This window comes from Stegostoma tigrinum, chromosome 7, assembly GCF_030684315.1.
Source record: "Stegostoma tigrinum isolate sSteTig4 chromosome 7, sSteTig4.hap1, whole genome shotgun sequence".
In the NCBI taxonomy this organism is placed as follows: domain Eukaryota; kingdom Metazoa; phylum Chordata; class Chondrichthyes; order Orectolobiformes; family Stegostomatidae; genus Stegostoma; species Stegostoma tigrinum.
Window position 1 is genome coordinate 98692484 of NC_081360.1, and position 72089 is coordinate 98764572.

At 45.4% G+C, this 72089-nt stretch overlaps 1 pseudogene; it reads left to right on the plus strand.

Annotated features, from left to right (window-relative positions):
* Positions 1–12650: 12650 nt before the first annotated feature.
* Positions 12651–16431, plus strand: LOC125454292 (small nuclear ribonucleoprotein Sm D2-like; annotated as a pseudogene).
* Positions 16432–72089: the final 55658 nt, after the last annotated feature.

The following is a 72089-nucleotide window of genomic DNA, read 5'->3' on the forward strand; positions in this document are numbered from 1 at the left end:
TTAAAGAGGAGATAGACAGATTCTTCATCTGGAATGGGTTAAAGGCTGGAGGATTGAATGCAGGTCGGAGGATCGGGTGCAGGTCGGAGGATAGAGTGCAGGCCTGAGGATCGAGTGCAGTCCAGAGAATCAAGCGTGGGTTGGAGGATCAAGCACGGGTCGGAGGATCGAGTGTGGGTTGGAGGATCAAATGTGGGCCGGAGGATCGAGTGCTGGCCAGAGGATTGAGCGCGAGTCGGATGATCGACAGTGGGTCAGAGGATCAAGGGTGGGCTGGAGGATCGAGCATGGGTCGGAGGATCGCCCACAGGCTGGATGATTGAGTGCAGGCTGAAGGATCAAGTGCGGGTCAGAGGATTGAGCGTGGGTCGAAGGATTGAGCAGGGGCCGGAGGATCGAGCGTAGGCTGGAGGATCAAGTGCCGGTCGGAGGATCGAGCGTAGGCCGGAGGATCAAGTGCCGGTTGGAGGATCGAGCGTAGGCTGAGTCGGTGGTGGCTTGGCAGCGAGACCAATCCGGTGAGGCAACAGTGGTCTTTGTCCTTCCTGGGCCCCAATTCCTGGTGATTGGTGATTGATTCGGCAGAGAGAGTGGGCCTTCCTCCCATCCTGGTTGCCCTGGTATTGGGAGTGTCGGCGGTGGCACGGGTCCTCTGGGCGGGACTCATGGGCCGGCCTAGTCTCCAGGCTGTCGCTGGGCCCAGGCACCTGCACCGTGACTGAACATTCCAGGCACCTTTATGGAGGTGGGGCTTTGGCTTCTGAGATCTGGGCATTCTTACTCCCCTTCACTTTTTGACTCTGTTAAATGTTTAATTCTGGTTTTGTAACCATGATGGTGGCAGGAAATGTGACTGTGTGCACTTTTCACTGAACTTATATTCCGACACTATGGCAATCAAATCTAATTCAATTGGTTGTATAAATGAGAAAAGCAGTGGGCCCAGCACTGATCCTTGCGGCACACCATTGGTCATAGGTGGCTACAAGAGAAAACAGGGCCATCTAATGAATTGCTCCTAACATTGCTGGCATTGTGTAATTACGTTATGATAAAGGCTAATAAATTCTAGCTCACATTACCAGCAGGGTGATTGTAATCAAGTTCAGAGAGCTCAGGTGTTGATCAAATTTAGTCCTGTCTGTTTGCAGGCCTGAGGGAGCAGATGAATTATTAAATGTTTTTCTCAGACACTATTATATTTGCTTGAGCATAAATAACTGAAGAGGGACCGCAAGGCCAGCCAGCAGGGTTCTGTGTTGGCAGCAGAATGGCCAACTCCAGTCTGCAGGGGAATGTACAGATTGGACAGGGGCCAGGCACAGAGGAGCACAGGACTAAAATACGCAAAAAACGCTTTCTTTTATCCTTGGTTCAAAGGTGTTACTGTCTGGCCCAGCTATTCCTAATTACCTGGGAGAAAGTGGCAAAGAACTGTCTTCTGGGACTGCTGTAGTAGGGACACTCGCAGTGCCTTGAGGAGCAGCCTGCCAGGATCTCGGCCCAGTGACAGTAATAGAGTTCCGGACTGATGTTCTCTCTGATTATTCCTTCTCACACTCATGACCGTCAATGCGTCCTTACGCTAATGAGCAAATACAGACCTTCTGAGGGTCGTCAGCCATTGAGCTTAAGGATAACATTGGTCAGGATGTTCTGTGGCTTTGGAAGTGAAATTTATTCTGATTGCATGATATTCTAGAGAGGACAGTAATAGAATCATAGAGTCATACATCATGGAAACAAACCCTTTGGTCTAACCAGTCCACACCAACTATAACCTCAAACTAATCCAGTCCCATCTGTCTGTGCTTGATCCATATCCCTCCAAACTTGTCCTATTCATGAATTTATCCAAATATCTTTCAAATGTTATAACTCCACCATTTCCTCTGGAAATTCAATCCACTCACAAGCTACTCTGTGCTTTAAGCTTTCTCCTCTCAGCTTAAAATTATGGCCTCTAATTTTGAATTCCTCCATCTTGGGGAAAAGACCTTTGCTATTTATCTTATCTATGCTCCTCATGATTTTATAAACTTCTATAAGATCACCCCTCAGCCTCATATGCCCCAGTGGAAAATGTCCCAGCCTATCCACCCTCTCCTTAGAACCCAAACTCTCCATTCCCAGTCAAATCCAGGTAAATCTTTCCTGATCCGTGTCCAGCTTACCAACATCTTCCCTACAACAGTGTAGTCAGGACTGGGCACTGCTTCAGAAGACAACTCATCAAAGTCCTATACAATGTCAATATGTTGCCCTAACTCCTCTCCTCAAAGGTTGCTTTGCAAATTCTGAGTGTGGTAAGATGTGTGGGGGAGCTATAGTGGTAATGTCATTGGGTTAGTAATTCAGAATGGCCTGCATAATGTGCTGGGATCATGGGTATAAATTCTGCCAAGGTAGATGATGGAATTTGAATTCAATAAAATGTCTGGAATTAAAAGCCAGCTGAATACCAAACATTGCTTTAAAACTCTACTGGTTCACTAATTTTCTTTGATAAGCAGGGGAGCCTCATTAAAATTATACACCCTACACATTACACCACATGTAGACTAAATCTGAAGAAGTAATGCCAGGCTTGTTATGGTCACACTGTTTCTCTCCCCACAGATGCTGTCAGACTTGCTGAGTTTCTCAGCATTCTCTGTGTGGGTTTCAGAAAGAGTTGTCAGAGTGAGAGCCTCAGGCTAAAATCCTGCAAAGATGTGTTCAAGCACATTGTGAAACATTAAATCCCGATTTATTTATTAAATTCATTAATAATCTGGAATTTAAAGCTGGTCTAAAGGTGACCATGTTGCAAAAACTCCACCTTCTTCAATAATGTTCTTCAGGGAAGGAAACTGCCATCCTTACCTGGTCTGGCCTACATGTGATTCGAGACCCACAGCAATATGGTTGATTCTCAACTGCCCTCTGGGCAATTAGGGATGGGCAATGAATGCTGCCGGGCCAGTCATGCTCTCATTCCGTTAATGAATAAAAAAAAAGACATAAGAGCACAGGAAGAGGGCATTCAGGTCAACAGGACCGTGTTAATGGCCCATGAATCTTCTCCCACCTATACTGCACCACACTTAATCAATATGGTGATGATAATGTTTTGCATTGACATAGTACTGTTAAGGCATGACAACATTGCAGGATAATTACCGGACAAAACCTGATACTGACTGAGTTTTTGTAAGAAAATACTTGGAATGCTAATCTTTCTTTTTCTCCCTTTCTCACTGATTTCGTCCTGACCACTGAATTTGCTCCTGTATTGAGATTTGCATTCCTGATCACACAGAATGTGACAATCTGTTGAAAGGTAAGGACGTGTCATTTCTTTGGACATGAAATTTTCCTAGAGCTGTTCCTGCACAAGAACATCAAATTTCCAGGAAGTTTGTGTGTGTGTTTGCATGTGCACACTTGTGTGAGTGTGTGTGTCTGTGTGTGTGTGTGTTTGTCAGTGTGTGTACATGCATGCATATGCGCGCGTGTGTGTGTGTGTGTGTATATGTATGTATGTATGTATGTGTGTGTGTGTGTGTGCGCGTGTGAGCGCGTGTGAGCAAGCATGTGCATGTCATTTTTAAAGAAGAGACATACTGGACTTGAAACATTAACTCAGCTCCTCTGTCTCTTGATGCTGCCTGACTTGCTATGTTTCGCCAGTATTCTCTCTGTTTGTTTCAGATTTCCAACATCTGCAGTATTTTGCCTTTATTCAAGCTTATGATGGAGGTGTTAATTACATCACAGCCGGAGCACAGTGTGGAGTTCTGGTGCCCACACTATAGAAAGGATGTGAATGCCCTAGAGAGGGTGCAGAAGAGATTCACTAGAATGTTGCCAGGATTCAGCTATAAAGAGAGATTAAATTGGCTTGGATTGTTTTCCTTAGAGGAAAGAAGGCTGACGAAGGGACCTGATTGGAGTGTACAAGTTTATGAGTGCCATAGAAGTAACAGCATGGTGGTTCAGTGTTTGCACTGTTGTCCCATGACACCAGAGACCTGCATTCAATTCCACCCTCAGGTAACTGTCTGTGTGGAGTTTGTACGTTCTCTGTGTGTCTGCATGGGTTTCCTCTGGGCGACCCAGTTTCCTCCCACAGTCCGAAGGTGTGCAGGTTAGGTGGATTGCTCGTGCTAAATTGCCTACAGTGTCCAGGGATGTGTACGTGAGGTGAAATAGCCATGGGAAATGTGAGGTTACAGGGATGTGGTGGGTCAGTGTGGAATGGCCTGCTTTCACACTGTAGGGAGTCTATTCTATTCCGTTCAGAGAAAGAAACTGTTCCTCATAGCAGAAGGATCAATAAGCAGGGCATAGACGTAAGGAAAGGGCAGAAGGATTAGAGAGATTGAGTCCAAATCTATAGGGCACTGGTGACAGGAGAATGATATAAAAGAACCTAAGGGGCAAACATTTCATGAAGAGGGTGGTGTGGGTATGGAATGAGCTGCCAGGATGTGGTAGAGCCTGGTGTGATCACAGCATTTTAAAGATATTTGGATGGTTACATGAGTAGGAAGGGTATAGAGGGAAGTGGGCCAATGCTGGCAAATATGGCTGTACTGCTTTTCAACCACAGAGTGGTCAATATTCGGAGCTTTCCATCTGAAAGTGCAGCAGACAGGTAACCATCACAACATTTAATAAAGATGCAAATGACCCATGAGCCAAGTGCTGGAATATGGGAGAGGCGTTGATGACCAGCATGGATGCAGGGAGATGAAGGGCCTCTTTCCGTGCTGTAAAAGCCCGATGTCTCCAGTTGCCTGCTGCACAACATTGACATTTTGCGAGAGGGTCAGTAGTTCAGCCAAGACAATTTTATTTAAAATGAGTGTCTAATCAGACACTCAGGCCATGATTGAGAAGATAATGAAATCTGACTGCACCATTGCACTAAGAGCTGTACGATTTCCATCTCAGCTCTTAATGAATGCAAGTCATTGAGATGCTGTAGAATTCCTTTGATTTAATGCAGAACCCTGTACGGTAATTGATTTTGATGGCAGTGTGACTTGGAACAGCCTGTTTTTTCAATTGCTGAAAAAGGCAGAGAATGAACAGGGTTTTCCTTGTTTTGGGGGGGCGGGAGGGACAGGGTGGGGTATGAGGCAGCCAATGCTTTAAGGCTTAAACAAAAGTACCCCTTTAATGGGCATTCAGACCAGTTCTGGATCGACTGAAGGGCATCCTGTAATAAATGGCTGTGTGCCCGTACTCACAGGGCTGCCTGGTGAACTCAGCCCCCTGCACCATTCTGTTGTAGGATGCCCAGCCCGAGGCGCTTAAACTCCTCCCCAGCTGGCCATTGTCAATCTTTTTTTTAAAGAAAATGCCCTTTCACGGGATGTGGGCATCTCTAATATAGAAACATAATAAAGTGCAGGAGTAGGCCATTCGACCCTTAGAATCTGCTCCACAACTCAATGCTTATCCAACTGTGCACACTTTCTCCCCAGCCCCTTCTCTCTCCTTAGCCCTAAGAACCATCTCTATCGCCTTCATCAATATTTTGGCCTCAACTATTTTCTGTGGTAGTGAATTCCACAGACTCAGCACTTGCAGGGTGAAGGCATTTCTCCTCATCTCAGTCCTAAATGGCCTACCTTTAAACTGTGACTCCTGGTTCTGCACTCCCCAGCCATCAGGAACATCCTTCCTGCATTTACCCTGCCTATGTTTCTATGATATCCCTCTCATTCTTCTCCACTCCAGTGAATGTAGTCCTAACCAATCTAGTCTCTCTCATAAGTCAGTTCTGCTATCATAGGGCCAACATGCCTTGCCAATTCCTGGGCGCCCTTGAGAATGTGGTAGTGAACTGCATCCTTGAATCATTACAGCCTGAATCTGCCTCTTAATGAACATAACTGGCTTCCTGACTCATAGGACAGAGTAGCCCTATTGGGACCCAAAGCCACTTCACAAAATAGGCTATAGATAACACAGTGTAGAGCTGGATGAACACAGCTGGCCAAGCAGCATCAGAGGAGCAGGAAAGCTGAGGTTTCACCTGCACATCTGCCAATGTGGTATACTGCATCCGCTGTTCCTGTTGTGGCTTCCCCTGCATTGGGGAAACCAAGCGGAGGCTTGCGGACCGCTTTCCAGAACACCTTCACTCAGTTCACAATAAACAACTGCACCCCTCAGTCGCCAACCATTTCAACACCCCCTCCCATTCCTCAGACGACATATCCATCCTGGGCCTCCTGCAGTGCCATAATGATGCCACCCGTAGGTTGCAGGAACAGCAGCTAATATTCCGCTTGGGAACCCTGCAGCCCAATGGTATCAATGTGGATTTCACCAGCTTCAAAATCTCCTCTCCCGCTACTGCATCCCAAACCCGGCCCAGCTCGTCCCCTCCCCCCACTGCATCCCCAAACCAGCCCAGCTTGTCCCCGCCTCCCTAACCTGTTCTTCCTCTCACCTATCCCCTCCTCCCACCTCAAGCCCCACCCCCATCTCCTACCTACTGACCGCATCCCGCCCCCTTGACCTGTCCGTCCTCCCTGGACTGACCCATTTCCTGCCTAACTCCCCGGTTTTTCCGGGGGCAGGGTGTGAGGGATGAGTTGCAGGATATGCAGGAGACACGGTCGATGGCGTTCACACCACTGCAGGGGGGGGATGTTGCGGTCCTTGAAGAATGAGGACATCTGGGATGTATGGGAGTGGAATGCCTCACCCTGGGAGCAGATGCGGTGGAGGCGATGGAATTGGGAATAGGGGATGGCCTTTTTGTAGGAAGGTGGGTGAGAGGAGGTGTATTCTAGGTAGCTGTGGGAGTCCTTGGGCTTGAAATGAACATCGGTTTCGAGGTGGTTGCCTGAGATGGAGACAGAGAGGTCCAGGAAGGTGAGGGAGGTGTTGGAGATGGTCCAGGTGAACTTAAGGTTGGGGTGGAAGGTGTTGGTGAAGTGGATGAGCTGTTTGAGCTCCCCTTGGGAGCATGAGGTGGTGCCGATACAGTCATCAATGTAACGGAGGAAGAGGTGGGGTTTGGGGCCAGTGTAGGTGCGGAAGAGGGACTGTTCCATATAACCTGCAAAGAGGCAGGCATAGCTTGGGGCCATGTGGGTACGCCTCCCTCTCTCTCCCTATTAATTTCAGAACCACTTGCCCCTCCCCCATTTCTGAAGAAGGGTCTAGGCCCGAAATGTCAACCTTCCTGCTCCTATGATGCTGCTTGGCCTGCTGTGTTCATCCAGATCTACAACTTGTTATCTCGGATTCTCCAGCATCTGCAGTTCCTACTATCTCACAAAAAAAGGCTCCTGTGGGCCAGGACAAATAACTTTGCCTCCACCTTTGTCAGGATTTGAGCATTTCACACAATTATGTGTAAGGAAAATAGGAGAGAGAAAAGATAAGAGGAATGAAGGGAGGGAGATATGGAATGGTGAAGCAAGGAATCAATAAACAGAATGTGAAGGGAAACGTAAGGAAAATAAGCAGGACCAAGAACTTTAGAAGGGATGTATTCAATGAAAGAAGAACAAGTAAAAAAATTAACAGAGGTTACCTATCCACATTTCAATAGAGAATAAGAAGGAAACCTATGCTTAACATGCTGAGGATCTTGAAGAAGTAATCTGAAGGGTTAGAATACACATTACTGGAAGCATGATCAAATGCTGTAGTTCTTTGATACAAGCAAAAACAGGAATCTCTGGAGGAACTCAGTGGGTCTGGCCGTGAAAAGAGAAACAGAGTTAACGTTCCAAGTCCAATATGAATCTTCTTCATGGTGGTTCCAGATGTCTGTGCCCATAGTGGCCATGTGTTTGTTAAAGTCTTCATTGTCGGTGGTTCAGGTTCGTTCCTCATGGCTATGGCAGCAAAATGGCGGCTGTGGGTGGGAATTTTAGTGGCGATGGCTTCAGTGACAGCTTCAGCATTGATAACTTGGTGGGTCCAGTCTGCCCCTCCAGGCCATGGTGACAATACGGTGTTAGCTTCAGTGGTTGCAGCTTGGTGAGTCCAGTTCAGATACCCTGGCTTTGGCAGCCTCAGGAGCGGTCTGGGGACAGCATCCCACATCCACTCTATAAACCCAGATTGCCTTGGAGGGAACAAAAGGTTTGCCTTTTCCTAAGTTTGTTTCAGTTATTCATTTGTATAATTTCTGCAATTAAAATGGCACAGAATTGTGGCGACTTATATACATGTCACTGCATTTTCATAATTGAATGGAATAGCGTTTATTGTCATATCCACGCAAATGAGTGCTGTGAAAAGTTTGTATTAGAACATAGAACATAGAACAGTACAGCACAGTACAGGCCCTTCAGCCCACAATGTTGTGCTGACCTATTATCCTACTCTAAAAATGTGGCCTCTTGCACTGTCTTAGGTAATGGGTACCTAGGTACAGATACATTAAGTGTTGTGGTGGAACTGAAAAAGCAAATCAGAAGGACGAGCATGGGAATGCAAGGTTTGACAATTTAGAATGACAATTAAAAACTGCCTTTAAGTACTCAAGTTGTAGCCCTTTTCACTGAGACCGTGCCCAACAGGCTTCAGAACGGGAGGACTGGCTGTCTCCATGCGGTGGTCCCCATCCAGTAATCGCCTTGAAGACTGGTCTCCCTGGCCAACCTGGGCTTGCTCCCGCTCCCGTTCCCGCTCCCAGCTCGGCCCGCGCTCGCTCTGCTCCTGCTCCCGCTCCCAGCTTGGCCCGCGCTCGCTCTGCTCCCGTTCCCATCTCAGCCCGCGCTCGCTCTGCTCCCGTTCCCATCTCAGCCCGCGCTCGCTCTGTTCCCGCTCCCAGCTCGGACCGCGCTCACTCTGTTCCCGCTCCGAGCCCGGCCCGCGCTCACTCTGCTCCCCTTCCCGCTCCCAGATTGGCCTGCGCTCGCTCTGCTCCTGCTCTCAGCTCGGCCCGCGCTCGCTCTGCTCCCACTCCCAGCTCGGCCCGCGCTCACTCTGCTCCCACTCTGCTTGCAGTTCGGTCCGCGCTCGCTCTGCTCTCACTCCCAGCTTGGCCCGCGCTCGCTCTGCTCCTGCTCCCGCTCCCAGCTCGGTCCGCGCTTGCTCTGCTCCCACTCCGCTTGCAGCTCGCTTCCAGGACTCGGCCCCTCCAGCTGCAACTCATTTCCCTCGGCGGGCTGGTCTTGGATTCCATTCCCTATTTCCTCCCGAATTGGGCCTACTCTAGGAGGACTGACATATGAAGAGGGACTGGAATGGTTTGGACTACATTCACTGGAGCTTAGAACAATGTGAGGGGTCTCATAGACAGGGTACTTTTATCGAGTTAGAAGTTTGGGGATGAGGACGGGAAGAAAAACTGCAGCAAGAGGGGGACAGAGAAGGGAAGAGGCAAAGGAGCTGGCGAGCAGAGGAGTTCTGGCTGGAGTCTCTTACTTTGCTGCCATCTTTACCAGAAGAAGTGGCAATAAGTTGCTACTGTATTATCAGAGCTTGGGGCCCCAGCTCTTCTACAGCAATGGAGCAGTCCTAGCGCTGACTCATGGCCATTGCTGCTGAGGTGAGGTTGGGCTCCTGGTGTCCGGATTAGATTCATGGAAACAGCGGAGGATGTATGTTTGGGCCCAAAGTGTGATCCGGCAGCATCAGCGGCTGTGGCATCAGTGAGGTGGGCCCAAAGCATGCTCATGGCGATGGTGGAGTTTGGGCCAGTGTGGTACTTGGCCGTATTTTTGGCATCTGCATTGGCGAGGGCATCAGTGAAAGCAAGATAGAGCTGAAGAGTATGGCACCACGAAGGGGTTTCATGCCTGTCCATTAGCCCCATGGCCAGTGGCATTTAACAAGAAGGTCTGTAGAGTTGAACCCATTTTCTTTATTTCTTCATTTTCCTGCCGTTAAATACTACGTTTTGGTTTATTTTTCTGGGTTTTAAGACGTGCCGGAGAGTGGCAACACAATGCAATGCTTTTCACTCTATTTTGTAACAAAATACATGTGACAATAAATAAACCAAATCAACAAATAAATAAGTCAGAATGAATAGCCAATTATTTCAGGCTGAGATTAGGACAAATTTCGTCATTCAAAATGTTGCAAAGCTTTAGAGTTCCCACCACTGCAGTTGACAACATCAAATTCTGTTAATTAAATAACTGTTAATTTAGAAATAACTGGTATGAGCCATGATGAGCATGAATCAACCAGATTGTTATAAAGCTCAATGATTCACTCATGTCCGTTCAGAAAGTTCATCGAAATCTTTGTGTTTCCAAAACCAAAGCAATGCGGCTGACTCCTAATGGCCTGGCGAGCCACTACCTTTATTTACATGATCATTGCCCCTTTTTCATGGCAAATAGGAATGGGTAATGAATGTTGGCCTTGGCAGTAACACCCACATCCTGTGAATAAATACCGACAAAAACCATCTTGTGCAAAAGACGGGAATGCAGACCACTCGAACCCACATAAATCAGGTGGAGATTGTTGCTGAGGAACAAGGCTTTTATTTGTCTTGAAGATTTTGTTTCCTCCATTTTCCTGTTGGTTCGATGCGGTCCAGAATGAAATATCACAGGGACAAAGACACTGGCATTGCACCAGCTGTGTTGCAAACACAGCCATAGTGCTTCATGTATGAATACTTAATGCATCTCTGTCTACCTACTCTGGCAACACAGCACATCTTGACGAAATGGTGAGGAGCTTAAAGTGGGAGCCAGACAGTGATTAAAATCCACTCAACTGAAAAACAACATAGCACATTGAGTACAAGCCTTTCATGTGGGAACAGCAAATCCAGCAGTGAAGCTATGTGAAGTAAATGTTGGATAAAGTATGAATGAAAATATTGTGAATTTGTTTATAGCATGGGGGTCTCCTGCTCCCAGCTCAACTACACACCCCCCTCCCAATATTCTTTGCATCTGAATCATAGAATCCCAACAGTGGAGAAACAGGCCCTTCAGCCCAACACGTCCACACCGACCCTCACAGCATCCCACCCAGACCCACCCGGACTATTCTACACATCCCTGAACACGACAGACAATTTAGCATGGCCAATCCGCCTCACCCGCACATCTTTGGGCTGTGGAAGGAAGCCCACACAGACACGGGGAGAATGTACAAACTCCAAACACAGTTGCCAGAATCGAACCCGGGTCCCTGGCACCTTGAAGCAGCAGTGCTAACCACTGAGACACTGTGCTTGGGGGTCGAGCTTTTTCTTAAAATAAAACCAGAAATTCCTGGAGAAACTCAGCGTGTCTGGCATCATATGTGGAGAGAGAGCCAGAGTTGGTGGTTTGAGTCCAGCTGATTTGTTGTTCTGCAGATGTTTCGTTACCGTGCTCGGTAACATCCTCAGTGCTGCCTCCGATGAAGCGTCGGTGTGTTTTCCCGCCTGGTTTTTAAACTCTGGGGTCCATTGAGATGGATGGCCTAAGCCTGGTTTTCCTTTGCGATGGAGTGTATATGGGGTCGTGTTCTATGTGTTTATTAACGGCTTTCTTTAGGGAGTGCCATGCTTCTAGGAATTCCCGTGCTTGCCTCTGCCTAGTTTCCTTCCTGTTTGTCTGATGTCGTGTTTCTCACAGTCTCTGCAGGGGAACTTATAGATGACATTGGTCCTGTCCATGGCGGGGAATGGGTCTTTAGTTTGGGTTAGCAGTTGTCCTTGGGTTGACGTGGGCTTGCGAACCACTCTGATGCCTAGCGGTCACAGGAGTCTTGTGGTTAGTTCTGATCTGTTCCAGATGTAAGGTAGGGTGATGAGTGTGTCGGGGCGTGTGGATGCACCCCAATGTCATCTTCAAGATCCCCTGCAGAGACTGTGAGAAACACTACATCAGACAAACAGGAAGGAAACTAACAGCAAGAGCACATGAACCCCAACTGGCTACAAAAAGGCACGACCAATGATCACTCATCTCAATCCACATGGACAAGGAGGACCACCATTTCGACTGGGACAACACCAAAATCCTGGGACAGGCTAGGCAGAGTCAGGATGGGAATTCCTAGAAGCCTGGCACTCCATGACGAAAGCCCTCAATAAACACATAAAATTCAACCTCATACGCACTCCAGTGCGAAGGAAAACCGGAAGTGAGGCAATCCAGCTTAACGGATCCCAGAGTTTAAAACCAGGCGGGAAAACACATCGAAAGCTGCACTGAGGATGTTACCCAGCGTGGTAATGAAAGTCTGTGGAACAACAAACCAGCTCAGCGAACCAGCCAACCTCAACACCTACAACCCCAGCTACAAATCTACTCCAAAACCATAGGTTTGAGTCTGGCATGAACCTTCTTCAATCTTAGAAAGTAATTCTTTGATGCAATGTGGCTGTCACTGACCAGACCAGCAGTTATTACTCATCCCTAGCTGCCCTGGAGAAGGTAGTGGTTAGCTGTCTTTGCTGAACGCTGGTGGCACAACAGCTAACACATCTGCTTCACGGTGCTCGGGATCCTGGGTTCAATTCTAGCATCAAGTGACTGTGTGAAGCTTGCGTGCTCTCCTCATGTCTGCGAGGGTTTCCTTCCACTGTCCAAAGATGTGGGCTGGCCATGAGAGATACCAGTTTATAGTGATGAGGTGGGGAACTGCTCTTCAGAGGCTTGTGGGGGCTGAGTGGCCTCTGCCTGCACTGAAGGGATTCTATGAATCACAGAAATATTCTAGCACAGATGACGGCCATTCAGCCCATTGTGCCTTCACTGGCTGTGTATCTAGTGCTGATTCCCTGTCTTTTCCCTATACTGTTACACACTATTTCTACCCAAATAACTATGCAATTCTCTCTTGAATGCCTGAGTTGAACCTGCCTACTCCACATTTCCAGGCAGTGCATTATAGGCCCCAGCTAATCTCTGTTAGAAAGTGTTTCTTACACCCTTGCTTCACTTACCCATCACTTTAAATCTGTGACCTCTCATTATTTCTCATTTTACATTTTCTACTTATCTGCTCTGTCAAGCCTGATCATGATGTTGAAAAGCTCTATCAAATCTCCTATCAGCCTTCTTCTCCCCAGAGAGAATACTCCCAACTCCTTCAATCTATTCTCATCACTGAAGGTTCTCTTTCTTGTAAATCACTTCTGTACTCTCTCTGATACATTAACATCTTTTCTCTCATGAGGTGCCCTCAACATTGCTCCAGCTGAGGTCTAACAAGTTCAGCATCACACCCCTATTCTTGTATTCTGTGCTTCTATTAATAATGCCGGGTTGAAATGCTGCAGTCCATGTGCTGTAGATAGACCCACAATGCTATTAGGGACTGTGTTTCAGAATTTTGACCCAACTGGCAGTGAAGGAAGAGTGATGCAATTCCAAATTGGAGTAGAATGTCTCATAGAGGGGAACTTCCAAATCAAGGTGATTCCATGTTTCTGCTGCCCTTGTTTAGAATAGGTGGAACATTGCAGCACAGTACAGGGCCTTCAGCCCTCCGTGTTGTGCCAACCTGTCATACCGATCTCAAGCCCATCTAAACTACACTATTCCATGTACGTCCATATGCTTATTCAATGATGACTTAAATGTACCTAAAGTTGGTGAATCTACTAACGTTGCAGGCAAAGCGTTCCATTCCCTTACTACTCTCTGAGTAAAGAAACTACCTCTGACATCTGTCCTATATCTTTCACCCCTCAGTTTAAAGCTATGCCCCTTCGTGCTTGCCATCACCATCCTAGGAAAAAGGCTCTCCCTATCCACCCTATCTAACCGTCTGATTATTTTATGTTTCACTTAAGTCACCTCTCAACCTTCTTCTCTCTAATGAAAACAGCCTCAAGTCCCTCAGTTTGTTTAGATGGTCGTGCTTGTGGGATTGAAAGATGCTTACAAAGGAACATTGGTTTGTTGCTGTAATGCATTGTGTAGATGATACACACTGATGCCACTGTGTGTGCGTGTGCATGTGTGTACGTGTGTGCGTGTGTTAGTTGTGATGGGAATGAATGTTGAAGATGGTGCGTAGCATACCAATCAAAGGGCCTGCTTTGCCCTGGATGATGTCAACTTCATTCAAGTGTGATACAGCTGCATGTAAAAAGAATTCAAAATCTTTGCTGTGGCCCACCCAGGGAGTTATAAAAACGGGAACAGATTCAGTCCTCCTGACTTGGATGTAGCAACTAACTGTAAAAATATCCATCAGCAATGTTTATCTTGCCTTGAGGCTGGGATGCAGAGGAGGTTCACTAGGTTGATTTTACAGTTGAGAGTCAAGGAGAGATTGAGTAGCCCGGGACTATACTCACTGGAATTTAGGGGAATGAGGGGGATTTTACAGAAACATATAAAATTTCGAGGGGAATAGATAAGATAGAAGCAGGAAGGTTATTTCCACTGGTAGGTGAAACTGGAAGTAGGAGGCACGGCCTCAAAATAAGGGGGAGCAGATGTGGGACTGAGCTGAGGACGAACTTCTTCACCCAATGGACTGTGAATCTTTGGAATTCCCTGCCCAGAGAAGCAGTTGAGGATTCCTCATTGATTGTTTTTAAGGAAAAGCCAAATAGATTTTTGAACAGTTGAGGAATTAAGAGTTACGGTGAGCAGGCAGGTAAATGAAGCTGAATCTACGAAAAGGTTAACCATGACCCTATTGAATGGTCGAGCAGGGTCAATGGGCCAGATGGCCCACTCCTGCTCATTTTTCTTTTCTTATGTTGAGAGCAAGTTTATGCATCCAGCAGAGGGTAGTTTAGAGTTACCCACGTTGCTGCGGGTCTGCAGTTATGTGTAGGCCCGACCAGGTAACGAAGACAGATTTTCTTCCTTCAACCAGATGAGATTTTTTGACACTTGACAATGTCGCCATTCAGCTAACTTTTCTTTAATTCTGGATTTTTAAGGAAAGCAAATTGCTGAATCTGAAGGCATTTCCCCAGAACAATTCCTTCTTGTACTAGACTAGAAGTTAAGTGACACTACCACCACATCATAAATATTTGAGAGGACTTTGTAGCTGCACAGGACAGAGCTATGAGTATATGAAAAATGGCAGTGAGGGATTCAAACACAATTATAAGGATTTGAAACCAAATATAAGGATATGAAATTTGAAATGTTGCTTGCATTGAGCAATGTAGGTCTGCAAGCACAAGGCAAATGGACCTCTGGGAGTTAGGAAAAGTGGAGAAAATTTTGGATGAGTTTAAATGTAACATCAACGTAAAACACTATTGATGGGATTTGAGCAACTTTGCAAAATTACCTTTAAGGAAAGAAAAAGCAGCATTGGTGTAATTTGATCTTACGTGATGTTTGTAAAACAGACCTATCCCTAAGAAGCCACAGTTCCTGATTCTCAGAAGTCAAATATTTAACAGGGAGTAGGAGATCATCTTCCTTGCTTCTCAGCATTACTCAAAGCCAGAATGAACCTTTAGTTCAGTGAAATAAAATGTTTAACTTTCAGTTACTTAATCCGAAGTTTTGATCTGAAGAAAAATATTGCAATTATATCCATTGTGATTATTATGCCCTCTGCATTTTCCAAAGTGCCTGATGTGCACTATATATGGATCAGTAGCTCACTGCCTCATTTGGTTAAAACATGTACAGCCTTTCTGCTAAAACTTGACTATTGTAATGCAAAACTAAAGAAAAAAAGGGGGGCAAAAAACCTTGCACTTAGGTAGAGCCCTTCATCACCCCGTACTTTATGGCCTGTTAACTACTCTTGAGGGGTAACTTAAGTTGTAATGCAAAAAATCCTGCAGAACTCAGCAAACTGCGTTCAACAGCACCGTTCAAAACTGACCTTTACAGCCTAGAAGGATAAGTACAACCGGCAAGTTGGAGTTACACTGCCAGTTCCCAATCAAGACAAGTGCCACTCTGACTTGGAACTCTACCAACATTATAGAGGAAATCTGGGGACTACCTCCATACCACTACTGTCAGCATACCGACACTATCTGGACTGCAGCAGTTCATGAAGGTGGTTTGCCACAACTTTCTCAAGAGCATTTAGAGGTGAGGAAAAACTGCTGGCCTTGCCAGTGACATGAAAGAATAAAGCAGCAGTGAGGTTTACAAAACAGCGAGGAGACAAAAGGCCAAGTTATACAGAGAGGGCTTCAGAAGACACAGGATGAAGAAATTGACATGGGGTCTCTCTCTGTTGGGTCACAATCCATCAAATGCAACACATAGACCCTTAACAACTGTGGCAACAACAAGATTGTGCTCAGTAGAGTCAAGACCTTCGGGAGACATTGCAGCACGGTGTTAGAAAACTTCAAAAAGAACCAGGCCAAGGTGCGCAGAAGTGAGAATGTCAAAGAGGAACCAATTCATCCCAAAGATGTTCCTCCAAGGGGTCTTTGTGATTGCTGTTCTTAGAAGTCCATTGATTACCGGCAAGCAACGTGATTGCTTCTGTGAAGATTGCAACAAAATTGAAACATATTTATGCTACATTTCAAATGTGTTCTTACCAACGTTATGAGCAACTTTTTAAAATTCATTCACAATTATGGGCATCACTGGCTAGGCCAACATTTATTGTCCATCCCTAATTGCCTAATTGTAAAGGGGCAACCGGGTGTGGAATCACATGTAGTCCAGACCGGGTAGGGATGGTAGTTTCCTTCCCTAAAGGATGTTAGTGAACCAGATGGATTTTTCTGACAAGAAGCTTTGGATTCATGGTCATCATTAGACTCTTAATTCCAAGTGTTTTTAAAATTAATTACAAATTCCACAATTGGCAGTGGGGGGATTGAACATAAATTACCAGAATCTCGAGATTAACAACCCAGCAATAGCTTCTTGCTATTGAGGGAGGGCAGCGTAGGTTCACGAGGTCAATTCCCGGAATGGCGGGCCTATCATATGTTGAAAGATTGGAGCGACTGGGCTTGTATACACTTTAGTTTAGAAGGATGAGAGGGGATCTGATTGAGACATATAAGATTATTAAGGGATTGGACACTCTGGAGGCAGGAAGCATGTTTCCGCTGATGGGTGAGCCCAGAACAAGAGGACACAGTTTAAAAATAAGGGGTAGGCCATTTAGAACAGAGTTGACAAAAAACTTCTTCACCCAGAGAGTGGTGGATATATGGAATGCTCTGCCCCAGAAGGCAGTGGAGGCCAAGTCTCTGGATAGTTTCAAGAAAGAGATAGATAGAGCTCTTAAAGGTAGTGGAATCAAGGGTTATGGGGATAAGGCAGGAACAGGATACTGATTGTGGATGATCAGCCATGATTATAATGAATGGTGGTGCTGGCTCGAAGGGCCGGATGGCCTACTCCAGCACCTATTGTCTATTGTCAATAATACCACTAGGCCACAGCTGACACACAGCCTCCGTGCTATTTATGCTCAATTTCTTTCATAATGAACTCTAGCGTCACAACAGCCTCTTTGATTATTTCATAGGACCATAGAATTCCTACAGAGTGAAAATAGGCCCTTCAGGCAACAAGTCCACACCGACCCTCAAAGCATCCCACCCAGACCCATCCCCCTATAACCCACCTAATCTACTCATCCCTGAACACTACGGGCAATTTAGCATGGCCAATCCACCTAACCTGCACATCTTTGGGCTGTGGGAGGAAACCGGAGCACCCGGAGGAAACCCACGCAGACGTGGGGAGAATGTGCAAACTCCACACAGACAGTCGCCCAAGGGTGCAATTGAACTGAACCTGGGTTTCTCTCGCTGTAAGCAACTTATTGTATCTACATATTAACATTTGGTAACTCATAGCCTACAACATCTAAATCCCTCTGCACCTCAGAATACAGCAGTCATCCTCTGTTTAAATCATACAGACAGCCCCTGGTTGTGAAAGGCTTCCATTCTTGAGTCAATTCACAAGTCAGTTTGTACGCAAACCAAAACATTATGCAGGACAAGAGGAAGGAGCCATTCATAATTACAGGAAATATTCATATGTCAGATCCTTTAAACCTTCATTGCTGTTTGAGATTGTGTTTGTAAATGCTCTGCTTTTTCATTCTTCCTATCAATTTGAGCACAGTTTTGCACATTATGTTCTATCTGCCAGATTTTTTACCCATTCAATCAATTTATATACTTTTCTACATATCGTTGTGTCACTTACGAATTTAATTATTATGCCTTCACTCTCCTCATCTAAGTCAGTGACCTAAAAAGCTGAAGCCCAGCATATTTTCTCTTTCCTATACTCATTCGCAGGATGAGGGCATTGCTGGCTAGGCAGCATTTATTGCCCATGCGGTAATTCAGAATCAACCCCACTGCTGTGGGTCTGGAGTCACATGTAGGCCAGACTAGGAGAGGATAGCAGTTTCCCCGCTGTAAAGGACATCTGTGAGCCAGATGGGTTTTTCCTTACAATTGGCAATAGATTTGTGATCATCGTGAGACTTTTAATTCCAGATATTTTCATTGAATTCAAATGCCACCATCTACCACAGTGGGATGTGAACCCAGGTCCCCAGAACATTGCCTCGTTCGCCACATTAACAGTCGAGTGATAATGCCACTAAGCCATTGCCTGAGCATGTACCTTAGTGGGACTCCACTTGTCACATCCTGCCAATCAGAGAGAGACCCATTTCTGCATACTGTCTATTTTCTGCCAGCCAGCCAATCCTCTTTCCATGTTCACAAAGTGTGGAGCTGGATGAACACAGCAGGCCAAGCAGCATCTCAGGAGCACAAAAGCTGACATTTCGGGCCTAGACCCTTCATCAGAAAAGGGGGATGGGGAGAGGCAACTGGAATAAATAGGGAGAGAGGGGGAGGCGGACTGAAGATGGAGAGAAAAGAAGATAGGTAGAGAGGAGAGTATAGGTGAGGAGGTAGGGAGGGGATAGGTCAGTCCAGGGAAGATGGACAGGTCAAGGAGGCGGGATGAGGTGGTAGGTGGGAAATGGAGGTGCGGCTTGAGGTGGGAGGAAGGGATGGGTGAGAGGAAGAACAGGTTAGGGAGGCAGAGACAGGTTGGACTGGTTTTGAGATGCAGTGGGGGGAGGGGACGAGCTGGGCTGGTTTTGGGATGCAGTGGGGGAAGGGGAGATTTTGAAGCTTGTGAAGTCCACGTTCTTCGAGGATCGCAACTTTCCCCCTGCAGTGGTCGAGAACGCCATTTACTGCGTCTCCCGCTTTTCCTGCAACACATCCCTCACACCCCGCCCCCGCCACAACCACCCCCAGAGGATTCCCCTCATTCTTACATACCACCCCACCAACCTCCGGATACAATGTATCATCCTCCGACACTTCCGCCATCTACAATCAACCCCACCACCCAAGATATTTTTGCATCCCCACCCTTGTCTGCCTTCCAGAGAGACCACTCTCTCCGTGACTCCCTTGTCTGCTCCACATTCCCCTCCAACCCCACCACACCCGGCACCTTCCCCTGCAACCGCAGGAAGTGCTACACTTGCCCCCACACCTCCACCCGCACCCCTATCTCAGGCCCCAAGATGACCTTCCATATCAAGCAGATGTTCACCTGCACATCTGCCAATGTGGTATATTGTATCCATTTCACCTGGTGTGGCTTCCTCTACATTGGGGAAACCAAGCAGAGGCTTGGGGACCGCTTTGCAGAACACCTCCACTCGGTTCGCAACAAACAACTGCACCTCCCAGTCGCAAACCATTTTAACTCCCCCTGCCATTCCTCAGACGACATGTCCATCATGGGCCCCTTGCAGTGCCGCAATGATGCACCTGAAGGTTGCAGGAACAGCAACTCAAATTCTGCTTGGGAACCCTGCAGCCCATTGGTATCAATGTGGACTTCAGAAGCTTCAAAATCTCCCCTTCCCCCACTGCATCCCAAAACCAGCCCAGCTCGTTCCCTCCCCCCACTGCATCCCAAAACCAGTCCAATCTGTCTCTGCTTCCCTAGCCTGTTCTTCCTCTCACCCATCCCTTCCTCCCACCTCAAGCCGCACCTCCATTTCCTACCTACCACCTCAACCCGCCTCCTTGACCTGTCCATCTTCCCTGGACTGATCTATCGCCTCCCTACCTCCTCACCTATACTCTCCTCTCTACCTATCTTCTTTTCACTCCATCTTCGGTCCGCCTCCCCCTCTCTCCCTATTTATTCCAGTTGCCTCTCCCTATCCCCCTTTTCTGATGAAGGGTCTAGGCCCGAAATGTCAGCTTTTGTGCTCCTGAGATGCTGCTTGGCCTGCTGTGTTCATCCAGCTCCACACTTCGTGATCTTGGATTCTCCAGCATCTGCAGTTCCCGTTATCACTCTTTCCATGTTCACTTGTTGTCCTCTACACCATGCATAGAACATAGAACATTACAGTGCAATACAGGCCTTTCAGCCCTCGATGTTGTGCCGACCTGTGAAACCAATCTGAAGCCCATCTAACCTACACTATTCCATTATCATCCATATGTTTATCTAATGACCATTTAAATTCCCTTAAACTTGGCAAGTCTACTACCGTTGCAGCCAGGGCATTCCATGCCCTTACTACTCTCTGAGTAAAGAACCTACCTCTGATATCTGCCCTATATCCATCACCCCTCAATTTAAAGCTATGTCCCCTCATGCTAGCCATCACCATCCAAGGAAAATGGCTCTCACTGTCCACCCTATCTAATCCTCTGATCATCTTGTATGTCTCTATTAGGTCACCTCTTAAACTTTTTCTCTCTAACGATAACAGCCTCAAGTCCCTCAACCTTTCCTCATAAGTCCTTCCCTCCAGACCAGGCAACATCCTGGTAAATCTCCTCTGCACCTTTTCCAATGTTTCCACATCCTTCTTATAATGCGGTGACCAGAACTGTATGCAATACTCCAGGTGCGGCTGCACCAGAGTTTTGTACAGCTGCAACATGACCTCATGGCTCCGAAACTCAATCCCTCTACCAATAAAACCTAACACATTGTACGCCTTCTTAACAACTCTATCAACCTAGGTGGCAACTTTCAGGGATCTATATCCATGGACACCGAGATCTCTCTGCTCATCCACACTACCAAGAATCTTACCATTAGCCCAGACCTCTATATTCCTGTTACTCCTTCCAAAGTGAATCACCTCACACTTTTCCACATTAAACTCCATTTGCCACCTCTCAGTCCAGCGCTGTAACCTATCTATGTCACTCTGTAACCTGCAACATCCTTCCGCACTATCCACAACTTTACCGACTTTAGTGTTACGCACAAATTTATTAACACATCCTTCTATGCCCTCATCCAGACCATTTATAAAAATGACAAACAGCAGAGAGATCTGGGTGTTCAGGTCCATTGTTCCCTGAAGGTGACAACGCAGGTCAATAGTGTGGTCAAGAAGGCATATGGCATGCTTTCCTTCATTGAGCGGGGTATTGAGTGCAAGAGTTGGCAAGTCATGTTACAGTTGTGCAGGACTTTGGTTCGGCCACATTTGGAATACTGTGTGCAGTTCTGGTCGCCACATTACCAAAAGGATGTGGATGCTTTGGAGAGGGTGCAGAGGAGGTTCACCAGGATGTTTCCTGGTATGGAGGGTGCTAGATATGAAGAGAGGTTGAGTAGATTAGGATTATTTACATTAGAAAGACGTAGATTGAGGGGGGACCTGATTGAGGTCTACAAAATCATGAGGGGTATAGACAAGGTGGATAGCAAGAAGCTTATTCCCAGAGTGGGGGATTTATTACTCGGGGTCATGAGTTCAAAGTGAGAGGAGGAATGTTTAAGGGAGATATGCGTGGAAAGTTCTTTATGTAGAGAGTGGTGGGTGCCTGGAACGCGTTGCCAGCGGCGGTGGTAGACACAGACACGTTAGTGTCTTTTAAGGTGTGTCTGGACAGATACATGGATGGGCAGGGAGCAAATGGATACAGACCCTTAGAAAATAGAAGACAGGTTTAGACGGAGGATTTGGATTGGTGCAGGCTTGGAGGGCCAAAGGGCCTGTTCCTGTGCTGTAATTTTCTTTGTTCTTTGTTCTAACAGCTCCCCCAACACCGACCCTTGCGGTACACCACTAGTAACTGAACTCCAGGATGAACACTTCCCATCAACAACCACCCTCTGTCTTCTTACAGATAGCCAATAGAAAGCTTTAGGGTTTTCCTTGATCCTACCTGCCAAAGACTTTTCATGTCCCCTCCTGGCTCTTCTTCGTTCTCTCTTTAGGTCCGTCCTGGCTAACTTGTAATTCTCAAGCGCCCTAACTGAGCCTTCCCGCCTCATCTTTACATAAGCCTCCCTCTTCCTCTTGACAAGAGATTCAAAAACTGACCCATCTAAAGTACTCAAACTATAGCGTCTCCAGCAATATTTGGAAAATTAAAGTCCACCATAATAAATACCCTGTTACTTACACTCCTATCCAGAATCATCTTGGCAATCCTTTCCTCTACATTTCTGGAACTTCTCGGAGGCCTATAGAAAACACCCTACAGGGTGACTTCTCATTTCCTGTTCCAAACCTCAGCCTATACCACTTCAGTAGACGAGTCCTCATCAAATGTCCTTTCTGCCACCGTAATACTGTCCTTAACTAATAATGCCAAACCTCCCTCTCTTTTACCCCTTCCCCGATCTTACTGAAACATCTAAACCCTGGAACCTGCAACAACCATTCCTGCCCTTGTTCTATCCTTGTCTCTGAGATGGCCACAACATCAAAGTCCCAGGTACCAACCCATACTGCAAGTTTACCCACCTTATTCCGGATGCTGGTGTTGAAGTAGACACACTTCAAACCACCTTCCTGCCTGCAGGTACGCTCCTGCGACCTTGAAACCTTATTTATGACTTCACCACTCTCAACCTCCTGGACACTAGAGCTACAATTCAGGTTCCCATCCCCCTGCTGAATTAGTTTTAAACCCTCCTGAACAGCAATAGCAAATTCCTTTCCCCACCCCCCCGCCCCAGGATATTGGTGCACCTCTTTCTGAACAGCATCCAACCCCTTACCCCTGTACTTATAGTCCTGCATTTCACACCGCTAACCGGCCTAGTCTGCACATCACTGGACACTATGGGGCAACTTAGCCTGGTTCAGCCACCCAACCTGAACATGTTTGGATTGTGGGAGGAAACCAGAGCACCTGGAAGAAACCCACACAGACACAGGAGAGAACATGTAAACTCATCACAGACATAAGAGATAATGGGAACTGCAGATGCTGGAGAATTCCAAGATAATAAAATGTGAGGCTGGATGAACACAGCAGGCCAAGCAGCATCTCAGGAGCACACAAGCTTTTGTGCTCCTGAGATGCTGCTTGGCCTGCTGTGTTCATCCAGCCTCACATTTTATTATCTTGGAACTCATCACAGACAGTTCCCCAAGGCTGTGATTGAACCCAGGTCCCTAGCATACTGAGGTAGCAGTGCTAACCAGTGTGCCACTGTAATGCGATAGCATTATTATAGATCATTCAGCACTTTCAGCCTGTTGTACTCACAATCAAAATAGTGCCCCTTGGCTTGGTTGGTAAAGGGTCATGGTTTGTCAACCAGCAAGAATATATCGTGTTCAGTTAACCAAGGTCAATTGTAATGACTCTTAGTGAGTTGAAATTAGAACCAGGTTGGAGGGAAATCGATCTAGATTACTGCTTCTCATGTTGGAAAGTGAAAGTATTTGGACTTAGTGTGTGGCCACAAACAGATCTTAAATGACTTGTTGCTGGGCAGCACAGTGGCTCAGTGGTTCGCACTGCAGCCTCACAGCGCCAGGGACCCAGGCTCGATTACAGCCTCGGGTAACTGTCTGTGTGGAGTTTGCATATTCTCCCCCTGTCTGTGTGGGTTTCCTCCCACAGTCCAAAGATGTGCGGGCTACGTGGATTGGCCATGCTAAATTACCTGCAGTGTTCAGGGGTGTGTGGGTTGTAGGAGGATGGGCCTGGGTGGGATGCTCCAAGGGGCAGTGTGGACTTGTTGGGCTGAAGGGCCTGTTTCCACACTCTGTAAAACTCAGTGGTTTATTACAACCTGATTAAATGTCACCAGTTAAATCTCCTTTGTTACAGCCCATTTCTACTTTTACAATATTATGTGAAGATTATCAAGGGCAGGGAGAAATGATGAGTTGAGGCCTTAACCAGATCAGCCATGACTTAATTGAATGACAGAGTAGTCCAAAGGGCCTGTATGACCACGTCCTGCTCCTATTCCTTATCTTTGTATGCCTGAAGAGTATAAAGCTGTTTTGATTGGGAATGTCCCATTGTTCTCCTCAAAGTAACGCCACCCAACCCTACCATTTTCTGAATTGATTCTATTTGAGGAAGAATCTCCTTACTCAGGAAGCAGTTCAGTGGAAGTTCATTACGTTGGTTCCTGGGATGTTGAGAAGCTGATTAAATTGTGTCCCTGCTCTCAGGAGCTTTGAAGAAGGAGATCCTTTACAAATGTACAATGATTCTGAGATAATTGGAACTGCAGATGCTGGAGAATCCGAGATAAAAAAAGTGTGGAGCTGGATGAACACAGCAGGCCAAGCAGCATCTTAGGAGCACAGATGCTGCTCGGCCTGCTGTGCTCATCCAGCTCCACACTTTGTTATTACAATGATTCTGAAGAGCCTTGACGAGATGGACACCAAGCAGTTGTTTCTGCTGCCTGGAGAATCTGGAACATGAGGGCACTGTCTCTGACTAAGGAATAGGAACTCAGGAACAGGAGTAGGCCATTCTGTCTGTCTAGCCTGTTCTGCCATTGAGTTAGATCACAGCTGATCTCAATGCCACATTCCCGCATCATCTCCATATCTGTCAATTTCTGGGATCTGCTTGATATTTGAGCTTCTACAGTCTTCTATCATAGAGAATTCTATTCTCTGAGTGAACAAATTCCTTCTAATCTTGGCCTGAAATATTCTGGCCCTCATCCTGAGATTGTATCCTCAGTTCTAAACTCAGCAGCCAGGGGACGCATCCTATCGACATTCAACCTGTAAGAATTTTACAAGTTTCGATGACGCCACTATTCATACTTTGAAACTCTAGAGAATACAGACCCGGTCTCCACAATCACTCCTCACAAAATAATTCCAGCGTCCTAGGAATTAATATGGTAAATCTTCATTGCGCTCTCTCTGTGGCAAGTATTTTATTCATTAGATCCCAAATCGGTACACAATACTGCAGGTGAGGTATCAACAACATTCTATACAGATATAAGAATATCAGCCTATTACTTGCCTCCCTGTTTGGTCATTGTATCTAATTGCTGGCTTATGGTGTTGCATAGATAAGGGCAACATCTTTGGACAAGGAATGGAATATTTGAGCAGGGAAGTATTTCTGCAACAGCACAATACATTAGTGAGATTATACCTGGAGTAGGACATGCAATTTTGCATGTCATTACATTGGAGGCAGTTCAGAGAAGGTTCATTAGACTAATTCCACAGATGAGGATTCTGTCTCATGAAGAGAGATTGAGCAATTTATGCTTATTCTCTCTGGAGCTTAGAAGAATGAGAGGAGATCAAATTGAGACATGTAAGCTGCTAATGGAGATTGACAAAGTCAATGTAAAAGGGATGTTTCCCCTTATGGGGTAATCTAGAATGAGAGGTCAAAGTTTTTGGATAATGGATAGCAGATTAAAAACAGGAAGAGGAGGAACTAAAGATAATAAAATGTGAGGCTGGATGAACACAGCAGGCCCAGCAGCATCTCAGGAGCACAAAAGCTGATGTTTCGGGCCTAGACCCTTCACCAGAGAGGGGGATGGGGTGAGGGTTCTGGAATAAATAGGGAGAGAGGGGGAGGTGGACCGAAGATGGAGAGAAAAGAAGATAGGTGGAGAGGAGCGTATAGGTGGGGAGGTAGGGAGGGGATAGGTCAGTCCAGGGAAGATGGACAGGTCAAGGAGGTGGGATGAGGTTAGTAGGTAGGAGATGGAGGTGCGGCTTGGGGTGGGAGGAAGGGATGGGTGAGAGGAAGAACAGGTTAGGGAGGCAGAGACAGGTTGGACTGGTTTTGGGATGCAGTGGGTGGAGGGGAAGAGCTGGGCTGGTTGTGTGGTGCAGTGGGGGGAGGGGACGAACTTGGCTGGTTTTGGGATGTCGTGGGGGAAGGGGAGATTTTGAAGCTGGTGAAGTCCACATTGATACCATTGGGCTGCAGGGTTCCCAAGCGGAATATGAGTTGCTGTTCCTGCAACCTTTGGGTGGCATCATTGTGGCACTGCAGGAGGCCCATGATGGATATGTCATCTAAAGAATGGGAGGGGGAGTGAAAATGGTTTGCGACTGGGAGGTGTAGTTGTTTATTGCGAACCGAGCGGAGGTGTTCTGCAAAGCGGTCCCCAAGCCTCCGCTAATTACTTCTCTCAAAGGGTCATGAGCCTGTAGAATTCACTACCACAGAATTCACTACCACAGAATGCAATGGACACTGGGGCATTGAAAAAATTGAAGGAGGAGTAAGATAAATTTTTAATTAGTAATGGGTTGAAGGGTTATGGAGAATGGCAGAATAATGGAGTCATAGAGTCATAGAGATATATGGCACAGAAACAGACCTTTTGGTCAAATTTGTCCATGCCACCAGATATCCTAAATTAAGGTAGACCGATTTACATAGAACATAGAACATAGAACAGAACAGCACAGTACAGGCCCTTTGGCCCACGATGTTGTGCTGAACTTTTACCTTAAGCCGAGGGTCTATCCAACCTCCACCCCTACCTTATACTATCATCCTTAAGCCTATCTAATAGCCCCTTAAATGCTCCTAATGATGCTGACGCCACTACCCTCTCCGGCAATGCATTCCACACCCCGACCACTCTCTGAGTAAGGAACCTACCTCTGGCACGTCCCCAATATCTACCTCCACTCACTTTAAAACTATTCCCCCTCATAATAGCTACCTCCACCCTAGGAAAAAGTCTCTGGCTGCCCACTCTATCTATACCTCTGATCATTTTGTACACCTCTATCGAGTCACCTCTCATCCTTTGTCGTTCAAAAGAGAAAAGGCTGAATTCTCTCAACCTTTCCTCGTAAGACCTTCCCTCCATTCCAGGCAACATCCTGGTAAATCTCCTCTGCACCTTGTTTATTCACATTATCCAAGCCCCTTTTATAAATGTCTGTAAGGCCACCCTTCAACCTCCGACATCGCAGGAAAAATAGCCCCAGCCTATTCAGTCTCCAAGTATAGCTGAAGCACCACCCCCCACCTCCAAAACTGGCAACATCCTTGTAAATCTTTTCTGAATCCTTTCACATTTCACAACATCATTCCTATGGCAGGGAGACCGGAATTAGACGCAGTGGCCAGGAGGTGAGGCCCAGATTAGATGGGCCGACATGATCATATTAAATGGTGGAGCAGGTTCAAGGGGCTGAATGGTCTTGTGCGCCTCCCAGTTCTTAGAAAATAAACAGATATTTCATTAGTCAGAGAGTAGAGTGTTTGGAATTATCCAACACAGAGGCTGATGAATGTTCCATCAAATGCAAGGCTGAAGTAGACATATTTTTGTGCTCTGTCGGGATTCTTTTTATGCATTCATTGGATATGTGTGTTACCCATCAATAGCTGCCCAGAGAACAGTTGAGAGTCATCACATTACTGTGGGTCTTGAGTCACATGCAGTCCAGATCTCCATCCCTAAAGGGTATTAGTGAGACAGATGCATGTTTCCTTGACAACGCTTTCACGGTCATTGTTAGACTTTTAATTTCGGATTTTTAATTGAATTCGGATTGCACCATCTGCCAGGGCAGGATTTGAAACCAGATCTCCAGAACATTACCCGGGGGTCTCTGGATTAATGTAGAAGGGTCTAAGCCTGAAACATCAGCTTTCAGGCTCCTCTGATGCTGCTTAGCCTGGTGTTCATCCAGCTCTACATCTTGTTATCTCAGGCTCAAGGAAGGTTGTGGTTTATCTAAGCTCCTATATCTTATGGTCTGAACATTTACAAAGTCAGCCTTGCCCTGAGAAGGTGGTCGGCAACCGATCAGGCTATGCCACAGGGGCGTTAAGGGCCGACCACATTGCAGCGGACCTGAAGTCACATAAGGAATGGTTTTGCTGGTTTTGAAAAGCACTGCAGATCCTGTTGAAGGCGCTGTACGTAACAGTGAACATGACCGCAAATCTTGAAAATCAATTGATGCAAAGATCTTATGAACGGGTAATACAGATGAGAAATCTCCCAGGAATTAAAAGCTCCTTTCTAGGGGAGAAAGAGAGAACGCTGAAGAAACATCGAGCACTGTCTGCTATCAGGGGCACACATGATCTTCATTGCAGCCTGTGGTGTGCAATCCGTTTTATAAGTAGGTCTGTTGCCTTTATGCAAAATGGGCTTCTTCTTGGAGATAAAGCCAGTCAGACCGACACAGTGACAGCATAACTGTACTGCATCAAAATCTAGCCAATCAGCTTGGTTGGGGGTGGGGGGAGCAGAAGCCCAAGAGAACAAATTCCTGATGTCAGTCTCCCGGATCATAATTTGTCCGGAAACTAGTCTAACTCGCAGCTTTAGATTGCAACTGGCCGCTACACAAGGAGCCATTTCAAATCTGATTGCCCTTAATTGTCAGACACTGAGAGTCATAACGAAAATTTCTTGAAACAGAGAGATTAGCACTCAAGCCGCTGCCTTTCTTTCTTCTGTTAGTACACAGCTGGGGAAAGGATCAATCTAACTTACCCAGAAAAATTCCTCGAGTGATGGGGACATTTCAAAACTGGACTTGTGGAGATGTTTCGTTCTCCCGTTTGTGCACGGGGAAAATTACTGGCAAGAACAGGCTCTAATGTTCATAAAGAGAGGGAAGTCAAAAAGATGAGCATTGGGTCAGTTTGTACTGATGATATGATAGAGAAATTATTGAACTTCCCATGGCTGTATGCACCTGAGTTAGCAATCCTTTGATATCGAGCTCGAATCTCAAGGAAGTAAAGATTATTCCCCAGAAACCCTACAATTAGCTTGTAAGATAAACTACGAGGGTATTAAAAATTCACTCATGATGGTCAAAGCTCCAGTGGGTCAAGTTTTCTTCCCATTCATTTCCATCATACAGAAATGCATTGTGTCGGACTCCTAAATTCCCTGCCATTTCCATTGCACAAAGTTCCAATGCACCAAATTCCTTTGCATTCACACTTATTGAGTGGGATTCCAACGTTCCAAACTACTTCCCATTCAGTCCAATCCTGCAGAAATCCCTTATGTTAAAATTCTCATTCATTGCCATTGTGTAGACTTCCAATGTTCTAAGCCCTTTTCCATTCCATAATATTCCCTTATTCCAAACTCCTTCATATTCAAGAGGAGATAGCGAGAACTGCAGATGCTGGAGTCAGAGTCAATACAGTGTGCAGCTGGATGAACACATCCAGGCAGCATCAGAGGAGCAGGAAAGTCAATGTTTTGGGTTAACATACTTCGCCAGTTCTGTCAGTCCCGATGAGGGGTGTAAAGCCGAAACGCCAACTTTCCTGCTCTTCTGATACTGCCAGACCTGCTGTGTTCCTCCAGCTCTGCACTGTATAGGCTCCTTTACATTCAATGATAATTCTCAAGCCTTTACTATTCTAACGCCTTCCCATTAACTATCATTGTACAAATATCTGAAATATCCTTTCCATTCATTCCTGATGTTCAGCATTCCAATATAGCAAAGCTAATTGTTGATGAGAGAGATGCTGGTGAAGTTTTCATCCTGCGCTCATCGGGACAAGTACAAGTTTGCCAAATTTCAAATGGTCGCAGCAATTTATACGACAGGAGAGAAGGAAGATAATGAAATGTGGAGCTGGATGAACACAGCAGGCCAAGCAGCATCTCAGGAGTACAAAAGCTGACATTTCGGGCCTAGACCCTTCATCAGAGAGGGGGATGGAGTGAGGGTTCTGGAATAAATAGGGAGAGAGGGGGAGGTGGACAAGGGTGTTGCAGTGGGAGAGTAATTCCCTGAGGTTGGTCTGGAGGGAGCAGGGTAACTTCTTTAGGCATCCAGGAATGTTGACTGGTCTGTAAGTCATCTGTGCTTGCCTTCATTACTCAGTCCTTTGAGTATAGGAGTTGGGAAGTCATGTTGAGATTGTAATGGACATTGGTGAGGCCTCTTCTGAAATACTGTGTCCAGTTCTGGTCACCCAGTCATAGGAAGGGTATTATTAAGTTGGAGAGGGTTCAAAAGAGATTTATTAGGATGTTGCCGTATATGGAAGTTTTGAGTTATAAGGAAAAGCTAGATAGGCTGAGACTTTTCACTGGAGCATATGAGGTTGAGAAGTGACCTGATAGAAGTTTATAAAATAATGAGTTATAGATAGAGTTAATGATAGGTATCCTTTCCCTAGGGTAGCAGATTTAAAGACTAGAGGACACATTTTTAAGGTGAGAGGAGGGAGATTTAAAAGACATGGGGGCAATTTTTTTACACAGAAGCTGGTTCATGTGTGGAATGAACTTCCTGAGGAAGTGGTGGATGTGGGTACAATACAATGTTTAAAAGATATTTGGATGCATACATGAATAGAAAAGTTGTGGGGGGAAATGGGCTGGGAGCAGGCAGGTGGGACTCCGTTACTTTGGGATTATGTTTGACATAACCAGGTTGGCCCAAAGAGTCTGTTGCCATGTTGTAAGACTCTGTGGCTCTATGATTGGCCAAGGTATTTCCATGGAAGAAGCAAACTCTTTCTCATTCATTCTTAGTCTCGAAAATTCCAATGTTCCAAGTTCCACTTCCACCATTCAGAATTCCGATATGCTGAATGCCTTCACATTATCAGTTTTTGTTCAGTATTCCACTTGAACAACACTTCCTCCCAGTTGATTATTTCAATAGTTTACAGTTTCTGCCAGGGCCTTATATCTCTCCCTCCGTCTGGAGCTGCCCCCAGCTCTCCATAAGATCCCTGGGATTTTCCAAATCTGATCACTAGATCATTTCAGTGTTCATTGTTAGCGGTTGTGTCTTCAGCTAAGTTCTAAATGCTGGAATTCTCTCCTCAAATCTTCCCATCTCTTTATGCTATGGCCTTTTTTAAATTGCTACTTAAGTCTATCTTTTTGGCTTAATGTCTTGTAAAAAGTCCCCCTCTTAACATTTCCACTTGATCCACCTCATTTCCAAGAAGCAGATATGGCAGTACCTCTTTTCCTGTTATATTGGATGCATACTGCTATCGAGAATTCTCTTGAAGACAATTGGTGATCGCTTACCTCTTGCTGCTCTTTAAACTGTCGTTATCCTAGCCTATTTTCAGGTAATTAAAGGCCCCCAATACTCCAGGATGCTTATCCCTCCTTGTAATTTCCTTGCAGATTTGTTCCTCTATATCCTTCCCACTAGCTGGCAGTCTACACACCACACAGAGAAATGAATTTGTACCCTTCTTCTTCCTAAGCTCCAGCCAAATCAATACTGCCATCAAGCCTTCTGGGACATTCTCATTCTCCAGCACTGTAATGCTGTCCTTAAACAATACCACTGCCCATCCTTTTCCATCCAAGAATATCTAGTTATTTTAGAAAAAACTTGATAATGTTCTTTTGGTTGCACTTCAGCACCACACTCCTAGTCTTTGGGCATCCAGTCCAGAAGTGGGTGGTCAGAGCAGAGGACCTTGCTATGGGTCAGTTCTTGGATTTGGCTAAATTGGCCATTAACTACACCAGGCAGCGGACCATGGAGGGAGGGGTTCCGGTTCTGGGATTGGCTGCCCTTCTTCCACAGCTACATTCATCCTCCGTGGTCTTAGGAGAGGGAGAATGTAGAGCTCACCAATAACCTCGAGGCATTTAGCGGGAGGCGTACGCTGTAGGGGTTGAAGTGCATTAATTCCTGTGCAAATCCATCTCACTTTAGCTCCTTGATTCTTTTCCAATCCTCCCTTATTTTAGTTGTTGTTGCACTGCCCATGGATAGTATATGTTACTTGTTGATTCGTTAAGTTGCCAAAGGGTGATTTGTTGGTGGGTCTATCAAAAATAAAGAAACAAATATAATAAAATAATATTTAACACCCATTCCTGCCTTTGCTTCAGTCATTTGCAAGGCATTTGATAAGGTTCCCCATGGTAGGCTCATTCAGAAGGAATGGGATACAGGGGAACTTAGCTGCCTGGATACAGAATTGGCTGGCCAACAGAAGACAGCGAGTGGTAGTAGAAGGAAAATATTCTGCCTAGAAGTCAGTGGTGAGTGGGGTTCCACAGGGCTCTGTCCTTGGGCCTCTACTGTTTGTAATTTTTATTAATGACTTGGATGAGGGGATTGAAGGATGGGTCAGCAAGTTTGCAGACGACACAAAGGTCAGAGGTGTTGTTGACAGTATAGAGGGCTGTTGTAGGCTGCAGCGGGACATTGACAGGATGCAGAGATGGGTTGAGAGGTGGCAGATGGAGTTCAACTTGGATAACTGCGAGGTGATGCATTTTGGAAGGTCGAATTTGAAAGCTGAATACAGGATTAAGGATAGGAATCTTGGCAGTGTGGAGGAACAGAGGGATCTTGGTGTGCAGATACATAGATCCCTTAAAATGGCCACCCAAGTGGACAGGGTTGTTAAGAAAGCATATGGTGTTTTGGCTTTCGTTAACAGGGGGATTGAGTTTAAGAGTCATGAGATCTTGTTGCAGCTCTATAAAACTTTGGTTAGACCGCACTTGGAATACTGCGTCCAGTTCTGGTTGCCCTATTATAGGAAAGATGTGGATGCTTTGGAGAGGGTTCAGAGGAGGTTTACCAGGATGCCTCCTGGACTGGAGGGCTTATCTTATGAAGAGAGGTTGACTGAGCTCGGACTCTTTTCATTGGAGAAAAGGAGGAGGAGAGGAGACCTAATTGAGGTATACAAGATAATGGGAGGCATAGATAGAGTTGATAGCCAGAGACTATTTCCCAGGGCAGAAAAGGCTAACACGAGGGGTCATAGTTTTAAGCTGGTTGGAGGAAAGTATAGAGTGGATGTCAGAGGCGGGTTCTTTACACAGAGAGTTGTGAGAGCATGGAATGCGTTGCCAGCAGCAGTTGTTGAAGCAAGGTCACTGGGGACATTTAAGAGACTGCTGGACATGCATATGGTCACAGAAATTTGAGGGTGCATACATGAGGATCAATGGTCAGCACAACATCGTGGGCTGAAGGGCCTGTTCTTTGCTGTACTGTTCTATGTTCTATGTTCTATATCAGTCTGCTATGGCCACAACACAATATATGCCAAATGGCGATCTGTCCCTGTAACTCATCAATCTTAATTCATATACAGGCTTGATTGAGAAAGCCTTAAGTTTTCCGGATGTGAGTTTGCTCGCTGAGCTGGAAGGTTCATTTTCAGACATTTCGTCACCATTCTAGGTAACATCATCAGTGAGCCTCCGACGAAGCGCTGGTGTTATGTCCCACTTTCTGTTTATCTGTTTAGGTTTCCTTGGGTTGGTGATGTCATTTCCTGTTCTTTTTCTCAGGGGATGGTAGATTGGCTCCAAATCAATGTGTTTGTTGATGGAGTTCCAGTTGGAATGCCATCAACAAACACATTGATTTGGAGCCAATCTACCATCCCCTGAGAAAAAGACCAGGAAATGACATCACCAACGCAGGAAATGACATCACCAACCCAAGGAAACCTAACCAGATAAATAGAAAGCGGGACATAACACCAGCGCTTCGTCGGAGGCTCACTGATGATGTTACCTAGAATGGTGACGAAACGTCTGAAAACTAACCTTCCAGCTCAGCGAGCAAACTCACATCCAGAACCTCAACCTGAGCTACAAATCTTCTTAAGTTTTCCATTACTTGAATTTAACTATTAACTTACTATATTCTATTCTAGTGCTATCCATCATTAATTCATAAATTGAAATTCAAAGCTAGTCTCAGTAATAGTGATCAATGAACTACCGTTGATTGCTTTAAAAATCTACCAGCCTCACCAATATCCTTTAGGGTAGGAAATCTGCTATCATTATCTGGTCCAACCTACATAGAGCCATAGCATTATACAGCATGGAAATAGGCCCTTCAGTCCAACTCATCCATGCTGGCCAGGTGTCCTAAATTAATCTATCCCAATTGCCAGCATTTGGCCCATGTCCCTCTAAATCATTCCTATTTGCATCCCCATCCAGATGCCTTTTAAATTTTAATGGATACAATCTTATAGCCAATACAGGGACATAGTTACAAACAGATCAAAGCTGAGAACTAAGTATTCAGGGAATTGTGACTTTTTGGAAGGACAGGCAGGAAGCAAAGATGGTGGCCTGACTTTGTCAGTGCAAGATGGTATAACTGTATTCGCAAGAAATGGTGGAGGATCAGATAAAGTAGAATCCGTATGATAGAGGTAGAAATAACAAGGGGGAAAACAGATTGCTGGGAGGAGCCTGTAGCATCTGAATAGTAGCTATAGGACAGAGATTAAAGCAGGGAGATAACGAGAGCTTGTAAATAAGGCAGTATATTAATCATAGATGATTTAATCTTCATATAGATTAGGAATATTAAATTGGCAGAGGTAAACAAGAGAAAGAATTCATAAACTGTGTTTGGGGCGGTTTAGTGCAGCATGTTATGGATCCAAGAAGGGACCGGAATATTTTGGATCTGTTAGCGTGTAATAAGGAACATCTAATGAATGATATCAGAATAATAGATCCCCAGGAAACAATTATCATAACATTTAGTTTTTAGAGGGAGAAATTTGGGTTGGAAATAGTTGTGATAAACTTAAATAGGGGTAATTATGAAGGAAAAAGGGCAGAGTGGGCTGGAGTGGACTGGAAAAAGGAGAATAGCAGAAAATGGTGGTTGATGTACAAAGGCAAATATTTAAGAAAAATGTTTATGAACTGTAGCCAAGATATATCTCAGTAAGGAAGAAGGATTCTAGAGAGGGATAAACCAATCAATGTTTAACCAAGAAAGCCACAGGTAGTGTCAAATTAAAAGGAAAAATACACATGTGGCAAGGATTAGTAGAAGCTTGGTGATAATTGAATGATAAGCAATGATCATATTGCCTGGTGGGGCAGGTGTGAAGGGCTGAATAGCCTACTCCTGCCCCTATTTGCTGGGTTTTGGGACCCTTATTTAAGGACAGTTACACTGGCATTGGAGGCAGCCTAGAGAAAGTTTAATGAACCTATACCAGGTCTGGATGGACTGTGTTATGAAGAACTGTTGAGTAGATTTGACTTGTACTTATTGGAACCAAGCAGAATGAGAGATGACCTCACTGAAATATACAAGATACTTCAGGAACTTTACAGGGTGGAAGAGAGGTTGAGTAAGTTGGGCCTGTATTCATTAGCAAATAGAAGAATGAGAGGTGGCCTTATTGAATGATACAAGATTCTTGGGGGACTTGAAGGGTCAATGAAGAATGATTCTTTCTCTTTGTGGGAGAGTCTAGAACCAGGGGCCATCATCTCAGAGTAAAGGGTGACCCAGGCGGGACAGAGATAAAGAGGAATTTCATCTCCCAGTGAGTGGTGTATCTGTGGAATTCTTTATCACAGAGGACTGTTGAGCCTGGTCATTAGGTATACTCAAGGCTGAGACAGACAGACTTTTAAAGAGTCAGTTGAGGGTTACTGGGAAAAGGCAGGAAAGTCTGACCTGATCTTGTTGAATAACAGAGCAGATTCAATGGGCCGAATGGCCTTTTCCTGGATCTATGTCTCGTGGTCTTATTTATGGGGAAAGGAGTGGAAAAGACTGGAATATAGAGTCAGAATAGGAAAAATGGGCCAAATAGCCCCTTTCTACTTGTCATTCTTCTCTGTCGGAGTTTCTGGCAAGACAGACATCTGTCAGCAAACTCTTATTGCACTTTTAAAGATATTAGTGAGCTGTCTCCTTGAATCACTACAATCCATTCTGTCTAGAATAATTCTGGGACTGAACACTGCTGAAAAATATGACACATTTTATCAAACATTTTCTTATAAATCATCAGAACAAGTTGCAATTACTCAAATAAAAGGAGAACATCAGTTTTGATGCATGAAAGCACATTATGATTCTTTAATAATTTGACACTGAGAGAGAAAAAGGTCTTTCAAGATGTACACATTATCTACCTGCCTTACAGAAATCAACTTTTTTATTCGCTCAGGGAATGAGGGCATCATTACCTGGAACAGCAAACATTGCTCACCCCTAGGTGGCCCTCAAAATGTGGTGAGGAGCTGCTTTCTTGAACTGTTGCGGTCCATTTGCAGCCGGTTGACCCAAAATACCCTTGCGGAAGGAGTTTCAGGGTTTTGACCCAATGACAGTGAAGGAATGGCAATATATTTCCCAGTCAGGATGCTGAGCAGATTGTAAAGGAGCCTGTAGGGGCTGGTGTTCCCATGTATCTGCTACCCTTGTCCTTCTGGATAGAAGTGGTCTTGGATTTGGAGACCGATGCCTAAGGATCTTTGGTGAATTTCTGCAGTGTTTTTTGTCGATAGTATACACTGTTGCAACTGAGCTCCAGTGATGGAGGGATTGGATCCTTGTGGATGTGGTGCCAATCAAGCTGTCCTGGAAAGTGTCAAGCTTCTTGAGTGCTGTTGGAGCTGCACCCATCCAGGCATATGAAGAGTATCCCATCACACTCCTGCCTTGTGCCTTGCAGGTTCTGGACAGGAACAAAAACAAAGTTGCTGGAAAAGCTCAGCAGGTCTGGCAGCATCTGTGAATGGAAACTACGGAGTTGTTTCGGGTCCGGTGACCCTTCCTCAGAACTAACAGATTCTGGGCAGGCTTTGGTGAGTCAGAACATGAGTTACCTCGGTATTCCTGGGTTCTGACCTGTATTATAGTCGCATAATTTCTTTTGGCACCATTAACCAAAGTTAGTTTTACCTTGCCATTCAGGAGAGGGTACATCTCAGGATTATAAGAATATTATAGCCACAACAACTTCAGAGGCAGAGAGAAAACTTAAAAAAAAGGAACACTTTCAGTCAAATGCAGTACCTTTGCTATGAGGACCCCTTCCTGTGCTCTAAACGTCGATGTTTCAATGTTCTGGAAATGACTATGATTTTGCACTCGCATGCAGTTCACCCTTGGGGCAGTCATGTTGCCAACAGGAGCATGAGGTCATCACTAGCTTCCCAATAGAAAGACAGAATCACGTGGGCTGTTCCGAGTAGACGTTAAACACATGTCGGCTCTTCTGAAATGCTCTAAGCCAACAACGATGCTGCTACAAAAGCTGGAAGTAATGCAGAATCACTTGAGTTGCAGATAGTGCCACAAGAACAACAGCTTGCATTTATGTAGCACCTAAAACCTAGCCTCCGGGGCATAATCAGGCAAATTTTTACTTCCAGCCACAAGGAAAATGTACAATAAGTGACCCAAAGAAGAAGGTCTTAATTTTTTTTAAAAATTCATTTGTGGGATGTAGATGTCGCTGGCTGGGCCTGTATTTATTACCCATTGCGAGAGATGGTGGTGCTAGTGGTTGTGAGTTGCCTTCTTGAACAGCAGTGTATTTGTTGTAGGTAGGCCAACATGCTGTCAGGGAGGGAATTCTGAGATTTTGAAACAGGGATAGTGAAGGAAGGGCAATATGTTTCCAACTCAGCATGTCGCTGGAGGGGAACTTGCAGTGATGCGGTGTTCCCATGTGTCTGCTGTCGTCGTCCATCTAGATTATAGAGATCATGGCTGTTTTGGAGTGCATGTTGCAGATAGTACGCGTTGCTGATACTGGGGGTTGGTGGTGGAGGGAGTGGATGCTTAGGGTCATAGAATTGTACAGCATGGAAATAAACTCTTCAGTCTAACTGGTCCATGCTAACCAGATATTCTAAATTAATCAAGACTCAGTTGCCAGCATTTGGCCCATCTCCCTCTAAACCATTTTTATTCATGTACCCATCCAAATGCCTTTTAAACGTTGTAATTGTAGTAGACTCCACCACCTCCTCTAGCAGCTCATTTCACACACGCACCACCCTCTGTGTGAAAACATTTCTCCTTATGTGCCTTTTATATCTTTCTCCTCTCACCTTAAACCTCTGCCCTCTATTTTTGGACTCCCCTTACCTTGGGAAAAAGTACTTGACAATTCACCCTATCCATGTCCGTCATGATTTTATAAACCTCTATAAGGTCATCCCTCAGCCTCTGATAATCCAGGGAAAATAACCCCAGCCGGATCAGCTTCTCCCTATAACTCAAACCCTCCAACCCTGGCAACAACTTTGTAAAGTCTTTTCTGCATCCTTTCATCTTTCCTACAGCAGGAAGACCAGAATTGGACATTGTATTCCAAACACATGCTAATTAATGTCCTGTATAGCTGCGACACAACATCCCAACTCCTGTACTGAATGCACGCACAGATAAAAGCAAGTGTGCCAAACACCTTCTATGTCATTCTGTCTACCTGCAACTCAACCTTCAAGGAATTATGAACCCGTACATCAATGTCTTTTTGTTTAGCAACACTACCCTGGACCCTGTCATTAACAGCCCCCATTTGCCTTATGAAAATGCAACGTCTTACATTAAATCTAAATTAAATTCCATCTGCCACTCCTTGGCGCATTGGCCCATCTGATCAAGGTGCTGTTGTACTCTGAGATCACTTTCTTTAGTGTCCACTACACCTCCAATTTTGGCGTCATCCGCAAACTTACTAACTAATCCTCCTATATTCACATGCAAATCGCCTGCATACATGACAAAAGGTTGGGGTGCCAATCCAGCTGGCTGCTTGGTCATGGATGGTGTCAAGCTTCTTGGATGTTATTGGAGCTGCACCCATCCAGGCAAGTGGGGAGTATTCCATCACACTCCTGACTTGTGCCCTGTAGATGGTGGACAGGCTTTGGGGAATCAGGAGGCAAGCTACTCACAGGATTCCTCACTTCTGTCCTCCTCTTGTAGCCACTGTGTTCATATGGTGAGTCCAGTTGATCAAGAAAGGAAGGTAGAGAAATGAGGAAAGGGATTCCAGTGTCCAACTCGTAAACAGCTAAAGGAATGGCCACAAGTTTTGGCATCCATGAAAATCAAGAGTAGCTAAGAGGCCGGAATTGAAGGACTTTAGTATAACAGAAGAAGACAGTTAGCTGGAAAGCCCAGAAGAGAGAACAGGGATAGTCAGTGACCAGGGAGGGGAGGAGACAGGATGGGATTACACTTCCTGAGGATACAAATTGGTGACTCGCCAGTAGAGTGATGGCATGTGTGTGTGTGCATGCGTGAGCACGTGTATATACACACACACACACACACACACACACACACACACACAAAAACTCGTACAAACATACACATACACATGTCAGTGCACGCACACACAACCACACACACAAACACATGCACTCACACGTGCACACACACACGCGTGCCTGCACACACAAACGCATGCACACACGTGCAAATACACCTATATGTGTGCACACATAAACGCACACTCACACACACACATACATGCATGTACACACAAACACACACACACACACACACACACACACACACACATGCACACTTCAGATTCAGGAATGAGCTTCCTCACAGGCTATTCCTAAGAGTGCTGCAGCCACACCCACACACCCCTCCCATGAGTAGAAAGGCTAACCAAAGCCATCTGGTGGACACAAGGGAACAACTTAAATCTTGTGGATTAATATAATACACTGCAGCTATTCCACTGATGAAAACGAGCTGGCCAACAGTTTCGAATATAATTTGAATTCCTCCTGGCAGCAATTTTTGACTCAGCACAATAGGCCATCAATGTCAGAGTGAGTTAGATTCTGTACTTAAAATTTGTACAATAACCTCAAGCTTAAAAAGGGATAAATCAGCCAGGATTCCTGTATGTTTTCACTACCAAGTGACCTCTATAGAGCAGGTGTATTGATCAAGGACTGGAGCAGGCTGAGCTGAGATCATATAATCACATGACAAACGTGGTGGCTATTCAGCCAAGCTTGTCTGTACTGACCCATAAAATCATAGCAAATAGGAGGAGGAGTAGGCCATTCGGCCTTTCAATCCTGCTTTGCCATTCAATATCATCATGGCTGATCATTATATTCAGTACCTTCTTTCCATTTTGTCCACAAACTCTTCATACTGCAAGATCATAACATGTAGGAGGAGGATTGGTCCATAGAGTCTGCCTCACCATTTGATTATGGTTGAAATGTTTCTCGACCCCATTCCCCTGGCTTCTTCCTGCAACCTTTGATACCCTTACTAATTAAGAAACTATCTATTTCTGTCTTAAATGGGCTCAATGACTTGGCCTCCACTAACTTCTGTGGCAATGAGTTCCACAGAGTCACCACCCTCTGGCTGAAGAAATTGCTCCTTATCTCAGTTCTAAAAGGTCATCCCTTCACTCCAAGGGTGTATTCTTATTCTATCCTTCTGGTGGAAACATCTTCTTCACTTCAATCTTTACAGGTCTCTCGGTGTTCTGGAAGATTCACTCATACTCCACTTATCCCTCTCAACTCCATTGAGTAGAGACCCAGAGCCCTCAACTGCTCCTCAGGACCTTCAGCTCTGGGATAATTCTTATAAACCTCCTCTAGCCGCCTCCAATGCCGACACATCCTTCCTCAGATACGCAATATTCAAAGTGCAGTCTCGTACTACCTGAGCAGTACATCTCTACCCTTCTTCTGGCCCTCTCGAAATGAACGCTGACATTGCATTTTCCTTCCTGAACCTGCATTTTAACCAAAGGAGATCTTGAACTAGAACTCCCAAGTCCATTTGTGCTTCATATTTCTGAAGCACTTCCCCATTTAGAAAATATTTTATGCCTCCATCCTTCCAAACAAAAATGCATAACCTCACACTTTCCCACATTGTATTCATCTGCCAGTTTTTTGCCCACTCTCCTAGCCTATCCAAGACCTCCTGCAGCTTCCCTGCCTCCTCAACACTACCTGTCCCTCCACCTATTGTTTTGTCATCTACAAACTTAACATCAATGCCCTCAGTTCCTTTGTGCAGATCATTAATGTACAATGTGAATAGTTGTGGTCTCAACACTGACTCCTGTGGAACTCCAAGAGTCATCAGCTGGCACCCTGAAAAAGACCCCTTTATCCCTACTTTCTCCTTTCTGCCAGTCAGTCAACCCTCTCTCCATGCCCCTAACACAACAAGCTCTCATATCATTTATATTATGTTATGCAGCACCTTATCATATGTCTTATCAAAACCCAAATAGATTGTGTGCCTTTGATCCCTTTAGCATTTTAGGACTATATCTACCTCCTTCTTGAAAATATCCAATGTTTTGACATCAACTGCTTTCTGTGGTGGAGAATTCCACAGGATCCCCACTCTCTGGGTGAAGAATTTCTCCTCACCTCTGTCTTAAGTGGCCTACCGCATATCTGCAGAATGCGACTCTGGGTTCTAGATTCCCAAGTCATCAGGAACACCCTTCCTGCAGGTAGCCTGTCTAGACTTGTTAGAAATTGATAGGTTTCTCCCTCATTCTTCTAAACTGCAGTGAATCTAGTTCTAATTGATCTAACTTTTCTTCATTCATCAGCCCTGTCATCATCATATAATAAGGTTTAGGAAGTTGATGGAAGAAGTTGGTATAGAATCCAGAGGCAGAGTAATTAACTGTTGCCAATGGGGTAAGAATGGAATGGGGCTAGAAAGAAGACACCACAGTCTTAGCCAACCATTGAGCTGCTCTCTCATTAGGGAGAAATGACTGGCGGTGGTGGGTCACGATGCCTCAGGCGAGGGAAGCGATTGAGAAGGATACACCTCCATAGCATCCTCAGCATGGTGCAGGAATTAAAGCCTGGCATCACTGCATTGCAAACCAGCTGCCCAGCCAACTGAGCTAACAGACTCCCTAGGCAGACTGGAGCCATAGGTTGGTGGAAGAACAACAGCCAAACAATGGGTTGTCTTCAAAGAAAAATTTTTTTTTCACAGGTGGGATTTGGGCATCACTGGCTGGGCAGCATGTGTCGCCCATTCCCACCTGTTCCTGAGAAGGTGGTGGTGAGCTGCTTTCTTGATAAACTGCAGCCCACATGCTGCAGATTGACTCACAATGCCCTTGGGAAGGGAACTGCAAGATTTTGTCCCATTGACAGTGAAGGATCGGCAATATATTTCCAACCCAGGATGGTGAATAGCTTGGAGGGGAACTTGCAGATGGCAGTGTTTCTGTATATCTACGCCCTTGCCCTTCTAGATGGAAGTGTCTAAGAGCCTTTGGTGAATTTCTGCAGTGCACCTTGAGGATAATACACTGTGCTACTCCTGAGCATTGGTGGTGGAGCAACTGATTGTTAATGGATGGGGTGACAATCAAGCGGCTGCTTTGCCCTGGATGTGTTAAGCTACCTGAGTGTTGTTGGAGCTGCACTGATCGAGGCGAGTGGGGAGTATTACGTCACACTCCTGACCTGTCCCTTGTGGACAGAATTTGGGGAGTCACGAGCTGAATTATCACCATCATATTCCTAGTCTCTGACCTGCTCTTGTATTTGCATTATGGGAAGGTGATGACCTAGTGATATTCTCACCTGGTTATTACTGCAGATGATGGAACTTGAATTCAATAAAAATCTGGAATTAAGAGTCTGATGATGACTGAGAATCCAATTGTCAATTGTCAGAAAAACCCATTTAGTTCTCTCATGCCCTTTAGGGAAGGAAATCTACTATCCTTACCTGGTCTGACTACATGTAACTCCAGGCCCACAACAATGTAGTTGACTCTTAACTACTCTCTTAGCAATTAGGGAAGGGCAATAAATGTTGACCCAATGAGTGACCCACTTCCCATGGCTGAATAAATAGAAAGTCTACTTGATGTGGCCAAGGGATGCTCTTTTGAAAGAGAAAGGTAGGATGAACAAATCCTGAGCTCTCTGAGGAAAAGGAAATGCAGTAAAGGTTTACAAGAGTTGTTCTGTGGATGAGAAACTTTGGATAGACTGGTAAAGTTGGAACTGCTATCCTTGGACAGGAGAAGGCTTTGAGAAGTTTTCTTTCAAGTGTTCAAAATCATTTGTGTCTGAACTGAATAGACAGGGAACATGTTCTACACCCTCAAGGAGTGGGCATAGATCTAAAGTAAGTTACCAAAGATGCAAATGTGAGGTGAGAAGGAGGTTTTTCACACAGTAAGAAGTTCAGTTCTGGAATGCAGTATCTGAAAGAATGGTGGAATAAGGCTCAACTTGCTTTCATTCATTCATGGGATGAATGTGTTTCTGCCCAGAGGGAGTTAAGAATCAATTGCATTGCTGCGGGTCTGGAGTCACATGTAGTCCAGACCAGGTGAGGACGGCAGTTTCCTCCCCTAAAGGGCATTAGTCAGCCAGACAGTTTTTTTTCCCAACAATCGGCAATTGTTTTATGGGCATTATTAGGCTCTTATTTGAATTCAAATTCCACCATCTGCTGTGGTGGGATTTGAATTCAGGTCCTCCGGCCATTACTAGGCTCTCTGGATTAACAGTGCAGCAATAATACCAGGAGACGATCACCTTAATGTGAAAACTGAGGTATTCAAAAGATGATTTGATGTTTATTTAAACATAAACAAATTACAAGTTTAAAGGAAAAAGGCTTGAACATTTGGAGAACCAGTGCGGACACAATGGGCTAAATGACCTCCCTCTGAACCACAGCAATTCTCTAACTTTAACAGGCCGAGAGAATGGGATTCGAATGCATATCTTCAAAGCTTTGATCTGGGTCTTCTTGATAACTTAGCCCAGGGACACTGTCACTATGCCAATAACTCCACAAATTCCAGCAAGATAAATCGTTTTCTATGATTTTGAATCAAATTTCTCACAGATGGAACTTCTAGACACTTTTTCTAAATAATTGTTGTTGGATATAAACTGATCTGTATTAATATAATGCAATCAGGGTAGTTATTCTTGTATATGAAGCAGCTTACAATAAAGTTCAATGAGCTACATACCTTCCTAACTGTCTGGTGTGTCTGTGTACAGATTTTCTGTGTTCCTGGTATGAATACACCAATTCTTCCTGCTCACTAATATATTTACAAGATTCACACTTTTGAGAAAAAAATGTGCATTTACATTCTTGCAGCTACTGTAAATACCCTCACACTTCCCCACATTAAACTCCATCTACTCGGGGAGGCAGTGGCTTAGTGGTATTGTCTCTGTGACTTAGAGAAAAACAATGAGTTTTGGATTAACCAGTGATTTGATTTGATTTGATTTGATTTATTGGAGTCACATGTACCTAAGTACAGTGAAAAGCTTTGTTTGTGAGCAATACAGGCAGATCGTAGCAAACAAGGACATGTAGATCATAGGGCCCTCAGACAGCATGAGGTGTACAGTTACACTGCACAGGAGGTGCACAAAAACAAGGTCAACATTAGCAAGATCAAAAACATAAGTTGATGGAAAAGTTTAGCAGGTCTGGCAGCATCTGTGAAGGAAAGTCAGAGTTAACATTTCGGGACCGGTGACCTTTCCTCAGAACTCAGTTCACACTCAGTTCGCTCAGAACTCAGAGATAATTGGAACTGCCAATGCTGGAGAACCTGAGAAAACAAGGTGTAGAGCTGGACGAGCACAGCAGGCCAGGCAGCATCAGAGGAGCAGGAAAGCTGACTTTTCTGGTCTGGACCCTTCTCCACTGAAAATTCAACACAGTTCACTCAGAACACACCATCTTCAGATACTGTGGTGAAAACATAGCTCACTGAGCCAAGGCTAATGGGTAATTGACTTCAGTTTTGGAAATACCGTCAAGAATGAGAAACTCGTTAATGGAAAGCTGTAATATCTACAGATGAGGATAGACCTGTAAGAGTGGTTTACATCCCAAGAATCAGGAATTGACAACTAAGTTATCAGAAAATGCACAGCAGCTCAAGACGCATCCCAATGTCATTCAAAGCTGGGTGGGAATTTTGTCTAATTTAGAAGAGTTGGGTGAATCAGCAAATGCATGGCAGATGAAGTACAATGTGGATAAATGTAAGATTATACATTCTGGTTGCAAAAGCAGGAAGGTAGACAAGTATCTGAATGTCAATTAGATTGGAGAATGGGAGATGCAACGAGACCTGGCTGTCACTGTACACCAGTCACTGACAGTAAATATACAGCTGCAGCGGGTGGTGAAGAAGGCAAATGTTATGTTGGCCTTCACAGTGAGAGGATTCAAGTACAGGAGGAGGGATGTCTTGCTGCAGATGTATGGGGCCTTAGTGAGGCCACACTTTAAATACCATTTTGTTTCTTTGTCTAACAAAGGATGTCCTGGCGACGGAGGGATTGCAACCAAGGTCTACCAAACTGATTCCTGTGATGGTAGCTCTGATATATGAAGGGAGACTGGATCAGTTTGGATTATATTCACCGGAGTTTGAAAGAATGAGGGAGACCTCACCGAAATCTAAAACATTCTAACCGAACTAGACTGTAAATTCGGGAAGGATGTTCTCTATGATGAGAAGTCCAGGACCAGGGGTCACAGTTTAAGGATACAGGGCAGGCTGCTTAGGACTGAGGTGAGGAGAAATGCCTTCACCCAGAGATTGGGGAGCCTGTGGAATTCTCTGTCACAGAAAGTTGTTGATGCCAAGACATGTCCATCATGGGCCTCCTGCAGTGCCACAATGATGCCACCTGAAGGTTGCAGAACAGCAACTCATATTCCGCCTGGGAACCCTGCAGCCCAATGGTATCAATGTGGACTTCACCAGCTTCAAAATCTCCCCTTCCCCCACCGCATCCCAAAACCAGCCCAGTTCATCCCCTCCCCCCACTGCATCCCAAAACCAGCCTGGCATGTCTCTGCCTCCCTAACCTGTTCTTCCTCCCACTCATCCCTTCCTCCCACCCCAAGCCGCACCTCCATTTCCTACCTACAAACCTCATCCCACCTCCTTGACCTGTCGGTCTTCCATGGACTGACCTATCCCCTCCCTACCTCCCCACCTATACTTTCCTCTCCACCTATTTTCTTTTCTCTCCATCTTCGGTTTGCCTCCCCCTCTCTCCCTATTTATTCCAGAACCCTCACCCCATCCCCCTCTCTGATGAAGGGTCTAGGTCCGAAACATCAGCGTTTGTGCTTCTGAGATGCTGCTTGGCCTGCTGTGTTCATCCAGCTTCACACTTTATTATCTTGGATTCTCCAGCATCTGCAGTTCCCATTATCTCTGATGCCAAAACATTGAATGTTTTCAAGAAGGAGTTAGATATCGTTCCGAGGGCTAAAGGGATCAAAGAATATGGACGAATACAGGGAACGGGGTATCGAGTTGGATGTTCAGACATAAGTGGGAATACTGCAGGGCTCAACACTATGACCCCAGTTATTCACAATGTGTGTTAATGATTTGGACGAGGGAACTCAATGTAATATTGCAAAATTTGCAGATGACACAAAGCTGGGTGGAAGGGTCCTCTCTGACCTGCTGTACCATTCGATGGCTGTGGCGATGCCTCTCAGAATTCCACTGTGATGGCTGTCAGCTTTTCTCCAGCATCTGCAGTTCCCATTATCTCTCTTCTTTTGATTCGCTGCCCTTCTTCGCCGTCCATTGAGGGTGTCCTGTGGAGTTCTCCTGTACAGTCGTGATTCACGTGGTCAGCATGGAGCAAAGGGTCTGTTCCCACACACTACAACTCTCTGACTAATGACTAATTCGCTGATCTTACCACAGCGCCCCTTATTTGACATATAATGTATATTCAATCCCCTTCCTGCAGCCAAGAGGACCCTCATTCTCCACGTTCGACATATTGGACTAGAATTTAGGGCCAAGAGCAAGCCAGTGTAAAATGACATAGTGATTAAGAAGGAATTGAACATGAGCAACTAGGTAACCAGCAGTAGTGAATGTGCGTGTCATGGGTGCAAATTCGAGGGAGATGTCCAGGCAAAAAGGGTTTTAAATTGCACAGAATCCTCCCTGCTATCAACTTGATAACCTTGAAATCTTTTCCTTTCAAACAAAATTGTTCAAAAGGCGAAAAGAACCCAAAGAAGGTTGTTATGGCAACAATGTGCACAGCCTCTGAAAGCTTTGCTCGGCAAGTTGAGAATTCAGAGAGAGGTTGGTGATTTTCATTCGGGAATACTGTGAAAGATTTATAAAGGTCAATGTGAAGCCCCTACAATCAGCTCAAAAGGCTACCTTATGTGCTCTGTGCTATGGTTAGCACAATGCTCCATCTGTGAAAGGCTGTCCGCACTGGGAGTGTCTTACTGTGGGGCAGTGTGCCTGTTTGTCTCGGGTCAGTTACGGTGCTGGTCATCCTGGTCCATTCAGGGACCAGCATTTATGTAGCATCTTTCACAACATCAGGACACCCAGAATGCTTCCCAGCCAGTGAAATACTTTCGGAGGTCAAACCCAGTAATGCAGGAAAGTTGTTGGTAAAGGGATCAAAGGCAAGATGAGAGAATAGTAAGTAGAGTCAGTGTGGTGGAACTGTCAGCAGGCAAGCGACCTAACAACCACAGGTAATGTTCTGGGAACATTGGTTCAAATCCTACCATCATACATAGTAACAGGGGTGGCACGGTGGCTCAGTGGTAAGCACTGCTGCCTCACAGCACCAGGGACCTAGGTCCAATTCCACCCTTGGGCGACCATCTGTGCAGAATTTGCACAATCTCCACGTGTCCGCGTGTGTTTCCTCCGCGTGCCCCTGTTTCGTCCCACAGTCCAATGATGTGCAGATTAGGTGGATCAGCTGTGTTAAATTGCTCGTAGTGTTCAGGGATGTGTAGCTCAGGGGGCTGGTCTGGGTGGGATGTTCTGAGTGTCGGTATGGACTTGTTGGGCTGAAGGGCCTGTCCCCACACTGTAGGGATTCTATTCTTTGGTGATATTTGAATTCAAAAGAAAATAGATAATAACGCAAAGTTACACAGCTGGTTTAGTGGTGACCATTGTGCAAAAGCCCATTAGATTCTCCCATGCCATTTAACGGGTGGAAATCTGCTGTCTTTACCTGGTCTGGCTTATATGTGACTCCAGACCCAGAACAATGCAGCTGTCTCCTCAATGGCCTTCAGTTAATTAATGATGATGGCCTGGCCAGCAATGGCCACATCCTGTAGACAGATTAAAAAAATAAGAGATCAGGACCTGGATTTGATTGTGAATTCCAACTGGGAGTAATGATGTAAAGGAGAAAGAAATTGCAGGACTAAGTGATGTTACAATAGGTTGTGTGTGGCACAGGCAAGGCCATTTGTTGGCCATCCCTAAGTACCCTGGGTAACATGGCAGGCAGTGAAAAGTCAACCTTGTTGTAGAGTCACATTCGATCCCCTGTTGTCTAACTAGCTGATGCTTGTCCCCACTGTAACAACTAAGGTTAAGTATTACACAGGTGAAATGCATTGATTGGTTCCTTCAGAAGCTCTCCAGGATGGGGCCCTCTTGTGGTGCAGTGATAGTGTCCCTAACCATGGACTGGGAGGCCCGAGTTCAAGTCCCATATAGAGTGTGATAACATTTGTAAACATGTTAATTAGAGGAAAAGAAACAGGTTAAATTAGAAAGATACAGAAGCTCTCCAGGGTGGGGCCTCCCAGTGGCACAGTGATAGTATCCCTACCCCTAGACTGTGAGGCCTAGGTTCAAGTCTCACCTGTTCCAGAAGTGTGTCATAACATTTCTGAATAGGTTGATTTTAAAAGAAAAAGTTAAATAACAAAAGGGAAGCCTTCAGGATGGGACCCTCTTGTGGGATCGTAGTAGTGTCTCTGCCACTAGACCAGGAGGCCTGGATTCAAGTCTCACCTGCTCCAGAGGTGTATAATAACATCTCCAAAAAGGTTGATGAGAAAATTATGTTAAATTAAGAAAAAGAAAATTTTAAGAGACAGTGACTGATACAGAATTTTGAGAAATGCCACATACAATGTGACGTAACTGCAGAACCCAAACTGGGTGCCAGTGAGTGGATAGTGTTAGACAGCGATAATGGGAACTGCAGATGCTGTAGAATCCAAGATAATAAAGTGTGAAGGTGGATGAACACAGCAGGCCAAGCAGCATCTCAGGAGCACAAAAGCTGACGTTTCGGGCCTAGACCCTTCATCGGGTCTAGGCCCGAAACGTCAGTTTTTGTGCTCCTGAGATGCTGCTTGGCCTGCTGTGTTCATCCAGCTTCACACTTTATTATAGTGTTAGGCAGCTACTGGTTTGTGGGTCAGTAAAGGCACAGTGCTGATGACCTTATAGAAATAGTGTTTGAGTTGAGGAGTGTATGTGAACTGTTTGCAAAATATACCATGGCTGTTTGGAAAAGAACTGGAAGGTTCTCTACGGGTAACATTGGGCTCATTTGACACCAAAAGAAAGAGCCTGATCATTCGCCAGGCAGCCTGTGGTGGGATCTTACTGTGCACATGCTTAGCCACTGGATTTGCTCTCAGCACCAACAGGCCTTTTAATTTAGGAGCGGCTAGTTCATTATGAGACGCACGGCAGCTGCTAAAGTTTACGAAATGTTGTTGCACAGTTGGGCGTCTCTTTGGCCAGTGCAAAGGTGGCAGGCCTGGTGTTGTTCCACAATCAGTGGGTCTCATTAGCAATGAGCCCTGTTTGCGGAGGAGTGCAATCCTATTTTCTGTGAGGTGACGCACTAATGCACGAAAGAGGCTTCTTTTTAGTTTCAAACCCAGGAGTAGTCACTGCTGTTTCAGCCCTGTTGATGAGTTTGTAATATCTGAATGAAGTAATATTCCTGAGAGGAGAAGCGCAGTGAAAAATGCAATTTGCATTGACCTTCTCAACCCCCTGTAACTTCACAACAATTTTAAATATTACACAAATGTCATTTCATCAAATATGGGACAGGAGAATAGAGCAACCTACACATCTCTGAGACAAGCTGACACATCCACTGCTCTCTATTGAGCAACAAGGTTTCAGCCAATGAATAATAGGACCAGTCACATATCTGTTTTCTCACCATGTTATGTAATGTACAACTAATGAATATATCTCTTGGGAGTGAGATGCCCTTTGTGGGCTCTGATATGTTTAAAATCTTCCATGGTTTCAATCCCCTCCCTGCCATGACGACTTCCTCCGTCTTTCAACAGCACTCCAATTCTGGCTATCTTACCATCCAAGATTTTTCATATTCTTTATCAGAAGTTGGAGTAGAGGTAGGCCATTCAGACCAGAAAGTTCTGTTCTGTCATTCAATGAGATCGTTTCGGATCTGATAATCCTCAACACCACTGCCCTGCTTCTCCCCAAAACCCTTGATTCCCTTACTGATTTAAAATCTGTCTACCTCAGCCTTGAATATCCTTAACAAGCCAGCCATGACCACTCTCTGTGGTTAAGAATTCCACAGATTCGCCACATTATAAGAGAAGAAATTACTCCTCATCTCCATCTTAAATTAGCACCTTTTTATTCTGAGACATTGCTTTCTGGTTCCAGATTGTCTCGAAGTTAAACATCCTCTCTGCATCTACTGAGTTAAGACTCCCAAGAATCTCGTGTTTCAATAAGATCTCTGCTCATTCCTTTAAACTCCAATGAGTATGATCCCAATCTACTCACTCTCTCCTTATAAGACATTCCCTCCATGCCCAGGTTCAACCCTCTCTGAACCCTCTCAGCACTGCCTCCATTGCCAATACATACTTTCCTTAAATAAGGACAGTACTCCAGCTGTGATCTGACTAGTGCCTTGTATAGTTTTAGCAAACCCTCCCTACTTTAATACTGCATTCCCTTTGAAATAAATATTCCATTGGCCTTTCTTATTTGCTGCTCAACTTTGATGCCAGCTTTTTGTGATTCATGCATGAGGACTCCCAAAATCCTGTGTTCTGCAGTTTTCTGCAGTCTTTCTCTGTTTAAATAATATTTAGCTCCTCTATTTTTCCAACCAAAATGCATAATCTTCCATTTTTTCCACATTATATTCCACATGCCTGTTTTGATCCTGGGTGCGCAGTCTCAGAATAAGGGGCAGGCCATTTAGGGCCCAGGTAAGGAAAGGTCTCTTCGCTGAGAGGGGAAGTTAATCAGAGGATTCACTCACTGGAGGATCATCAGAATCTGCTGTCCCATGGAGCCATGGAAGCTCAAACATTTGATTACAATCAACTGACGTTCATAGATATCCAGATGTTAATAATACCAAGGGATATGGTGATAGTGCACAAAAATGGGTTTGTTAATATATGATTAGCCATCATGGGATTAGGGGACCTGCAGATGCTGGAGAATCCGAGATAACAAGGCGTGGAGCTGGATGAACACAGCAGGCCAAGCAGCATCTTAGGAGCACAAAAGCTGACGTTTTGGGCCTAGATCCTTCATCAGGAATGGGGGAGGGGAAGGGGGTTCTGAAATAAATAGGAAGTGGGGGAGTGGATCAAAGATCGATAGAGGAGAAGATCGGTGGAGAGGAGACAGACAAGTCAAAGGATTAGCCATTGTCTTTTTTTATATTCACTCATGGGGCATGGGCATCTCTGGCTGGGCCAGCATTTATTGCCCAACATTCGTTGCCCTTGAGAAGGTGGTGGTGAGCTGCCTTCTTGAACGCTGCAGTCCATGTGCTATAGATAGACCCACAATGCCCTTAGGAGAGTACACCAGGATTTTGACCCAGCGACACGAAGGGAACAGTGATATATTTCCAAGCCAGGATGGTGAATGGGTTGAAGGGGAACTTACAACTGGTTGTGTACCTATGCATATCCTGCCCTCGTCCTACTGGATGGAGTCAGAAAGTTTGTCCTGTTGACCAAAGCAGCTATTGATGAAGAGACCCAGCATCGGCTCCAATGTGCTTGTGCATCCTTTGGGTGGTTGAGGACAACAACTGATCCAACACCCAGATCATGGTTGACAAAGTTGTGGTGATTCCCACCCCCCAAGATGGCTTGAAGACTTGTACTGTCTACAGCAGATACCTCAAGGTATTGGAGCAGTAACACCAATGCTGCCTGAGCAAGATGCTTCAAATCCGCTGGGAAGACAGACTCACCAACGCCAGTGCCCTCGACCAGACCGACATCCCCAGCAGTGAGGCACTGTCCTCCCTTAATCAGCTGCAATGGGCTGGGCATAACCGACACGAGACTCCCCAAGCAGGTGCTCTACTCCCAGCTTCGAAATGGCAGGCGGTTTGCCAGGTGGATAGTGGAAGCGCTTCAGCGATACCCTCAAGGCCTCGCTGGCAATGTGCGGCATTCCCACAGACACCTGGGAATCAAAGGCTCAAGACAGTCCAAACTGGAGGAGGAGCATCCGGGAAGGCATCGAGCACCTTGAGGCTTGGCGCTGGGAAAACCTGGAAGCCAGGTGAAAGCAGCGAAAGGAGCACGCTGCCACACACACCCCACTCACCTCTTCCAACGACCCCACCTTCTGCCCCAAGTGTAACAGAGCCTGTGGTAGCCACATTTGTCTGTACAGCCACCAACCGTCTCACCCTGAGAGGGGTTGAGAGCCATCCTCATCTGTGTGGGTTCGGAAGGTGCGGTCTAAGGATCTTTGGTGAATTTGTGTAGTGCGCCTTATATATAGTACACACTGCTGCTACTGAGCTCTGATGGAGGCGGGAGTGGATGTTTGTGGATGGGGAGCCAATCTATCGGCTTCTGTGTCCTGGATGGTGTCAAGCTTCTTAAATGTTGTTGGGGCTGCACCCATCCAGGCAAGTGGGGAGTATTCCATCACACTCCTGACTTGTGCCTTGTAGTTGGTGGACAGGCTTCCCAGGAGGTGAGCTACTTGCCACCATATTCCGAGCCTCTGACCTGCCTTTGTAGCCACTGTATTTTTGTGGTGAGTCCAGATCAGTTTCTGACCAATAGGAACCCCCATTATGTTGATAGTGGGGAATTCAGTGGTGGTAACACTATTGAATGTCAAAGTAACAAAGTGTGGAGCTGGGTGAACACAGCAGGCCAAGCAGCATCTCAGGAGCACAAAAGCTGATGTTTCGGGCCTAGACCCTTCATCACAGAGATCTGCTTTTGTGCTCCTGAGGTGCTGCTTGGCCTGCTGTGTTCATTCAGTTCCACACTTTGTTATCTTGGATTCTCCAGCACCTGCAGTTCCCATTATCACTGAATGTCAAAGTGCTGTGTTTAGATTCTCTCTTATTGGAGATGGTCATTGCCTGGAATTTGTGTCATGCGAATGTTATTAGAATGACGAAACAGATTCAAAAGGCTGAATTTCCCGCTCCAGCTCCTACCTTCCTACATTCCTCTGTTCCTATGTTCATTGTCAATATCTTATGCATCTTCCATTAATCTTTGTGGTGAGGGATGAGAAACTCTGACCTCTTCTCCCTGGAAAACAAACCTGAAGAACTCCATTTGCCTTCTATTACTGAAAGAACTCCCTTGTTCTGGCTTCGTTCACTATTTCTTTGAGATGGCAAGAACTGCAGATGCTGGAATCAGAGGTAACACAGTGTGGAGTTGGAGGAACACAGCAGGCCAGGCAGCTTCGGAGGAGCAGGAAAGCTAACATTTCAGGTCAGGATCCTTGTTCACTATTTCTTTGTTTTTTTTCTCCGTACAGCTTCGGATACATCTACACAACCACAGAAATATGGAAAACAGGAGCAGGAGTCAGCCATTTGGCCCATTGACCCTGTTCCATCATTCAATCTGATCACTGAATCATCACAGAGTTCCTACAGTGTGGAAACAGACCATTCAGCCCATTGAGTGCACCGAAGTGCGTCCCACACCATCCTGCATTTCCGTCATTTCCCATGACCAATCCATATAGCCTGCACATCTTTGGACTGTGGAGGAAACCAGAGCACCTGGAAGAAACCCATGCATACACGGGGAGAATGTGCAAACGCCACACAGACAGTCGCCCGAGGGTGGAATTGAACTCAGGTTCCTGGTGCTGTGAGGCAGTACTGCTAACAATCGAGCCACTGTGCCACCCTCAAATTTCTGACCATCCAATTCCATAAGACCATATGACATAGGAGTGGAAGTAAGGCCATTTGGCCCATCGAGTCCACTCCACCATTTAATCGTGGCTGATGGGCATTTCAACTCCACTTCCCTGCACTCTCCCCGTAGCCCTTGATTCCTTATGAGATCAAGAATTTATCAATCTCTGCCTTGAAGACATTTAACGTCCCGGCCTCCACTGCACTCTGTGGCAATGAATTCTACAGGCCCACCACTCTCTGGCTGAAGAAATGTTGTCTCATTTCCGTTTTAAATTGACCCCCTCTAATTCTAAGGCTGTGCCTACGGGTCCTAGTCTCCCTGCCTAACGGAAACAACTTCCTAGCATCCACCCTTTTCAGTCCCCTGTTCCCTCTTATTCCCCATTCCCTTTGACTCCTTTAGCCCTAAGAGCTATATCCATCTCCTTGAGAACATTCACTATCTTGGTCTTAACTGCTTTCTGTGTCAGCAAATTTCACACTATCTGGTGAAGAAATTTCTCCTCATCTCAGTCCTGAATGGCCTACCTCAATTCCTCAAAGGAAAATGAAATACAAAGCAGAAAAGAGAGGTAGTTGTAGCCTGGACAGAGATTTTCTCTACGTGCTGGCAGTTCTACTGCAATGTAATTTTTGGCTGGGACCCAAAGAGCGCATTAATGTGAAGGACTTTCCTCGTTTCTCATTCTGCTACCTGCTCCCTGACCTCACTGCAGTCAAAGACTGTCTCTTGGCAACTTTTAATTGTCAGTGTAAATTCCCACAGGGAGTCTGCAGACTGAACATGACCCAGAATGCCTCTGTTTCTTGCCTCTTATCAGCTTCACCATCTGACATGTAATAAGATCAAAAGAATGCAAGAAATAGGAGTAGGAGGAGGCCATTCGGGCCCTTCGGCCAGTTCTGCCCCTCGATGGTGGATATCCATCTGAAATTATATACCCCTTAGAGAACAGAGTAGCTATTATTGTCATATATAATCAATGAGGATAATGAAAGTTTATAAGCCACCAATTACACCACCGATTTAGACACAAATATACCTAACCAGAACTTCAATAGTTACAAGATAGTAGACAACACTGAAATAAAATGTCCAGCATTGAAGAAATAAAAGTTCAGTACAATAAACTGCGCTGGCACTTTGTTTCCAGTCCACTCTGGACCCTGGCTTCAGACTGCATAATCACCTCGCCATGCTGGGAGGCCACTGAGCCAGGGTGGAAGCTATTGCTGGAAGCTGGGAATTGTCACTGGAGGCTGGGAATTGTCACTGGAGGCCTGCCCACCATCCACAAGGCACAAGTCAGGAGTGTGATGGAATACTCCCCACTTGCCCAGATGGGTGCAGCTCCAACAACACTCAAGAAGCTTGACACCCTCCAGGACAAAGCGGCCGCTTGACTGGCTCCACATCCACAAGCATCCACTCCCTCCACCACCGACACTCAGTAGCAGCAGTGTGTGCTATCTACAAGATACACTGCAAAAATTCACCAAAGATCCTTAGACAGCAACTTCCAAACTCACGACCACTTCCGATCTAGAAGGACAAGGCCAGAAAACTCCTGGGAACACCACAAATTGAAAGATCCCCTTCAAGCCACTCACCATCCTGACTAGGAAATATATCGCTGTTTCTTCAGTGTGCCTGGGTCAAAATGCTGGAATTCCCACCCTAAGGGCATTGTGGGTCTGCCTGCACGGACTGCAACTGTTCAAGGAGGAAGATCGTCACCACCTTCTCAAGGGCGACCAGGAACAGGCAACGAATGCTAGTCCAGCAAGTGATGCATGCATCCCATTAGTGAATCGAAACAAAAATAATTTTGCTGAATTCCAGAGGTAAGTCGCAAATTTGAAATGTTACCTGTTTCTCTCTTCGCAGATGCTGCCGTGCGCTGTTGAGTAATTCCGGTATTTTCAGGATCTATTTCCCAAAGGTAGGTTGCCTAGTCAATGGCACAACTTTTTTAAAAAACTGATTCTGGGATCTTGCTGTGCAAACATTCTCCCCACTTTCCTGCAGAAACCACATTTAAAGGGGCTTCATTTGGTGTTTGGAAGTTTGCATATGCTGAGGTTGTAAATAGTGCTATATAGATGTGTAAGATAACAACGTGTAGAGCTGGATGAACACAGCAGGCCAAGCAGCATCAGAGGAGCAGGAAAGCTGATGTTTCAGGCCTAGACCCTTCTTCAGATTCACATTGTATCTCATAGCATGCCCATTACACACTACCTATTGTTAGTTACTAACAGTCCCCAATAACAGTATTTACCTCCTAGCCAGAGTGTTATCAACTCCTTTGTCTATCCAACTGCTCTTCTCTCTCTTTGGGCTCTATCCTTTATTCTATCATTCACTCCCTACCCCATCCTCCTCCCTGTTTTCTGCATATATACGTTTTCCTAGCTACCATCAATTCTGAGGAAGGGTCACCGGACCCGAAATGTTAACTCTGATGTTTTGAGTCACAGATGCTGCCAGACATGCTGAACTTTTCCAGCAACTTCTGTTTTTATTCCTGATTTACAGCATCTGCAGTTCTTTCGGTTTCTATACAGATACACCTTTGCTCATCCTTTCTTTATAACCTCATTGACAGAAAGGAAAGCTGGAAACAAAACTCAAGAGTTGCGATTGACAGAAAGGAAAGCTGGAAACAAAACTCAGAGTTGCGTTTATCGTCTGCTCATTCACACTGAGGTCTCCAGCTGAGACAGAAGATAGGTGATCAGCTGTCAGATTGTTCAGGAAGCAGCTGTTTCCAGAACATGTACAGCCCAAGGTGACTTCTCTGATATTTAAACTCTCTGTGTCTGCACGAAGCTCTTGGTCTCAGTGCCTCACTTTTCCCAGTCCAGGACTTTGGGGGCTTCAGGTGTGCAAACTAGCTCACGGCTCACCAGCCTATGGTTTCCTGTGTTATAATCACTGGAGAGTGGGAATAGGCAATACATGTTGCTCTGCTATTCGGTGAGATCAACAACAACAAATTGCATTCCTGTCACACCTTTAATGGAATGTTGGAGCTGACACTCGTGCAACGGGAACACAACTGGATTTGCAACATTGCAAAGCTAATGTTCTGAGGAAGTAATGCACGGAGGAAGCGAATAAAGTTTAAATTGAACTAATAAAGCAGAGTCTGGAGTTTACAGTAATGGTGGCCACTAAAGTTGGCCGTTGTAAAAACCCATCTGGTTCACTAGTGTCCTTTGGGGAAGGAAACTGCCATCCTTACATGGTCTGACCTACATGTGTCTCCAGACCTCAAATGTCCGGCATGCCATTCAGTTCAAGGGCAATTAGGGAGAGGCAACACATGCTGGTCTTGCCAGTGATGCCTACATCCCATAAGAGGGTAAAATAAAACTCCAAAATTTCAAAGTTTGAAGTTGGAGGATGAAACAAGAACAGGTGGGAAGATAAGTGGGGAGGATGACCCAAAGAATTGACGGACAGATATAGATAGGTTAAGCGACTGGGCAAAAACTTAGTGGTTGAAATATAATTTGGGAAAATGTGAGGTGATGCACTTTGGTTGCAAGAATAGAGGATCTGGATAGTATTTAAAGCGGGAAGGATTGCAGAGAGCCACAACACTGTAGGATTTGAGAGTCATCGTGCTTAAAGCCACAAAGCTAGCATGAATGTTCAGCAGATGTTAGGGGAGGCAAATAAACTGTTGGTCTTGACTTCAAAGGGAATGCAGTTTAAATGTACGACGGTTTTGTTAAAACGATATTAAACCACAACTGAGACAACAAAGTGTGAAGCTGGATGAACACAGCCGGCCAAGCAGCATCTGCTCCTGAGATGCTGCTTGGCCTGCTGTGTTTATCCAGCTTCACACTTTGTTGTCTTGGATTCTCCAGCATCTGCAGTTCCCATTATTTCAAACCACAACTGATATACTTTGTACAGCTTTGGGCCTCTAATCTAAGGAAAGATGTGCTGTAATTGGAAGCAGTCCAGATGAAGTTCATTGGGCAGTTTATAGGTATGGGGAGGCTGTCCTATGGGGAGGGATTGTGTAAATTGGGCCTGTGTTCATTGCAAATTGGAAGAGTGAGACGCAGCCTAATTGAAAGCTGAAAGATTTGTAGGGTACTTGACAACGTGGATTGGGAATGGCTATTTCCCCATGTGAGAGAGTTTAGGACCACAGAACATAATCTCGGAATACGGGGTTGCATATTTACAACAGACATAAACAGGAATTTCTTCTCTCAGAGGGTAGTGAATCTGTGCAATTCTATGCCACAGAGGGCTGTCAAGGCTGAGTTAGTAAGCATACTGAAGGCTGAAATATGCAGATTTTCAATTGGTGAGGTAATCAAGTGTTATTGAAGAAAGGCAGAGAAGTGGAGTTGAGGATTATCTGATCAACCATGAGCTCATAGAATAAGAGATCAGCCCTGATGGACTGAATGGCCTACTCTAGCTCCTATGTCTTATGATCTTAATCTCAAATACTGGCGTAACCAGGCCTCAGTTGATGTCATCCACTGCAGCTGTGCTTGAGAAAGATCATAGTCCCTTCTGCCACTCGGCTTCCACAAATTTGAGATCTCTGCTGGGTAACCAATTTCTCTAATAACAACCTGCATTTATATAACACCCTTACTGGAGTAACATGTCCCAAGGTGTGTCAGCAGAGTATCCTCAAACACAACTTGATAGAACATACGTGATAGGTTTTAAGATGAATTCACAGTGGGTTTCATGAAATCTTTTGAAGGGCGAGGTGCTTGAAAGTTGCAATGATTTAGTGAGAGAATTCCAAAGTTTAGGGCCCAGAAAGAAGGCATGATGCCTGTGATGGAGTGATTAAAGCTGAGTATGCCATAAGAGACCTGAAACTGGAGGATACTGACATCTCAGGTGAATGCGGGATTGAATACAGAGATAGGAAGGGGAAAGGTGATAGAGAGATTTGAAGAAAAGTCTGAGAATGCTAACAGCCAGCTGATTCATGTGAGTTGAGGTGTTTGTCCATCTTGGACATCCTATAGAGGTGTAAACCATAGATAATGGGAACTGCAGATGCTGGAGAATCCGAGATAACAAGATGTGGAGGTGGATGGACACAGTAGGCCAAGCAGCATCTTAGGAGCACAAAAGCTGATGTTTCGGGCCTAGACCCGCCATCAGAAAAGGGGGATGGGGAGAGGGTTCTGAAGTAAAGAGGGAGAGAGGGCAAGGCGGATCGAAGCTGGATAGAGGAGAAGATAGGTGGAGAGGAGACAGACAAGTCAAAGGGGCAGGGATGGAGCCTGTAGAGGTGAGTATAGGTGAGGAGGTAGGGAGGGGATAGGTCAGTCCAGGGAGGACAGACAGGTCAAGGGGGCGGGATGAGGTTAGTAGGTAGGAAATGGTTACTGTATTCACATGTAACAGGATTGAAACTTATAATGAAAGCAGCTTTTCCCCATTATAAATGGTGAGGATCTCACTTCATCCTGTGAGCATTTTCAGAGGATAGTGGACATACATTATGGATGTTGAGAACATCATTCCTCATTAGAATCTGTGAATGGGTATCTTCCATGACAAAGACCCTTGATTTTCAAAGTGCCTCACAAACAGTTCCATTGCAGCAATTCTTCTATTCATGCACCTTCATTGGCGCAAAGTGCCAGGAGTTTAGAATTCTCATCTTTGTTTTGTTGTCTGTGCATTGGACACTTTGACCAGTTTCTACATACACCTGTATTACATGCATCTTATGCTTGTGAATCAAACAGAAGGGTCAGAGACAACTTGCAGTTCAACGCAGTTTTACTCATAAAAGACACTAAAGAGATGAAAGGGACTCTATCTTTGAATGTTATCTAAAACCCGCAATAAAACTCTCGATTTTTACCTTAATTACTCTACCAACTGCAACATTAAGTCTTTGTTGTAGTCCCTTTCTATACTATTTCTGAATACCGGACTGGGACCAGGCCTTACCTGTGCAGTTGAACTTGGCCAGGCTGTGGAATCAGCTCTCATGAGCTTGGTAAAACATCATCTCATACTTGGTCATCTTCTCTCTCTCTCTCTCTGTGCAGGGAGTTGGTGCTCAACTACTGGACCAGTTCAAGTCATAATTGATGAAATGGTTGCCAGATGTCCCTTCCTGTCCCTCCCTATTGCATTCCAGAATGTTCTCTGGCCTTGAGCCAATCGATCTTCCAGGTCAAGATCGTGGCACTCAATGGAATGCCTGATGTAATGTGTGGATGAGGCTGGAGCTACCCTTGGTGTTCCTTTTCCAATGTGTCAGGGACATGTACCCCTCTCCGTACATGATCATGGTTGGTTGCCAGGTTACCAGTGAGTCTACTCGCTGTGCTCCAATTCACAAACCAGCCTCAATTTCCAGGGCAAGTCCAGGCTTGTCCTCACCCACGTTTTGTCTTGTGCGGACGTTTTGCCCTTGATCTGTCCTGAAAGTCCCAACAGCGTATCTGCTTAAAAGTTGCTGCTCTGGTTTCAGGCCTAGCTGTTCAGGTCCTGGCTTAAATGGCCACATCTTCACACCACTCCATTCCCATGGCCATCCCTTTCTCTACAATCTCCTCTCAGCTCATAACCCTCAGAAAATGAATTACCCCATCTTGGCCCTAGTACCAGTATTCCTCAAACTCCCCAAAATTATTCCACCTCACGCACTTGCTCTCTTTTCCTTTATGATATAACTCATCAACCTTTGCCTGAGTACAAAATCAATTAGATTAGATTAGATTACCTACAGTGTGGAAACAGGATCTTCGGCCCAACAAGTCCACACCGCCCTTGGAGCATCCCACCCAGACCAATCCCCCTATAACTCACACACCCCTGAACATTACGAGCAATTTAGCATGGCCGATCCACCTAGCCTTCACATCTTTGGACTTAGGTGGCTGTAATCCTCTTATTATCTTTCACAGAATGAGAGCATTCTTACCAACTTTTATGGATGCACCATAGAAAGCATTTTATGTGGATGCGTCATGGCTTGGTACGGCAACTGCTTTGCTCAGGACCGTAAGAAACTACAGAGAGTTGTGAACTCAGCCGAGGCCATCACACAAGCCAACCTTCCATCCATTGACCCCACCTATACTTCTTGCTGCCTCGGGAAGGCAGCCAACATCATGAAAGACTCCTCCCAACCCGGTTATAATCTCTTTCAACATCTTCCATCAGGCAGAAGATACAAAAGCATAAACACATGTACCAACAGATTCAAGAACACCTTTTTCCCAGCTGCTCACAGAATATCTAGAGTGTTGAAGCAGATGATTTGGCACATCAAGTGCACAGAGGCCCTCTGGGTGAAGACCATCCCACCTAGACCCACACCCAGACTCTATCCCTATAACCCTGCATCTCCCCTGGACAATCTACCCAACCTGCACATCTTTGGATTGTGGGAGAAAACTGGAACACCCAGACAAAACCTGTGCAGACACGGAGAGAATGTGTAAACTCCACACAGACAGTCGCCCAAGGCTAGAATCACCCCAAGTCCCTGGCCCTGTGAGACCCCTGTGCGAACTTCTGAGCCACCCTGCTATCAGACTGCTGAATGGGCTTCTCAAATTTTAAATTTAATGTTCATCTCGCTCTCTGTGCACCTTCTCTGCAGCCGTAACATTGTACTCCTCACTCTGCTCTCTTACCCTAATGCAATTTGTTCGGCATGATCTGCTATATTCAGGCATAACAAAACTTTTCACTATACTTAGGTACTTGTGACAATAATAAATCAAATCAATAAAACATGTTAATAGATAATAAAGTGTGAAGCTGGATGAACACAGCAGGCCAAGCAGCATCTCAGGAGCACAAAAGCTGACGTTTCAGGCCTAGACCCTTCATCAGAGAGGGGGATGGGGTGAGGGTTCTGGAATAAATAGGGAGAGAGGGGGAGGCGGACCGAAGATGGAGAGAAAATTCGCACTTTATTATCTTGGATTCTCCAGCATCTGCAGTTCCCATTATCTCTCTCAAAAAAACATGTGTTGCCCATCCCTAATTTCCCATGAACTGAAAAACCTGCTAGACCATAACAGAGGCCAGTTAAGTGTAAGCCTCATGTTGAAGAAACTCAGCAGCACTGGCTACATCTGTGGAGAGAGACACATGTTTCAAGTCTGGTATGACTCTGAAAGAGATTGGATTGCATCAACTGCAAGGAAGCAAAAAGCCTAGAGGAATAGCTGACTGATTAATAAAACTGTGTTTGAAGAGAGACATACCAGCGTTGTAGCACAAATTCTGTTTCTCACTCCACAGGCACTGCCAGACTTGCTGAGTTTCTCCAACAATTTCAATACTTGCTCCAGATTTCCATTCTCTGCAGTTATTTGTCATTATGTATGTGTTGGCAAGACCATCGGATTCCCTTCCATAAATGGAATTAATGAAGCAGGTCAATGTTTACAGCAATAGATAGATTGACGCTGTAGATTTTGTTAACTGAATTTAAATTGCACCATTTACCATGATGGGATTTGAAACCAGCTTCTCAGAATCTACATCTTCTGGATTACTAGCTCATGAGCTCATCAGCAAGCTACCATCACAGACTGTACTGTTAAATGTTTCTTCTATGACTCTGTCTTCAGCAATTCCACATCATCAAACAATCTTTTGAATCACTCAGAGATAATGGGAACTGCAGATGCTGGAGAATCCAAGATAACAAAGTGTGAAGCTGGATGAACACAGCAGGTCAAGCAGCAACTTAGGAGCACAAAAGCTGATGTTTCGGACTTAGGCCTTCATCAGAAAGGGGGGATGGGGAGAGCATTCTGAAATGAATAAGGGGAGAGGGGGAGGTGGACTGAAGATAGATAGAGGAGAAGATAGGTGCAGAGGAGAGTATGGGTGGGGAGGTGGGGAGGGGATAGGTCAGTCCGGGGAGGACGGACAGGTCAAGGGGGTGGGGCCTTACAGTGCCACAATGATGCCACCCGAAGGTTGCAGGAACAGCAACTCATATTCCGCTTGGGAACCCTGCAGCCCAATGGCATCAATGTGGATTTCACCAGCTTCAAAATCTCCCCTTCCCCCACCGCATCCCAAAACCAGACCAGCTCGTCCCCACCTGCCTAACCTGTTCTTCCTCTCACCCATCCCTTCCTCCCACCTCAAGCCGCACCTCCATTTCCTACCTACTAACCTCATCCCGCCCCCTTGACCTGTCCGTCCTCCCCGGACTGACCTATCCCCTCCCTACCTCCTCACCCATACTCTCCTCTGCACCTATCTTCTCCTCTATCTATCTTCAGTCTGCCTCCCCATCTCTCCCTATTCATTTTGATTCAGTCACTTGTTTTAGATTCCTCAAAGTTTTTTCTTTCAGCAATCCAGTGACATCTGTTATCAAAGATAGATTTTAGTCATTTTAATCCAACATTGACAGCCAAAGATATTCAGGAATAGGGAGCTAAGTCAAATAGTTTGAGTGAAGGTAAAAGCCAGCCATGGTTTCGTTGCATGATAGAACAGGCTTGGGGGTTGAATGGCCTCCTCCTGTGCTTCAATAAAAATGGAAACAGGATGGGATGGAGAATGTGCAGCCGACACGCTAGCGTTTGTTTTCCAGCAGAGTGCAAGGTTAGAATTATCACACTGATTGCTGCTGAGGATCAGGGCCCAACATTGCTTAAGCGCAAGATGCTGCCAGGTCTGAAACAAAAATAGAAAGAGGCTGGAAAAGCTCAGCAGGTGTGGCATCAATCCCAGGGAGATAAAAACAGAGTTAACGTGCCAACTCTAGTGTGGCTCTTCACTGAGCGTCACTGTTATTTAGTCCCTTGATCTCAAGTGATCAGTTTATTACAGAGCAGGAGGATGGAATGTTGCCCCTTGGTTTCTGTGCTGGCTCTCTGGGGGCCAGTTCAGTCAGTCCCATTCCCCTGTGATATCCTTGCAGCCCTAGATTTGTATTTATCCCAAGATTCATTTAATTTGCCTTTGAAAGCAGTGCCCATCTCTACTTCCACCTTCCTTAATAGGCAGCAATTCCAGTTAGAGTCATAGAGTCATACAGCATGGGAGCAGACCCTTCGGTCCAACCAGTCCATCCCAACCCAACAGAATCCCAACAGAAACTAGTCCCGCCTGCCTGTGCTTGGCCCACGTTCCTCCAAACATTTCCAATTCGTGAAATTATCCAAATGTCTTTTAAATGTTGTAACTCTACCCACACCCACCATTTCCTCTGGAAGTTCGTTCCATGCAAGGACTACTCTCTGTGTAAAAAAAATCACGCTTCATGTCGTTTTAAGATCTTTCTCCACTCACCTTAAAAATATTCCCCCTAGTCTTGAAATCCTCTACCTAAGGGAAAAGACACCTGCCATTCACCTTATCTATATACCTCATTATTTTACGTAACTCTTTCAGGCCGCCTCTCAAACTCTGACACTCCAGTGAAAAAGGTCTCAGCCCATCCAGCCTTTCCTCATAACTCAAACCCTCCTTTCCCATCAACATCATGGTAAATCTTTTCTGAACCCTCTCCAGCTTAATAATGTTCTTCTGATAACAGAATAAACCAGAAGTGGACACAGTACTCCAGAAAGGCCTTCATCAATGCTCTGTACAATATCAACATAACTCCCCAACACCTATACTCAAAGGTCTGAGCAATGAAGGCAAGTGTGTTAAATGCCTTATTATCACTCTCTGATTTCCCCATTATCCCCTGCATCTCCTGCCCAAAACCTTAAATCCGTGTCACCTACTCCAAAAGTGGTTGATTTTTTTGTTATTGCCACATGTACCGAAATACAGTGAAAAGCTTTGTTTTACGCGTGATACGGGCAGCTCACAGCAAACAAAGAATGTACAGATCCAAAAGACTCAAGAAGCATACAGGTTACATTGCAGGTTACATTATTTGAGGCTAGAGCCCATTCAACAGTCTGATAATAGCCAGAAAGAAGCTGTTCCTGAATCTGATGGTGCGTGTGTTCAGGCTTCTGTATCGTCTGCTTGATGGAAGAGGTTGTAGGAGATCATTACTGGGGTGCGATGGATTTTTGATGGTGTTGGCAGCCTTTCTGCTGCAGTGAGCCATATAAGTGGATCCTATGGATGGAAAAGTGGCTTTTGTGATGCTCACCACCTTCTGTAGTTTCTTACGGTCCTGGGCAGAGCAGTTGCTGAACCAGGCTATTATGCATCGGGACAGTATGCTTTTAGTGGTACATCTGTAGAAGTTGTTGAGTGTTCCTCTGGAAATGGCAAATTTCCTGATCTGCCTGCGGAAGAAGAGGCGCTGTTGTGCCTTCTTGATTGTGACATCTACGTGAGGAGTCCAGGACAGGTCATCAATTATCGTCACTGTGAAGAAGTTGATGCTCTTCATCCTCTCAACCTCAGTTCCATTGATGTAGATGGGGGCGTGTTCTCCTCCTTTCTTTCTGAAATTGATGAGCAGTTCTTTAGTTTTGCTGACCTTGAGAGACAGATTGTTTTCATTGCATTACATCGCCAAGCCCTCTATCTCTTCTACCATCAATAAGTAAGAACAATACTTTGTTATCTGTGGCAACTCGTCAGCCAAGGTTGTTGTACCAAGAGGGAGAGCTGACATCATCTTCCTATCAAGGTAGAAATAACTGAGCTTGGAGGAAATGTAATTGTTCCATTGTCTCTAAGTTGAATGCAAGGGGTTTGTAGCAGCAGTAATGTGTTCGCACTCTTAAGTTGGACCTTTTGTCTCTTAAAAGGCTATCATGTGTCGTTGTTGCAATTTAGCCGCTAAGTAAAATGCAACAAAGTTGCTGCCAATCACTACCTTCTGCTGGAGAGTCCATGTGTTCATCCTTTTCTACATGGCATCAGTAGCATTTACGAAGGGTTGGCGGCATTGATCTTACCTACACCTCCTCTATCCAACAAAGTAATAATAAGCTTGTAGACCTCTATCGAATGTCACCTCCAATTAACAAGCCCAGTTTCTCCAGTTTATAGCCTTCACCTACCTCGAACTCATTCAGCCATAAACCTGTACAAAATAGAGAGAAGCCCTTCATTGCATTGTGTCTGCACAGGTCATCGAAGATCCATCTATTCTAATAACATTGTTCTTGTATCCTTGTATGCTATGGGATTTCAAACATATGAACGTTGAAAATAGAAACGATTCAGCCCTTCAAGCCTTCTCCATCATTCAATAGGATCGTCCAACTCAGTCCCCTGTTCCTAATTTCTCCCCATTTCCTTCAACCCATTTACTCTAAGAACTATATCGAAGTCCTTCTTGAAAACATTCAATGTGTTGGCCTTGACGGCTTTCTGTGGCAGAGAATTCCACAGGGTTCACCACTCTCTGAGTGAGGAACCCTCAAGAGCTCATCTAAATAATTCTTCAATGTCTTGAGGGTTACTGCCTCTATCACCCTCACAGACAAGGAATTCCAGACAGCCATCATGATGGGGACCTCTTGTCTCTCAAAAGGCTATCATGTATCATCTTTGGGGAAAACCCTTCCTCAAAACCCCTCCAAACCTCCTGCTCCTCACCTTAAAGCTATGTTTCCTGGTTATTGATCCCTGTATTAAGGGATAAGCTTCTATCTTCTCTATCTATGCTGCTCTGAACTTTGTACACCTCAAACAGATCCTTCCTCAGCCTTCTCTGATCTAAGGCAAACAATCCCAGCCTATCTAGTATAACAAAGTGTGAAGCTGGATGAACACAGCAGGCCAAGCAGCATCTCAGGAGCACAAAAGCTGACGTTTCAGGCCTAGACCCTTATCTCTGATCGCAATTTTAATCCCAGCCTATCTAGTCTTTTTTTGTAGCTGGATCACTCCAGCCTAAGCAGCATCCTGGTGAATCTCCTTTGCACCGTCTCTGGTGCAATGACATCCTTCCTGCAGTATGGCAACCAGAACAGCACACGGTATTCCAGCTGTGGTCTAATTGCCATTAAATACAGGGCCTGACCTGAAACATCAGCTTTCCTGCTCTTCGGATGCTGTCTGACTTGCTGTGTTCCTCCAGCTCCACACTGTACTGACTCCCTTATGTCCTTCCTGTGGCAGCTAGAGGTAGCAGAAGGCCTTCAGAGTCTCGAGTCCATGATTTGGATCTGGCAATAATAGAGAGAGAGAGAGAGAGACAGAGAGAGAAAGAAAGAGCTACAGGCCCAAATCTCAGTACAAAAGGGGCTTGCATTGGTAAGTGGGCCTTTGTGTCGGCATTGTGCAGCTAAATCTCTCACTCTCACAGTAACTCCTTCCTTGAGACCTTGAAAGTCTGTTTCCATGGTAACCCGTTCTCTGGAATTCAAAACATTTGTTCAAGATATGCTTGACATAAAAGCCTCAATAAATTCAGAGGCTTGGTTTTTCTATCTTTACAAAAGAGGAGCCCACAGTGATGATCGTGTTATCGATTCCCTTTCAGTCTTGAACATAAGGAGTTTTGTTTGTACATTGGGTAATTTTGGATGATTACGACTACATTCTAGAAGCTCAGTGTTATCTGTGACAAAACCATCTTACACCTCATTCACTCCCTTAAATGTTCACTCCATTCAACACCGATGTGTAGTGGGAGCAGTATATACCATCTACACTATAGTAACTCATCGTGACTCCTCCAACAGTATCTTCCAAATCTGCAATCTCTATGCTCAGAAAGAAAAGTGCATAGGAATTCCATTGCCTGTAATTTCCCCCCAGCCACACCATTCTGACTTGGAAATATGTCATTTTCCTTCACTGATGCTGGGTGCAAACCCTGTGAGATGCAGAAAGGCTGTTCCCTCTTGAAGGAGAGTCTAAGACCAGAGGGTGTCATCTCAGAATAAGGCACTGCCTGTTTGAGACACAGATGAGGAGAAATTTCTTCACTCAGGTGTGGTGAATTTGTGGAACTCTACCGTAGAGAGCTCTTATGGCTGTATCATTAAGTAAATTAAGGCTAAGATAAACAAATTTTTAAGTATCATCTATAGTGACAGGTGAGGTGCTGGAAGACTGGAGGTTGGCTAACATGGTGCCACTATTTAAGAAAGGTGGTAAGGAAAAGACAGGGACCAAGAGACCGGTGAGCCTGACACTGGTGGTGGGCAAGTTATTGGAGGGGATCCTGGCGGATGGGCTTTACATGTACTTGGAAAAGCAAGGACTGATTAGGTATAGTCAACATGGCGTTGTGTGTCTCACAAACTTGATTGAATGTTTTGAAGAAGTAACAAACAACAAAGAGAATTGATGAGGGCAGGGCAGTGGATGTGACCTGTATGGACTTCAATAAGGCATTCAACAAGGTTCCTCATGGTAGACTAGTTAGCAAGGTTAGATCACACGGACTAGAGGGTGAACTAGAAATTTGGATACAGAACTGGCTCAAAGGCTGAAAACAGAGGGTGGTAGTGGAGGGTTGCTTTTCAGACTGGAGGCCTGTGACCAGCGGTGTGCCACAAGGATTGGTGCTGGGTCCACTGCTTTCTGCAATTTATGTAAATGATTTGGATGTGAACAAAAGAGGTGTGGTTAGTAAGTGCACAAATGACACCAGAATTGGAGGTATAGTAGACAGTGAAGAAAGTTACCTCAGAGTAACTTGTACATTTTGGGATGGCAAATCAGGGCAGGACTGCTATACTTAACAATAAGGTCCTGGGGAATGTTGCCAAGCAAAGGAGACCTTGGAGTGCAGGTTCATAGTTCCTTGAAAATGGAATCACAAGCAGACATAGTAGCAAAGAAGGTATTTGGTACGCTTGCCTTTATTGGTCAGTGCATTAAGTATAGGAGTTGGCATGTCATCTTGTGACTGTACAGGACGTAGGCTAGGCCACTTTTGGAATCCTGCATTCAGTTCTGATCTCCCTGCTGCAGGAAGGATGTTGTGAAACTTGAAAACGTTCAGAAAGATTTACAAGGATTTTGTCAGCGTTGGAGGGTTTGAGTTATAGCAAGAAGCTGAATAGACTGGGGCTATTTTCCCTGGACCCTCGGAGGGATGACCTTATGGAGATTTAGAAAATCATGAGGGGCATGAATAGTGTAAATAGACAAGGCCTCTTCCCCAGGGTGGGGGAGTCCAAAACTAGTTTTAGGAGGAGAGGTGAAAGATTTAAAAGGGACCTAACGGGCAACTTTTTCACACAGAGGGTGGTGTGTGTATGGAATGAGCTGCTGGAGGAAGTGATGGAGGCTGGTACAATGACAACATTCAAAAGACATCTGGATGGGTACATGGATAGGAAGAGTTCAGAGAGATATGGGCCAAATGCTGGCAAATGTGATCAGATTTATCTAGGATACCTGGTTGGCATGGACATGCTGGATAGAAGGGCCTGTTTCTGTGCTGTATATCTCCATGACTCTCAGGGAATTGAGGACGATGGGGGAAAGGCAGAATATTGGAGTTTTATTAAAAAATTCATTCACAGGATGAGGGTGCCATTGGCTAGACCAGCTTTATTGCCCATCCCAGAAGGCAGTTAACATTCAACCACATTTTTATTGGTCTGGAGTCACAGGTCGGCTAGCCAGGTAAGGATGGTAGTTTCCTTCCCTGAAGGACATTAGTAAACCAGATGGGTTTTTCCAACAATCAGCAATGGGTACATGATCATCATTAGGCTCTTAATTGCAGATTGTTATTGAATTCAAGTTCCACCACCTAGTTACAGGGAGGTGGTCACTCCTCAAGTACAGGAAAAAGGCAGATGGGTTACGGTCAGGGGATGGAAAGGGAGCCGGCAGGCAGTGCAGGGATCCCCTGTGGCCATTCCCCTCAACAATAGGTATACTGTTTTGGATACTGTTGGGGGGGGACGACTTACCAGGGGAAAGCAGTGGGGCATGGGTCTCTGGCACAGAGTCTGTCCCTGCTGCTCAGAAGGGAAGGGGGAAGAGGAGCAGAGCATTAGTCATTGGGGACTCCATGGTTAGGGGGACAGATAGGAGGTTCTGTGGGGACGAGAGAGACTCACGGTTGGTGTGTTGCCTCCCAGGGTGCGTGATGTCTCTGATCGTGTTTTTGGGATCCTTAAGGGGGAGGGGGAGCAGCCCCAAGTCGTGGTCCACATTGGCACCAACGACATAGGTAGGAAGAGAGATAGGGATTTAAGGCAGAAATTCAGGGAGCTAGGATGGAAGCTGAGAGCTAGGACGAACAGAGTTGTTGTCTCTGGTTTGTTGCCCGTGCCACGTGCTAGTGAGGCGAGGAATAGGGAGAGAGAGGAGTTGAACATGTGGCTACAGGGATGGTGCAGGAGGGAGGGTTTTGGATTCTTGGATAATTGGGGCTCTTTCTGGGGTAGGTGGGACCCCCACAAGCAAGATGGTCTTCACCTGAACCAGAGGGGTATCGATATCCTGGCGGGGGGGGGGCGGAATTTGCTAAGGCTATTCGGGTGGGTTTAAACTAATTCAGCAGGGGGATGGGCACCAAAATTGTAGTTTGACTATAGAAAAGGTTGAGAGTAGGGTGGTCCGAAATAAAGTTTCAGGGAAGCAAGATGGACTGGCAAGCAAGAAGTTGGTTTGAAGTGTGTCTACTTCAATGCCAGGAGTGTCGGAATAAGGTGGATGAACTTGCAGCATGGGTTAGTACCTGGGACTTCGATGTTGTGGCCATTTCGGAGACATGGATAAAGCAGGGACAGGAATGGTTGTTGCAGGTTCCGGGATTTAGATGTTTCAGTAAGAGCAGAGAAGATGGTAAAAGAGGCGGAGGTGTGGCATTGTTAGTCAAGGACAGTATTACAGTTGCAGAAAGGATGTTTGGGGACTCGTCAACTGAGGTAGTATGGGCTGAGGTTAGAAACAGGAAAGGAGAGGTCACCCTGTTAGGAGTTTTCTATAGGCCTCCGAATAGTTCCAGAGATGTAGAGGAAAGGATAGCAAAGATGATTCTCAATAGGAGTGAGAGAGACAGGGTAGTTGTCATGGGGGACTTCAACTTTCCAAATATTGACTGGGAACACTATAGTTCGAGTACTATAGATGGGTCAGTTTTTGTCCAGTGTGTGCAGGAGGGCTTCCTGACACAGTATGTAGACAGGCCAACAAGGGGCGAAGCCACATTAGATTTGGTACTGGGTAATGATCCTGGCCAGGTGTTAGATTTGGAAGTAGGTGAGCACTTTGGTGATAGCGATCACAATTCTGTTATGTTTACTTTAGTGATGGAAAGGGATAGGTGTATACCACTGGGCAAGAGTTATAGCTGGGGGAAAGGCAATTATGATGAGATTAGGCAAGATTTAGGGAGCATAAGATGGGGAAGGAAACTGCAGGGGATGGGCACATTAGAAATGTGGAGCTTATTCAAGGAAAAGCTCCAGTGTGTCCTAGATAAGTATGTACCTGTCAGGCAGGGAGGAAGCTGTAGAGTGCGGGAGCTGTGGTTTACGAAGGAGGTGGAATATCTGGTCAAGAGGAAGAAGAAGGCTTATGTTAGGATGAGATGTGAAGGCTCAGTTAGGGCACTTGAGGGCTACGAGGTAGCCAGGAAAGACCTAAAGAGAGAGCTCAGAAGAGCCAGGAAGAGACATGAGAAGCTGTTGGCGGATAGGATCAGGGTAAACCCTAAGGCTTTCTATAGGTATTTAAGGAATGAAAGAATGACGAAAGTAAGATTAGGCCCAATCAAGGATAATAGTGGTAAGTTGTGTGTGGAGTCAGATGAGATAGGGGAAGCACTAAATGAGTATTTTTCAACAGTATTCACTCCAGAAAATGACAATGTTGTCGAGGTGAATACTGAGATACAGGCTACTAGGCTAAGTGGGAATGAGGTTCACAAGGAAGACGTATTAGAAATCCTTCAGAGGGTGAAGATATATAAGCCCCCTGGGCCAGATGGGATTTATCCTGGGATCCTCTGGGAAGCCAGGGAGGAGATTGCCGAGCCTTTGGCATTGATCTTTAACTCGTCATTGTCTACAGGAATAGTGTCAGATGACTGGAGGATAGCAAATGTGGTTCCCCTGTTCAAGAAGGGGAGTAGAGACAACCCTGATAATTATAGACCAGTGAGCCTTACCTCAGTTGTTGGTAAAGTGTTGGAAAAGGTTATAAGGGATAGGATTTATACTCATCTAGAAAAGAATAAATTGATTAGGAATAGTCAGCACGGTTTTGTGAAGGGTAGGTCGTGCCTCACAAACCTCATTGAGTTCTTTGAGAAGGTGACCAAACAGGTAGATGAGAGTAAACCGGTTGATGTGGTGTATATGGATTTCAGCAAGGCGTTCGATAAG